This window comes from Thermobia domestica, chromosome 5, assembly GCF_964235325.1.
Source record: "Thermobia domestica chromosome 5, izTheDome1.hap1.1, whole genome shotgun sequence".
Classification (NCBI taxonomy): domain Eukaryota; kingdom Metazoa; phylum Arthropoda; class Insecta; order Zygentoma; family Lepismatidae; genus Thermobia; species Thermobia domestica.
Window position 1 is genome coordinate 269,578,715 of NC_137458.1, and position 72,089 is coordinate 269,650,803.

Sequence of the window (72,089 nt, forward strand, 5' to 3'; positions counted from 1 at the left end):
AGTACTTGATAATAATGGAAATATAGTGAGAAAGTTTAAATAAATATTAACAGTTGATTCATATCCGAATTTTGTTATTCGAGAATCAATTCCGAATTGTTCCTGATAAAACACATGTTCCCTCATACTACTCTGACCTGGATCCAGGTAACTACCCAGCTCAGATGATGAGAAGTAATAATTTAATCGTTTATCTGTTATTTCGGAGCATTAAACTTCTTTCATCTAGTATCTGATTTTCTATAGTGAAGATTAAACACACGTTTGAGTTAGCCAAGAAAAGAAAAAAAAATCAAATGATACACATATTTTCCACCAATCGGAGTCTCTAAAATTCTTGAAAAGACCGTCGTTATCCCAACTTATTCTGTTGTTTCGGCTTGCTTTTCAGAGTCGATTTAGATTACTTATCCTTCATGACGTCGGTCATGAACCAAATAAACACATGTTATAGTAATACATCTACATAAGAAATGTTATTATTTTAGGTCAAAATTAGAGATTACCTATTATTAGCTAAAATTAAAGCTAAAATTATCACTCATTCACACACACATAAGCACTGATACAGGTAAGTAGGTAATATTTGCTAGGAAGGAAACTATAATCTAGCTACAGTTTGGTAACATTTATTACAACTATTAAAGGCAAACACAAAGAAAATATTAATTACATGCCAATAAGTGTATATATAGTTATATCGTTAAATGTTAAAAAGAGATGAAAGAAAAAAATGTAAAATATAGATTAAACATTAGTCAAATCAAATTGTATCTCTTGAGTTTTTTTAAAAAAAAATGTCAAACAAGTCTTTTCTCGTCGTTTCAGTTAACATTTTGTTTTACGTGTCCATAATACACCCTTTTGGCGTCCATGCACGTAATTAGACTTTATTTGGGGTACACACATGAAATAATATCTATGCATTTGTAAATAACACATATTTAGTTTATAGAATTACTTATTTATGCATTTTCCCATTCATAAATTAAGAAAGCAAAATTTTCTGTCATTGACTTCAATGTAACTAAATCATTTATTTCATCACTTCGTTCGTTATTTAGTTAGTACCATATCTTTAAGTTATCGTCGTATTATATTAGATTTCACACACATTCGTAGTCATATTAGTATAATTTAAAGAAACTAAAATTTCATAAATTCGTAGAGTATTTTTCGTTACAACTATCGAAAGATAATCAGTAGGATATTATAGATACACCGTATTTCTAGTTACTCTCGCACCAAGACCATGATCACTAAGATGGAAACACTATTTCGGTTCAAAGCTTTGTATATGAGAAAGTAATGGAGATACAGCTATACGGGAAGATTTCAGGTTCATGGACTAAAGGATAAGCTTCATGGTAGCTTAGGGTTACAATAACCTGCCTTGTTTACATACAACATGCAATTAGTACGACAATATGAGATGTTAATATACACTTATACAAGTTAATCACATTACAAAGTTAAGGATGGTGTTGAAACATAGGGCGGTATACTCCAAATTTACGCTTTAACACTGTCGAATTTTATGATAGTATGGCAACCAACGCAACCATTTGATGTATGTAACAAGACCCTTTATTCACATTATCCAAGTATTTCAACATTATACGCTTTTTCTTCAATATCACATTTACATTCATTACACATTTATAATTCAACACATATATTTAATTATTTCCTTACAATTTGCAATTAATTACCTCACTCAATAAAATCCTTAGGCTGCAACACTTCATCATGTACAATATAATAAATGGTTATACGACGAACGAATGACCACGAAATATTGTAAACGCTTACATCTTTGATGATTTCGAAACTAATGAACATTCAAGATTTGAGGCACGTACGTAAACTGAACTACGATACAAAAAGATATTTGATAGTTTGCCATCCAGATGATAAAATTTAACATACACTAATGGCCCCAAACATCTACACGAAAATTCTTCTCTATGGCACTTTATAGAAACAAGAATGGTGACGATGAGTATTACAACGGTAAGCTTCGATCAGGAAATGGTGAAGGAAAACGGAAGCAAAGTTAGATTGTATCCTATGCGATCGATCACGACTACAGACGGTCAAATTGTAATGGAAACGGTCCCTTGATATCTGACGAGAGTAAATAACTCAACGAATTATATCTGACAATATCTCAATTGAATATTCAAGTTCAAATAAGTTATGTTAAATGGTTAAGAATTCTCAAGCTAAAAAGGGAGGGAGGTTGAAAAAATCTTAGAGAAGATGATAGAAAGATAGCTAGAGAAGAGAATAGAGGCGCTCCAAAGAAAATAAGATAGAACGCTAGATACTACAAAGATAAGTGGTCGAATTTAAACACACGACAATCGTCGACTTCAGAGCCAAATACGTATCTCAATATGCCAAAATAGGTGGCCAACTAAATGTGTAGTCAACTCGGCAAGCCTTGTTGCCAAGAAGAGAGAGAGTCTGTGCCTTGTAAATAAGAACTTCACAAGATATATCTTGTGAAATTTTTATTTAGTAACCGTCTCCGGCTCAAACCTACAAGGGAAAGGGGCGAGAGGCAAGGCGGCATTGCCCTAAATTTTGAAATTTTCTAGAATAAAAAATCCGACCTCCCAGAAAACTGAAAAGAGTTCAGATTGGAGTATGAAAAATAGCGTAGAAGTTGATGAAACAAAGAAAATCCTAACTTGCCAAAATAATAATAATAATAATAATAATAATAATAATAATAATAATAATAATAATAATAATAATAATAATAATAATAATAATAATAATAATAATAATAATTTTGTACTGGCAAATTAATATAAGCCTAATTTCGCCAGTTGTTCCCAGTCCGCAAGCTTGGCTACATCTTGAGGTACCGATTAATTTCGATTACTACATATACTAGTTTACAACTAAGGAAAATGAAGATATATGAGGGGGAAACATCGACACCCTAGTACGGAATGATGAGACTTTACTGTAATAAATCTACTATGCTATTTACTCTTACCCATCCCGTCACCTCTATGAACAGTTACGAACTCGGCTTAGTAAAGCGACGTTGGGAAAAAAAAACCTCAAAGTAACCAAGTACTAACGCGAATATAAGGCTGGACGAGTATACTCAAACTGCACCAATTGTAAAACAGCTATACAGTTCTGTAGTTACTTTTAAATTATACTAAACATTTACTATATAAATACCACTCACATAGTCAGCCCAGGTAGGTAGGTAGTACGCACGATCAAGGTTGATTATTAAGCTACAAGGTGAAAACATGGTAAGTCATTTCTACACAACATTCTCTCTCATACGAAATTTCGATGTAAACGTCACTGCTCGAATATTCATTATCGTATATAAACTATCACTACTTTAGCAAGTGGCAAAAGAATACACTGGGCTCATGTATATCAAGGTGTCCAATCCTTTAATTACACTCACTGTATTATTATTATTATTATTATTATTATTATTATTATTATTATTATTATTATTATTATTATTATTATTATTATTATTCACTTATATTTATTCACATTTCATATTATAGATTCATTTTTAGACACCCTATTCTCTAATTGCGCCCAAGACTGTTAAAACAGTCACATTCTATACTTTAAAAATCTATATGCCACTATAGAAATTATCGCGCACTGACCGATACATGGAAACTCGCATGAACCAAAACTCAACTCTTTCAATACAAGCCACATTATATTTACACTTCATAGCTTAAAAATCGTATATATGCAAGTAGAATTCAACATTACTTTCTGTACTCTTTGATAAATGTATTCATATTCTGACATCAACAATGGAATTAATTACGGAAGCAAAGGAAAGGAAAAGTTTAAAACTATGAGCTGCCGATGGGGAAAGCATTCTGTATACTGACTTGTATTTAACGATAAACGCGAAGTTGATTTTTTACTATTATTTAATTGCTAGACTACGCAACGTATCGTAATTTTCAGTATAGTTAATTAGTAATGTATTCTATTAATTTGCCTACTGCACGGACCGTAGCTTCCACAGATTTCTAAATAATCAGGGAAAAAAAAGGCGATTTTACGATTAACTATTTTCTTAACTCTCGGGGTAACAAAAGAATAACGACGGATAATTGTTTATATGACGTGAGGTGGCGCTATAGAGTAAAATAAACTTTGTACTGGACAACGTGTTTTGTACTCTATTAAAAGCCAACTACATGTTGTATACTATGAGATAACAGTACAGAATCACTATAGATTTGCATTACGGACAGATTTACTTATTAGGTTAGGCCATAAGAAATGAATAGTTACGAATCAACAAAACACTGTCCTTAAACAAGTTAATAACACTTTCCCGCACATCACTTCATACATGCTTCATTATGAACAAAATACAACTACACATGTAACACATATATTACTACAGGAATTCAAATTCTACGTATCTACTAAATTACTAAGAATCATCACATTTTTGATCGGCTCTGATGCTAAAAGAGGAAGGAAATGTTAGGGCCAGGTGGCCCTTGTTTCCAAACTAACCAATTTGTTTTCAGTTACATAACTATTGCTTATGATCCCGGAGGGACATATCAAAACTATTAAGAAAGACCCCTTTCCTGAGAGGAAAGGAACCTTCACGAAATTATTCAACCCATGATGTGTTGGAAGCTGTCAATTTAAGAGTAAATAGAAGTCCCTGCAGAAGTTTATTCTGATATATTGAAACTTAACTCAACTACTACAGAAACTACGTATACTGCCATGTTTTAAAAAATCACATATATTACACACATGTAAAATTACACCTGGACAGGTTACCGCAACCTAACTAAATTTTGAGGGTAAAGGAAGAATTTTAGATGAAAATACTAATTTCCAAACTTAGTTCGACGAGATCACAAGACCGGAAAATCTACACACTTCACTCAGATAAACCTGTCCACTACCACTTGTATCTGCCAACATGGCGTGTGATGTGGAATTTCAATATTTATTGTTACGTGTTGTATTTCCGGCCAAAATCCAATGGTTCGGGACAATCTTCCAACTTGTTTATATTACTATTTTATCTAAGATTACCTGCTTATTGTTGATTTATTCGGCAAAATATCCAAATTTTAACGGAGCAGGTATTCAGGCAGTCTGTCCAACGACGATTACAAAACAAAGCGTGCCAGAATACTAAGGTGGAATATAGTTCCCAATCACAACAAGGAAATTTTCGCGGCGGAAAATATAAAGCAAATAAAAAATTGTGTAAACCGGATCAAACCCGATTTTAGCAGAGTATGGGCATCTCAGCGGGAAGAAGGGGCTCTAAAATATTATACCAAATATTGAATTGGTGGACAAATTCAGAAAATTCTACCCAATTACTAATCTATAATTTGCATCGAAATAAAATGTATAATTTCCATAATTATCCAAGTGAAGTGCCCATATACAGAGATTTACGACAAAAAAAAAAAAAAAAAAAAAAAAAAAAGAAAAGAAAAAGAAAGAAAGAAAATCAAAATAATTTTCAAAAATATAACTTCTCCTGATTCTTCTAAAGGGTCTTGATTATTCTTTTATTTGGACGAGAAACAAACGGATTTAATACATAAACAGAAAATTATATCGTAAAATCTAATAATATACAGTACGATCAAAAAGTATTCGGACTGAAAAAATATACTGCATCAACTGTAACTGCATGTTACAATGGAAGTATGTATTTCTTATTTTAAATTAACAGTGGCTGTTTCACAATAATAATTTATGCGTAGACTTACAGTAAATGAAATTGCAAACTGAGGTATACCGGTACTCTATTCGATCTACACAATAATGATTTTCAACCTTGCGCATTGACAATTAAAAATAGTGTATAAATCTTGCATAACGGAAAAGTAGATAAAATACCGTAGGTAAAAGTAATTATTTGATCTTTTTCTTTCTGTTCTTAAGTTATTCTACAGTTAAGCGATACAGATCCTGCACTATTTCGCTTATAGACTATATAATCAACATTATATCTATCAAGTTTAAATATTATGGACATTTTACTAAACAATACTGAGCTCTGTAACGCAGTGGTCGTATGTTCACACCGGATGGCTATTAGCTAAAGTTGGTCACAAGACGAGATTGTTCATGTCTCGTCTCAATTCTCGTCTGAGTCGAGATAAATGCTTTTTCTAAGTCCGAGACGAGAAATTTTACGGGTTTGTTGGACATCACCCGTCGTTCACTTAAGTCTTAGATTCCAAACATTATTTTAGTATTACATAATTCATAGTAGAAAACTTTAAATTGATAAAGTATGAACATGAACACAGTTGCAAAATTAGTAAGTTTCTTATTCATTAAACTCATGTTATGATTAACGTAACATGTTTTCAGAGTGTGCAATCGGGATATTCTTCTAAAACGTTCCAATTGAACGATAGGAAGTTGAGAACACATTGGAATTATCCTGAGAATCGAGACAAGACAAGATTTACGACACATGAAAGCCTTATCCCACCAAAAACATAAATGTAAAAAAAAAAAAAAAAAAAAAAAAGCTTCAAGTTCTTGTACAATTATCACTCACGTTTGGCAAGAAAAAGGAGAGAGATCTGAAGCGATTCCAAGTTCTATTGGGAATCGAGATACGAAATTTACAACTTTACTGCTGAGAACAACTTGCAAGGCAAAAGTGTCTCCTTATATAACTTGTTTTCAGAACTAAATTTAAAAATTTAATTTTCTGATTTTCGAATTGCCATAGAAGTCGGCATCAATGTTTCTTAGTATGAGGGGGACATGTCCCCTCCAATCTTGGAACTGGGGGGGACTGTTCCCCCCAATAATCCTATTTGAAATTTGTTTTTGGTGAGAAATGTGATGATTTTTGTCCAGTTGCCACAAAGGAACGTGAGATGAAATTGGCCCCCCCACAATAAGCCTCGAATGCGCCCGCCTCCCAACGTTGAAGACAACTCTGCTCCCCTGATCCTTCAGAACATTGTTTTTCAACTTCATAAAGAAAAAGAAAGAAACGTTCTTACCCGTCCCACCAATGTTGAAGACAGATTTGCGCAACTGATAATAATAAATAGAAAAGTACTGTGTAAAAACAATAATGCTCCTCCCAATACTAGATGTGCCCTCCGGAATATGTTTTCTGAAAGAAACACTGGTTATCATAGTTTCAGAATACTTACACAGAAGCTTTCAATTTTCTTAATAGTAATATAGGGAAGACGCTTATCAAATATCTTACATCAAGCATCTTGGCCTAAAATCTTAACTATATATAAAACTATATGAGCTGACATAAATTATTGAGCACCTCCTGTAGGGCTATAATGATTACATTTGACATGATTGTTGCTTTCCGGAACTAACCTACAGGAAAAATGCCAAAAGTGAATATTTTTATTTTTTATGGGCTCTAAAGAGGGGATGAACAATTTCCTCGTGTTATTAAAATGGGCCTTTTTTCGAACCTATAATCTCAAGTTTAAGGTACTTAGAATTGGAATAAAAACTTGAAATTCGGAATGCTTGTACGTTTTTGTTAGCGTTACTTAAGTGAATCATCAAAAATAAAAATTTCCAACCATAGGGTGCTTTTATGGGAAACTGAAAAATTTTTCGCATGTTATTTATATGGAACGTCTTCTACACCCCAAAATGTTTAAGCACTTCCGGCACAATTAGAATGATGAAATTTGGCATAATTGTAGCCTTCCAGGGCTAACCGACAGGAAAATTAAAGAAAGTGAATATTTTTAATTTTTTAGGGGTCTAAAGGGGGATAAAGAAATTCCCATGCTATTTAAACGGGAGTTTTCTTGGGATACAAAATCTCATCTTTTAGATAGTTGAAATAGCAAAAGAAACGATAGAATTTTGGCTTCAACAGATGCGAGGCCGTAGGCCGAGCAAAGTCACTGTGGGGAAGCGAAGACCCCGGATGGGCAAATTCAGGAAATATGAAGAGCAAGTTCACGAAATTCATTGTTGATGCAAAGACCGAAAGGTAAGTTATGCGAGGCCGTAGGCCGATCAAATTTGCATGTCTGGGGGCGGAGCCCCCAGCTAGCCAAAAGCTAGTCCATATATAGAAATACTCAAACATAGACTAGTAATGAAAGAAAATATTCAGTTATGAAACATGAAAAATATGATTGTGTTACAATGATTTACGAATAAAACATTAATTTTGTTTACATAAAATCATTCGTTTAACTTTATTATTATTATTATTATTATTATTATTATTATTATTATTATTATTATTATTATTATTATTATTATTATTATTATTATTATTATTAACTCATTGAATCAAAATATTTGTTATAAAAATTTCACAACAGTAAAATATATACGAACTTGTAGTTCAAAATGAACAAACAAAAAAACTTAATTTTTCATTTTGACTTTTGCCTATAATATTAAAATTTATGTGTATGACGGTTACGACGGCAATAGTTTATGTGCACGGACCGATTACGAAAAGATGGTTGTAGCTGGAAATTGCATTAAATTGCTTTTTATTTATTTCATACTTAGCAGCCTAGATCTTATTATTTACGGTAGATTCTGTCCTCCAACAGCTAGAAAACACTTGTGTGAACCTGGCCCATCCCAATTAAGCACTTTTCTAAAAGTGATAAAAAAATGTGCTTCACAAAATACAAAATTTAAAAATATGCTCTTCAAATTAGCGAGATTAATTTGAACGGGGCTAGCCCCGACCACCTAACGGAGGACCACCGAACTAGTGCCAAATAATAGTGCTAAAAATGTGCTTAAAGAATATCATAAAAGAACAAAATATATGCTCAATTATTTACCCTAGAAACAGGATTGCAAGTTAGGGTGTCAACCAAAGGAAAACCGAACGAATACAAAAAAATTGTCCTAAAATGTCCTTCCAAATTACGTGTCAATTTTTCTATTAGAAGGAATTGAGAATTCATATGTTTATATAGGCTATTTTGAACACGTGCCTTTTTTATTGATAAATTGGTAAATTATGTTGATGCGAAATAGGTGTAGGTTGATATCTTTTCTTTCTATGGAATTATTTCCGAGAGACATACTGGTAGCGCACAGTTATCATTATTTGTAAGGTTTTTACAATATTATTTGAACATAATGCATACGTGCTACAGTGATAATGTGTTTTTAATAACTACAGTAGTTAATTTTGACATCTGTAAAACGTTAAGTTAGCCATCTTTGCGACTGCATGTACTACATAGTGTATGAAGAAATTCAATAAATGAATATTCCTTAAAATGTTATAAACAGTTATTTATTGCACTTGTTCAGTTTCATTGTTGAAAAAGAAAACGCTTTTCCGTTCAACAATGCCATCACAGCAGCTCACCCTCCCCTTATCTTTAGTGTTTGACTCGCCTGTGAGTTATTTTTTCTACTGTACTTACAATTCAGTTTATTGGAAGAAGAAGCTTGAACTTCACACGTACTTTGTGAGTGACTTGCAGGGGTTCTAGACGGTTTGCGTTGACTGCTCTGTAATAATTTATCGTAAATTGGCAGTAATGAAATTTATATTCTTTCCTGGAGAACTTACAATTTAATAAAATATGTTCTTGAGAAATTTTTCATTAAGATCAAAAAATACCGATATTACAATGTTGAGATGTTAGAAAAACAGGTTAACCGGTTTAGGTTCGTTTAAGGTTTAAATATAATCTGTCGGTTTATTTCAGAAATCAAACCTTATTTCGGTTTGGCTGAAAAACGGACACGCGATGGAAACTTTTGCAGGATATTCTTAAACCTTTAGAAAAGAAAAAGTTCTGAAAAAATGTAATGATTTCGTTCAGCTTCAGTAACTTTTTAATCTTTTTGTTTATTTCCCTGCGCCCCTGCTTTCTTTGTTTGCTGAACTGCTCCAAGCTAAGTCTAACCAAGAATTGAAATGAAAATTCTTGCATATTACACTAGCATAGCGTACAAGTTACGTATAACGATCCGATTCCGTTACAGTACAGCCTCAAGAGTCTTTTGCTTAGCTATTGTTCTCAGCACTAAAGCTGTAAATTTCACATTCCAATATCCAAATTTCAATAAACTTGGCATTGTTTTAGATCTCTATCCTCTTTCTGGCCCAACAAACTAATTGCAAGACAATTTGGCTTTTTTTTTTTTTTTTATCTATGCATTTTGTGTGGTAGCAGTACATTTTGAGAAGCATTTACAATGTTCACCAAGTATCTATAGCGACAGAGAGATTATTAGTTAGTGTAATAAAGTGATGAACATTTAATCCTTATTTTAAGGGGAACTTTTTTTTTTTTTTTCATTTATTTCTACTTCAAATCCCACACTTTGGCCAAATTTCTAATGTGTATGCTTACAGGAAGTATCTTATAGGTTTCGTTGTCGTAACTGACATAAGAATATGTAATTTTGCAATTTCTCCATAATTTTTATGGAGAGGGAATTTTCCACTTTTCTGATTCCCCTTCTTATTTATAAATGGAATGAAATGAAACCTTTGAGTTTTACGTCCAACGGTTACGCCGGCTAGGCTAAAGGAGACAGTGATGATGAAAAATGAATGAAATGGTGAAATGAAGTAAGTAGGAGGAAACGGGAGAACCCCGAGAAAACCAACGCACACCGTGTTTGTCCACCACAAATTTCACTTGGCAGGAGCCGGGATCGAACCCGGGTCCTCATGCACCAGAGATAACGCTCTATCACTGAGCCACCGCGGCCCTACCCTTCTTATTTGTGTCTTAAATCCCACATATGGGCAAATTTCAAGTTTTTTATGTATACAGATTCTTATGTCTTTAAATTTCTATTTCTACAGGTAGTTTTTAAACGTTGTCATAAATAACGTAATGATATTAGCTAATTTCATACATGCCCCGTTAGGGAGAGAGAGAGAGAAAACATTTTTGATTTCGAGTGTTTTAATTTCGTTGCACCAAAAATCCTACAACTGTGCTAAATTTCGAGTTTCAATGTCTACTGGAAGTATCTAAACAGTATTTGAATCAAGTGATATAACTATGCGTATTTTTCCCCTATTGTCAAATTTTTCTTCTGAGAGAGGAAAATTTTCAATTTTCGAATTTTCCGTCATTTCTATTACAAATCCTAAGTTTCTTCCAAATTCCAAAGTTTAAATATCTACAGGAAAAATTCTATAACATTTGATTCAAATCACGTTACCATATATGACTTGACCAGTGCCTGTTAATTTTCCTACTTCGACGGGGAAATTTTAAATTTTAGATTTTTACTCTTTATTTATATCACCAATCCTATGTTTGTTCCAAATTTCTTCCAGAAAATACCCTATAACTCTTGAATCAAGTAACATAATTGTGTGAATTTTGCAGTTGCCTCTTTCCCTAGTTCTTCCTCTTGCAAGGGGAATTTCTAGTTTTAAGTTTTCTTCTTTATTTGTATTATTGATTTAACATTTGTTGGAATTTCTGAAGTTTCCATATTTGTAGGAAATATTCTACAAGTTTTGAATCAATTGACGGCATCATAAGTAATTTGACCCTTGCACGCTAATTTTTTTTTTCCTTTGAGGGCAAAATTTTTAGTTTTAGATTTTTCCTTTATTTGTATTACCAATCCTACGTTTGTTCCAAATTTCAAAGCTTTCATGTCTACAGGAAATATCCTATAAGTTTAGAATCAAGTAACGTTTCCATGTGTAATTTTCCCCTTGCCTCCTAATTTCCCAAGTTTTGAAACTTTTCCCTCTATTTTTATTATATATAAATCCAACGTTCTCCCGAAATTTCAAGTTTCTACGCCTATTGAAAGTACGCTTTAGATCTGAGCACCTTACGTGCTCCCTCGGATTTTTTCTTTGCTGTGTCAACAATCTTAAGTTTGAGCCAAATTTCAAGTTTAGATATCCACAAAACGTAGAATATAGCTTTTCAATTAAGTGACGTACGAGATTTTTGCCATTGTTTCTCAATTATTCTTTTAGATTGAGAAAATTTCAGTGTTCGGATCTTTTCCTATATTTGAAACTCAAATCTTGCATTAGTGACAAAACTTCAAGTTACCATGTCTACAGGAAGTACCCTGTACGTTTTGAATCAAGTGACGTAACATTAAAAGATATGGAAATAATTCAAAAGAAGAAGAAAAGCTCTTGAAACTATTTAACTAAATATATATCACCTTAAGTAACTTCATGACAGATTCTTAAAATTACGGAGTAACGAGAATTTGAACATGGTAATGCGAAATATTCGTCAATATAGATTTTAGAGTACAAAAAGACTGGTATTCCCTTATATTGCAAAAACAAAAATTAAAAATGGACATAATATCTTGATAAACACGAAAACAGAAACTTCATAAAGATTACCATCAGCAAGAACATCATTGTTATTGAAGAAACACAACATTAGAACAGGTGTCTTTTAGGAAGATATGTTATCTGTTTCATCGATTGAAAGTATTATTTTAAAGGTGGTTGTTATACATTAGTTTTGAAACATATAAAAGAATATGATTTATTGAAATTACGTATACTTTGATTTCATTCATCTACCAGATACAACATTCATCATGAAGTCGGTAAGTGGTGTATATTTTAAAGTACCATTTATAATTCTAACATTTTTCTAATCTCTTGTTTGTCGAAACAATTTATATCTTCAAGTAGAAGTACAGAATATTGTTTAATGGTCACAATATTTCAATATGCGCAGACTTCTCCAGAAAAAAGAAGAAAACTGGCCAGAATTCTTTAAGAGATTATATTGTTTTGACCATACTCTGAAAATGTAAGTGTTTGGACAAGAGATTGCATCTAGTCAAAGAAAACTAAATACTCGTATGATTTACGGATAACAATTTCATGGTTTTCCAAAGGAAAGCGGAAGGCCAAACACACATATATCCAAACAAGTTTTGGATTTCTGCCTATATTTATTCCTATATCCACAGATTTGGAAAACAACGTTAAAATTTACGCTTTCAACTAATTTCCCAGACATCTCATGTTTTAGGTGACCTTGTTTCCTTAAATAAAATTCATAAGTGGTATTTCAGCGATAAAGCTCTCGCCGCGCGTAGTGTGAGCGGTCTTACATTCAATCGAAAGTTATGTGACCTTGTAGTAGTTAACATGGTTATCGCTGGTTTTCTCGAAATTTCCTCTTTTTACACCACTACAATATTAATACCAAATTAAATGTTATCCAATATTTCACCAAAGATTATATTTAGAAATAAATTTTACGTAGGCCCTGATGAAGGCTAAATTATAGCCTATATTTTTAGTTTCTACAACGATAATCTGGCATTTTATGAGGAAAATAGTAGTTAAATTAAGAGCTTTTCCCAGGTTCTCTCCAAACATTGGTATTATAACATGAGTTCTCTAAGAGTAAAAATTTACAAAAATAAATTTATCAAATTAACCTTAATAATAACTGTTGTAGTTTTATTTTTCTAATCATTAACAATCATTCACATTTACTTTCTCTACGTGTCCGTCTTCTTTATTTTTAGAATCAATAACTTGCGGACATAAAATTTACGATAACACTTTATTTCTTATAATAATATTATCTTTATGAATATAGGGTATAAAGTTGATTTTCTATGGTGGTTCTGAATGTTTGATTGCCTTCAATAGTATCATTAGGTTTCTTATGACATCAAATGTTTACAAAGAAGCAGTTGAAATTTTAACACAATATTTTAATTTTCAATTTTATCAATATTTGCTATTTGAAATATTATCGATATTAACTATTCAATGGGATATTTTCTAAAAGTTGTGTCTCTACCTCCTCTTTAAGGAACAAGAAACTAGTTTCTTGTTTATATAATATAAGACTATGGAGATAACTCAAAATGACAGATTCAAAACCGTAACTACCTATTTACATATGGATTTATCTTTATTTGGAGCTTAACGTCCCTTACAGCATCAATACTATATGAAACATGAAATTACAGTTCAATGTAAGATCCAAATCACATGAACATCCACTGGGAATCGAACTCCTGTCTTCTCCCCCCAAAACTAGTAGTCTAGCCATATAGCAACGAGGGAACTCTATTTACATATGTCTTCTCTAGTAATCCGTATCTACTTCACGCTTTGAGTTTAGAGTTACCGTATTATATCTCCTAAACCAGGCATATCAAACTCACAGCCCTTGAACAAATTTTCTGCCGCCCTAGGTTTATTCCGAGAAGATAATCTATTATATAATAAAATACTTTGTTTAAAAACAATAATAACCGACTTCAACAAAAGAGCTAAAAGGTAGATAATAATGGAAGCACTAAAAAGAAGAAAATAATAATAACAATAAGGAGCTTAAAAGCAGAAAATAATTCATTATAATTATCTATGAAAAAATGAAGTCTGTGCCAAGACAAACAAATGAATGTATAATCTGAAATTAATTTCGATAGTAATTTTATGAGAAATTAATTTGTTTGGTGTTGCACAGACTTCGGTTTTTTAAAATAGATGATAGCAATGAATCATTTTTTTACTTTTAAGCTTATTATTATTATTATTATTATTATTATTATTATTATTATTATTATTATTATTATTATTATTATCTACTTTTTTAGCTCTTTTGCTGGTCAGTTAATATTGTTGTTTTAATCTTTTCTGCTTTTTAGTGCGTTGCTCAAGTAGATTATATTTTCTTTGTTTTATTTAATATGTCCATTCTTTTGTTATCCCATAGTTTAGTTAGAAAGCTAAATCAAAGGTAGGTCAATAGCTTGATATAAATTGGTCGGTCTACAGAACGCATGTGACCAAATATATACCTACGTATATTTACACGTGATAGTAGTATGATATGAGGGACTTTCTGGTGGTAGAAACCGTCCCCAAAACACTTCAGAACTTTCTTTCAGAAATAATACAATTAATACAACAAATCATGTTATTTTTTTTTGGCATTATTGACAAATTATTTATTGACCATTATAATTACCAACAAAATATATTCCTTTACTCATGTACGCCTTTTTGTATTCAATTAAAAAATTGCAGATAAACTAGTATGGTATGTTTTCAAATTTATTAATTTATTAAAATTAGCCACTACCTATATGAAAGGACTCCCATATTTCTAGACTGGAAAACCGAGACACCCTCAGGGGCGAATCTAGAAGGTGAAATCTAGGGGACCAACCAGACCCTAAACTATGATAGTTATATCACGAGTTTACTATAAACTTCCAAAAATATATAAATAATATATCCTTTTATAAATATATAACTAATAAAAAATATATAAATAATATATGGGGGTAGGCCAGGCCTCCCGGCCCCAGACTAGATTCGCCACTAGACATCCTATGGAGAATTGGTATATATTTATATTTATGCATTTACTTCGTGCTGAAATCAGGATTAATTAAATAATAGGTCAATGCACAAAAATTATGACAGATTATATTACTCCTGTTAATTGAGTATCGATTACTAATAAAAGTGGGAGTTTTTTTTTTTTTTTTTTTTTTTTTTTTTTTTAATATCATGTGAATGATAGACCTATTAACTTTTGTTAACGACTGAAACTTCAGACACTTGGAGTCTCGAACAATTTCTTCGGGACATGTATCTAAATTAGGGGTTATCCTGGCTAAACCGAAACATCTGAGAGACGTATCTATGTACAATTTTTGATCTTCTATAGTTAGCTCAATATGAAAATGAGATGAAATAATTCAGTTTCACGACCAGCGATTATGCCCTTTAGGTTAAGGAAGACAAGTGAATGGAAGAATTGGTGGAACGAGAAAGTGGGAGAAAACGTGAGTATTATGAGAAAACCCACGGATACGATGTTGTCTACTAAAGACTTACTTGGCCGGGAATCGAATCAGGGACCTCTCGCACCCGAGCTAAGAACTCTATCACTGATAGTTAGCTCAATGTACTGAAATCATACCAACATTATGAATGAAACATGACGCGATTGAAATTAGAAAATATAATACAATTTTAGGTTCTACGAAGATCTTTCAACACATTTATGATACTTTAATGTTAATAAATTATTGATAATTCAAAGCAGACAGTGAATTTGAAGTTGTGTTTTGAAGAAGCCTTCTTCATTGGCGCTAGAATTGAATCATTGAGTCCAAAAACCAGTCATCTCCATTTCACAGACTACAAAAAAAAAAAAAAAAAAAAAAAAAAAAAAACTAAAGTTATCTTCAGAAGACTTCATATTTTCAAACTGAAGGGATGATTTCAATGCAAAACATTTTTTATAACTAGTGCAAGGAGATGATTTGTTTTCATCCTAAATGTGTGTCCACATGAGTTGAGCTGGAAAATGCCATAATCCCAATTTTGTCAAAATGTGGAGATGACTGGTTTTCGAACTCATGGATTCAATTGAAATCAATATTGAGAAAATAAGAATTTCTTCTCTTAGTGCTAGAAGTAAAATATTATTGTATATATATTCCATTAGAATACATATTATGGAAGATCAGTTTTCAATCCGCTTGTAAATTGTTATTTCGGAATTGAAAGTGAGGTTTGATAACAACAAACAAGTCCTTACAAATATTGAAACATTCATTTCGAGCTGCTTAGATAACGATATTTCTGCCACTGAAAATTAAGAAAATCTTTATGTTTAACGTCCCATGATTATGCCCTTTAGGCTAAAGGTGATTTGATGATTAACACGGTTTATCCCGGCGAAATTAAAATACCGCTAATTTTACAGTAATTTTGTGATATCGTCAAATACATAAAATATAATCGAAATGTGGAACAACAGAGTCCTAGACAATATTATTTTATATGAGATACCGTTATCACGACTCAATTATCTGCTTTCGATTTCGAGTCATTTTGATAATCGGCATTTATTTTCGCGTTTCTAAACGACTGAAAACGGAAAGCCACTAGGTGACTTGTGATAAAGGTACCTCACGCAAAATAATATTGTCTAGGGCGCTCTTGTTCCACATTTCAATTATCTTTTATCTATTTGAAGATATCACATAATTACTGTAAAATTTGGGGCATTTTAATTTCGCCGGGATGAGGCCTCTTAAGACAAATGAGTGATGATGAAAGAGTTCATGGAATGAGAATGTGGGACGAAACACGAGTGAGTGCCTCGAGAAAACCAACGGATACGACACTGTTCACCATAAACTTACTTCCGGGTCGGGGATCGAACCAGCGATCATACGCACCAAAGGTGGGCACTCCGCCACTGATCCAGGGTTTTCTCGGGATTCTGCCATTTCCCACAGTTTCATCATCTATCTCATAATCACCGACTCCCTAAGCCCTGGTGTATAATCGTGGGACGTTAAACTGACAAAAACTTAAAAAGCTTATGTAAGATTTTATGTATTAATTTACTTTTTAAATACATCATTAAATATGAAAATGGATTTTTTCCACTTGTGGCTCGCACTGTTGGGCACTGATAGGTGTTTTGCCCATTTGAGACACTGAAATTGACATACTTGGTCTAAACACCCATCCATTTACAACAGGACTAACATCATTAAAAACTGCAGCTTATGACTTACTTTTCAATTTATGAGTGTTCTAATACTTGATACTTAGTTTGAGTGTATTTAGAGTATGAGGTCCTGGGTTGGTTCCCGGTGGGTAGGCAAGCAACACAGTACAATGATTCAGATCCCATTTTTAAAATTTAGATCTTTTCCTATATAGTGTAGCTGTTGACAAATAACGTAAGCACAAACCACGAATATAGAGCAATATGTGTATTTGTGTATAGCTTAAGTTTATTCCTTACGAACAATAACATGAAATTGTTTCTAATATTTTTAGGAGAGACGGTATTTATAAAGTATATTAGCAATGAATTTTACAGAAAGATGAAATATGAATGTCCATTTTCTATAAGCAACTTACAATCTCAATATAGTTTATGCTAATTTTTTCTCATATGACCTCATTCATCATTATATTATTACAATCTCAATATACGTTTTATGATACCCTTCTCACATATAAGCTTCTTCGTGATTATAAGATTAGAACCTCAAAGAGCTGGGGTTCGGGTTCAACTTTGATTAGGAACTTATTTTCTTTCAATGTTACATTAAGCTATAGTCCTTGTCTCGTATAGACTCGGTGTTGGAAAAGAACATTAAACTCATGAACCAATCAAAATTTTCACCTCATTTCCTTTATGTACTTTTACATACTATTAAAACTTAAATTTATGTGTATTTTCTTCTAATATTTTCTGTACAATAAATTACAAACATTTTCAATTATCGCTCTAGAACACTTATCCCTTGAAAACGGAAATTGTACATCAATTACGGAATTTGTGTGTAATAATTAAGGAAATATTTTTGCTTAACACAATCTGTTATTGACAATCCAAACATCATAAAAAGATAACAACACGTCATCATTCACATGCTTTAACCATCGTCTCTCTTAGCCTAAAAGCATGATCGTCGGTCGTAAAGATTTTCTTTCAACAAGACCTTCAGTTGCAGTAACATATCACCCTCTAAACTAGAGGATTGTAGATTCACCACACTCAGAAAATATTACACCACAATTTCGGTATATTTCGGTACAAAATCTGTAAACCTTCCTGTCTAAATCCTGTCTAAATAACTTATTCCTGATAACCACACGTTTTGTAGGTTTGAACTTTCTGGAAATTATTGATTGAATTGTTAATAACACTTTGTATCAAATACAAAACGGCGATTAAGATAGAGAAATAGTGTATTATTGTAACAGTTATTCAAGTTGTTTTAACTGTCAATGGCATTTCTCTTACTCTTTTCAGGTGTTTCTGGTGATGTTATGTGTTGCAGCCACTTTGGGTGATTTTCGGGCACTTCGAAGGTTGCCAGCTAGAGTAGATCCGCCACTAACACCGGTTCGAGCTTATGTACCACCACCACCGGCACCAATTCCATTGTATGTTCCACCAGCACCAACTCCACTCTATATTCCACCATCTCCCGTGTATGCATCACCTCCAACAAGATATGGAGTTCCTTCTGAAGTCATTACCGAATTCATCTTGTAACTTGAACCACGGACCAACTCAATGGATCTCTTAAAAGGACAAAGAACTCTACTTCCCTGGACCATCTGAAGGATTTTCATATCAAATTGTTGTTATAAGGATTACAGTTTAATATATATTTACGAGAAGGCAGTTTTGTATATTGTTATTGTTCGTAGCCAATAAAGCAAACAAATACTAATCACATTCTAACTAAATGTTATTTATCAAAAATACTTTTCCATAAAATAATAATAAAAAAGACATTCGATCTCTAAGCAGAATTAATTAGAATTAATATCATTCTAGAGAGAGACAAAATATCGTGTCTTGAGGGCGCAAATGTCATATGTCCAATTTTTGTCAATATTGGCTTTGTCAACTATTTCGATAGCTTGATACCTACTATGTAGCTTGATATGCTAGCATGCTTCAAAAGGCCAATAATATATTTAACTTAATCCCCAATGTTCAACTATTTCAGTCACGATCCGGATTTTTGTCATTATTTTGAAACTTCGAAACAGTCTCCTGAAAAATTTAGAGAACTGGACCTATGACATTTGTGCTCTCAAGATTCGAAATGGCATTTCATATTTTAAACCATGCCTTGTAGTGAAATGGGAACAAGGATGTTAATATTTCGTGGTATGTTGAATCAAAATAGCATATTTTAAATTTTCATATTTCATAATATTTTGAGAAAATGTTCATATTTACTAAAAATCTTCGTATTTCTTCACATTCTTATGTATCATATGCCTAAAGTGATGTCTAAATTCATTGAACTCAGTGATCTGGGATTACTTTTGGAGGTAAGTACACTTTCTTCTCACATATACAATGGAATATTCCTTTATTACCATCTATCTAACGGTAAAGAAAACGTCCTTAGCGACTAAGGAATCTTTGAGCATTTCCATTGATAATGCCGTAGCATTTTAAGGAGAGCTTACATCCTCTTTTTGATGCCAGAGGTGTCCAGACATAGCCAGGTACCGAATTCAATGATATGACCACAATCGGGAAGAACCCTATCCGATTCCATCATGTGGGAACCCCGTGAAACCAGGTAGAGACTACAATCTCAACCCTATAGGCCTATGTCTCAGATCAGAGCTGAATTACACTATCGTAATCAATGACTTGTTCAATCCGGCCATTTGGAAATAGAATGAGCCTCTCCTCCGCAAGTAGGGTCACTTTACATTTAACACTCTTATTTTATAGAATCGGCAATGCCTTCGAAGAACTTACGTGTACCCATAATATATTTAACTTAATAAGTGTTCCAATGTATCCAGTAAGGAACGTAGCTGAATGCGGAAGCTGACACCGTACAAGTTGAATATTAGCAGGATTGTGTCCCTTTGTTTTATTCTTATTGTATGTTGCTGAAATGAAATTTCTAATCTTCGGTCACATTGAACATGCCCTGCAGGACAAGAAAAAAGTGATTGATGATAGTCAATACTTGTGAAATAATTTGTGGAATTAGAACGTTGGAGGAAAGGAAGAAATCGAGAAACCCTCGGACACGATGTTGTCCTCCACAAACTTGCATATCCTGAGGTCGAACGAGGAAATTCTCACACTTGAGTTGAAAGTTCCACCAGTAATCCATCGTGTCCCTTTTATGCTGCTGTATTCTTTAAGATATAGCACATACGCCAAGTAAACATTTATTATTGATGTTAGCACAATGTGCCTATTGTTCGTATGGGAAGAATACATTTAAAACCATAAATTTGTATATTGTAGAAATCCTCCCCCCCTCACCCCGACGTACTTCCTTTAGAATTATTGAAAACTTGAATTCGTATTTTGTTTATAATTCACAGTTTATATACTGAATTTCACACTTTTAATTTACCTGAATGTTCACAATGGTAATTTACTGAATAAGAGAAAGGGAAACTTCATATTTTATAGAAAATTCTCCATTTTTCCTTTAGAAAGATAATTTTCCTAAACGATAAAAAGCATGTACGAGGCCTGTAGAAAAAAATTCGATTTTCGTTGTCTTTGGGGAAACTACATTGCGTATGGAAAACTACATGGTATAGCATAGCTAAATTTTGGGTTATGGAATAGAATTCAAATGTGACTTTATTCTGCAGATGGTGTTAGTTTCATTTGCATCTTCTATTGTAGAGAAGTGGTGATGTTGGATGCTCTTCTGTAGTCTCGGCGAGGATGAAATGGTAAAGATAGGCTATGGGTGTACGGATAGGACGCGAGAACAAAGTCACAATCAACTCTGTGGATACATCCGACCTCGCCAAGGCCTGACCAAAGCACACGAAAACCCAAAGAAGATAGCCGGATGAGTAGCTTAATCACAACAATGTTGATTTGTTCTTCGATTGCAGAGGCAATGTGTAACATAAGTACATACGCGATAGATGTAGATACAGATACAAATGACTTCTCTTCCGACATTTCCCATTGTCTTCGTGACGATCTTTGTCAAAAACAACCAGATATGTGCACTTGAAAATCTCGAAGACTACACCAGGATAATGATTTCATTCATGTGGTTGTCTATTTCATTACGGCAAGATTTCGCTGGGCATAACCTCGTGAGGTTTTTACCTCTTCTTAAAAACCAAAAGATACCATGAAGACACTTGCTTTCGCACCCAAGAGGAGATTAGTGAAATACGACTACTTCTCTGGTAGTACTTCCGACGAGGGGTTCCAGATCTTTTCCCAGCAACAAAAATGCTACCAAACTCGATGCGTTTAAGCAGGAGGGAAATATCTGGTGTAGTAAAACGTAATCCATTATTTTGGCATGACATTGAAGGCTTGACTTACCATAGTTAGAATGATCCGATTTAGGTCACATATGCGCCGTTTTGTTCGATAACGTGTTGCCATTTGGAAGGTAATATCATGATGCCTCTCTAATATAAGCCCTTGTCCCTAGTGGCAAAAAATTGAGACAGTCGATTTTCACAAGCCTCTCTTGAAGTGACTCTTTCACCAGCAAACGTGTTCGCCATGGACAGGAACAGATGAAAATCACTCGGTGCCAGGTCCGGACTATAAGGTGGATGCATAAGAACCTCCCAACCAAGCTCCCGGAGCTTCTGGCGAGTCACTATCGATGTGTGTGGCCTGGCGTTGTCCTGGTGGAACACAATGACTCTCCTATTAGCCAAAGCTGGCCGCTTCTAGGCGATTGCTGCCTTCAGACGGTCCAATTGTTGACAGTACAGTTCCGAGTTAAGGGTTTGGCCGTAGGGGAGCAGCTCATAGTAGATAATTCCCTACCAATCCCACGAAACACACAGCAAAACCTTCCTAGCTTGGGCACCGTTTGCGCCGGCTCACCGCGCTTCGACCACGACCGTTTTCGCGTGACGTTGTCGTAAGTGATCCACTTTTCTTCGCCAGTCACCAACCGCTTCAGAAATGGGTCGATTTTGTCGCGGTTCAGCAGCGATTCGCAGATGGAAATTCGGTCCATGAGATTTTTTTTTGCGTTAACTCCTGTGGCACCCATACATCAAGCTTCTTTTTGTATCCAGCCTTATGCAAATGGTTCCACACGGTTTTTCGTGCAATGTTTAGCTCTTGGGCAATCGACACAGTGCTTACATGACGGTTGGACGCAACAATGTCCATGATTTTATCGACATTTTCGACACTTGACCTTCCAGCGCATGGTGCATCTTTGACGTCAAAATTACCGGAACGGAATCGACGAAACCAAAATTGCGCGTAATTGGCTGTTACAGTATCGGGACCATAAACACTTTATTCACATTTGCAGCCGCCTGACTTGCGTTTTCGCCTTTATCGAAGAAAAACTGTAAAATATAGCGTATTTTCTCTTTGCTAGTGTCCATTTTGACTCGCGCTCACACAACACTGAGTCAACTCATCACAACTATCCGAACAGTGTTTGTAGTACGCAATCTCATCGTTTGAATGCCATCTCGTCGAACCCGATCGGACTTATACAAAGCGAGATACAGATCACTGAAACCATCTATTGGCAAAATAATGGATTACCTTTTTAAGGGACTAAGACGAAAAAAAGTTAGGTGAGTGTATTGGTTTCCCAGGAGAACCGTCTGATATTTTTCTGACAGGTCTCATGTTGTATGAAGCAAGGATTGATATACCGAATTTCACGTCTCGAACCCAAGCGAATTTCCACACTGGACTCTTATTGAATAAATAGAGAGATATTTGAACATAATGGAAATTCACCTTATTTTCACATCAAATTTTTAAATTTGGCAATTTCTGAAATTAATGGGGGATGGTTCTTTGTACTTCTCTCAAAATTTATTAAGTAGGCCAAGGCACCTCATGCAAAATCAAGAGGGAATTGATCCACATGACGTCACATCAATTGGCCGAGTTCAGGCAAAATCGAGCCAAACGCTCCCAGTACTACTGGAAAGAGGCAGGCGCCACGGGTTGCCTGCACACCGTACACCAGTTGCCCCCATTGCCTACGTATTATAATGTAGGTCACGTAATATAAAATTCTTGTTTGATATACAATAATAATAATAATACAGTGAAACCTCTTTAAAGCGGACAGTCGTGGGGAGCCAAAAATTGTCCGCTATAGAGAGGTGTCCGCCTTCAAGAGGTTTCAGTATTTTGTTATGTAAATTAGTGAGCAAAATAATATACAATTAGAAAAAAAAATATTTTTGCATGAATCGCGTAGTTACGAATATTACATGCATTATCCCATGTCATCCAATACTCTATGTTCGGGGCACACATGGAAATAACATGTTATAGTTCTCTGCACTTTACACTTATCAGTACTTCCTTCGTTTTCAGTATGGCGCTATAATTTATGGGGTAATTGCAGTCCTGAAGTGTCGTTATTGAGACAATATATATACCTGAGGGCAAAAAATACTAAACTTGTCTTCTGGTTGGTTAGAGACTCCAACGGGACAGTAGCATAACGTGTCATCCCTAACGGCGGGCAACTGTCAATCACTTTTGTGTCTAAAACAGCTTGGGTGGGAGTTGGATGCAAGCAAAGTACATAAGAATATTGTTAAACAGAGACTCTTCATCTGGATTGCTGAGCAGACAGTTGAGGAGGCAAAATGTTGTCACAGTGCATCCTTGGTGACACATGTATGAATTACTAAAAATGTATTTTTACTACACTTTTCAACTTATTTCTAGAGAAAGTGTCCGTAATACGGAGGTAAATAATACTTGTAAAAGAGAGAAAAGACTGTCCGTGTCCGTACTAGAGAGTGTCTGCTTTAGAGAGGTTTGCCAATATGTTTTTTCCTATTACAGTGTTTGGGGATTACAAAATATGTCCGTTAAGGGAGGTGTCCGCTTTATAGAGGTGTCCGTTAGTAGAGGTTTCACTGTAATAATAATAATAATAATAATAATAATAATAATAATAATAATAATAATAATAATAATAATAATAATAATAATAATAATAATAATAATAAACAAAAAATAAAATCATAGCTGTCCTCCCAAAATTGTCATTACTCCTCCGTTTGCGCCTCCCTCAAGAAATTAAATCTGGCATCATCACTTAATAGAAACGTCTCCTTTCCTCTCTTAATAGCAAAATTTTGTGGTACCACAAAAACATGTGTTCCTTATTTTTAATTAAGACTGGTTACTCTATAATAATATTTTGTGCATGAGCTTAAATGAAATCGGAAACAGAGATAAACACTATTTCTTCTATACAATAGTGTTTTTCAATTTGGCAATCTCAAGGAAGTTTTGGATATTTTTTTATTCTGTGCTTAAGTTATTCTACATTGAAGCAATACAGATCCTGAACTATTTCGTTTATAGACTACATAATCGACATTCGTCTAGAAGCCAAACTGATTAACTCCATTTGTTGTTGTTGTTTAGTTTTACACATTTTTTATTTTTAAAAGATACTACATTCTTTTCAGAGGCAAAAATGGATTAACTTCATAGTGTAATAATTTGCCACTACAATGCGTAAACGTTCTAATCACTTTTATTTAAATACATTGTATCTAAGTTATTAAAATGTTCACTACTGAAAAATCTCGTTTGATAGAACTAATTGGTTTGGCATCTGAACGGCTTATCTAACAAGATTGATCGAACACTGAAAACAGTTTACGAAACGAAACAAAAGGCTCTGTAGCATAGTGGTCTCGTGTTCACATATATGTAGCCAAATTGATGGTTTTACCTTGCGCAATCAGGTATCGAGATTGAGCCACAGCAAAGGTTTACAGCACAACCCAAAACTTCGGGTCCCGGATCTAATTTCTGACATCGCCGCATTACTCAATAGACCTTTCCAATACCTCCGTGTACCAAAAACTCCTTGTTTAATAGGCGAATAGAATGGACCTGAGCACAAAATTTCGGGACCCTATTTCCTGGGCTTCGAGACCAGAGCCCGATTTCTGATACTACCACTGTACGCAAAGGACCCAGACCTTTCTAATGCCACCACCAGTGGCGTATTTACGATTTTGTTTCGGGAGGGGCTTTGCCTGAAAATGTGAAAATTCTGCAAGATATTTCATATACTTCACTATAGTAAGTAAAATTTCGGGGGGAGGCTTAAGCCCGGAAGCTCTCCCCCTAAATACGCCACTGGCCACCACCCTCGTACAAAATCTCCATATTTAATAGGCAAATAGAAGGGACCTCATTTGCACCTTACTTGCATTTGCAAAACTTCCGCACCTCATGTCTGGAACCTCGGGACCAGGACCCGATTTCTGACATCACTTCTGTGTTCAGAAGACACGGACATTTCCAAAGCCACCATCCACATCCATCAACTCCATGTTTAAAAGAGAAATAGAATGGATCCGAGCATAAAATTTCGAAAACCCCATTTCTGGGACTTCGAGACCAGGTCCCCTTTTCTGACATTACCGCTTTACTCAGACGACTTACAATTTCCAACGCCACCACCTTCGTACAACTCCGCTTTTAATAGGCGATTAGAAGAGATGAGGCCTCATGGCTGAAGCCCGATTTCTGACATTAGTACTGTGCTCAGGGAACCCAAATCTTTCCAACGCCACAACCCGCGTCCACCAACGTCATGTCTAATAGGGTTTCCTTATCGTAGGAGTATTTTAATGGAATGTTCTCCATGCTCTTTAGGAAATGAGGCAACCTTATTTTCTCATGTCGTCAGGACAGTTAAAAAAATTAATTAAATTCACACTAAATCTATTCAAGATAATATAATCTCCCATCACATTATTTCATACTGAGAATGAAAATGTTAGTTTCATTTTTAATATAAAACTTTACATTCCGTATAAGTAGCAAAATATTTAATATACTTCTATGTAGTTCTCTCTTTTTCTTCAGGAATTTATGATTTTAATTCTTCATGTAGTAAAAATTATAAAATTTGTTTGTATGCGACGAAACATCTATATTTAAGCTTCGTCTTTCTTAATTTCTGATGAAAACGGAATCAACGATTAATTTTTAACTTGACTTCTTAACCTTACTGCCATCTATGCTCAAGAAAAATGTAAAAATAATATTAAACAATTTGAAGACGTGATTTGAAGAAATGTCAGTAAGTTGGTTAGAAAATTTGTAAGTTTCTTCTTATTCAATTAACTTGGTTATGATTAAGGCTACACGTTTTAATCATTTGGCTGGCACAATTTTCTGGAAATGTGTACTCTCAGGTAGCAGACGTAGTAAGTATTACTTCGTATCTACGAGAACCGTAGAACTATGAAACAATGATGTATGTTTAACATAAACAACAATAGCACGCAACAATTAAAAAAAAGAAGTTACAAAGATGTCACAGCCGCATCAAGACATTTACTACTTGTTTGAAATTTACTACTTGTTAATTTCTGTTTCTTTTATTACAACAGCAGCCATGTTCTTCTTACAAACAACAATGTGCCATCTTTTATTCCAAAAGCCAATGTTGTTTGCGCATTATGGGCATTCAGAGTGATCTATTGATTTGTTTCCAATTTAAATGTAAGAAGAAAAGTTTTCAAAAGAGACCTTCGTCATTGCCACTGAACATTAGTGACTTCCTAGTCAAGACCTAGTACTACGTCGTAGCCGTTTCCATTGCACATATGCCATGACGTAAAATTACGTCATAACCAATTAAAGGGTTAAAGGCGTTAAATCGAGACATTTTTCTGAAACACTCCCATTGAATGATAGCACATTAGAATTACACTGGGTATCGAAACAAGAGAAAACTCAAAGTTCTAGTACATTTATCACTCACTTTGTTGGGCGAGACAAAGAGCAGAGTTCTGAACCGATTCCAAGTTCTATCAAAATACGGAAATCGGAATATGAAATTTATAACTAAAAGTACCGAAAATAACTTACGAGGCAGGAATCTCTATGTAGAACTTGCTTTCAGTGGTAAAGTTGCAAATTTAATTTTCTGACTTTCGGATGACCATAGAACTTGGAATAATTTATAATACTTGATTCAGTATATAAGCTTTCAATTCTGCCAACGATATTATAAGGAACAGTTTTAATTATGATTAACTTCAAATTTAATTTGTAATTATTACAGAAGTATCTGAAATGATGCCAAATTCATTGAAACTCGGAACATTAAATGTGCAACTTATGACGGTATCGGGATTCGAATCCAAGTTCCGATTGCGTGAAGAGTTCGTAACGTTTATGATTATCAACTGAACGTGATCAATGATTTATGGTTCGGAGAAAAAATCAAGTAGTTTCATAAATGCACCCAAAGCGGTTATTTTAGTTGCTTCCATAATAAATAAACATAAGTGCTTGAAGATCTGGATTCATTTCTTTAATTCTGTCCCCTTTAATTGAATTATAGAAAAAGTGGGTTTCGAAGTTTTGTTTCCAGAATTCGTGAGAGTACCAGAACAAATACAAAATCGATGATTAATTACGTCAATGCTCTAACCGAGCATCGAACCGAAGGACTATATAGTTCGAAGATAACCTGAAGATCTACACACACACACACACACACACACACACACACATATATATATATATATATATATATATATATATATATATATATATATATATATATTCATGAAAGAAAAGAAAATATTCACTTATGAAACATGATAAATACGATTGTGCTGTAGCGATTTACGAATAAAAGATTAATTTTGCTCACGTAAAATCTTTTCGTTTAACGGTTTTATTATTATTATTAGCTCACTGGATCAAAATTCTTATAAAAATCTACAACAGTGAAATAAAATATGAACTTGTATTTCAAAATGAACACAAAAAGCGTGATTTTTCATTTTAATCAAAAAATATTTTTAAAGCGTAATTGGTTGGATTTTGCCCAGTATATTAAAATTCACACATATCCCGGTTACGATGGTAATAGCTTATGATCACAAATTGATCGCGAAAAGATTATTCTTGCTGGAATCTGTATTAAATTCCTTTTCATTTATTGGGGGCCCCGGTGGCTCAGTGGTAGAGCGTTCACCTCTGGTGCTTGGGGTCCGGCTTCCAGCCCCCGCTAAGTGAACTTTACGGTGGACAAACACCGTGTGCGTGGGTTTTCTCGGGGTTCTCCCGTTTCCTCCTACTTTCTTCATTCCATCATTTTCATTCATTATTCATCATCACCGTCTCCTTTAGCCTAACCGGCATAACCGTGGGACGTAAAACTCAAAGATTTCATTTTCCTTTTTATTTATATGAGTCAGTCTGGATGCATTACTATTTAGGGGAGATTCTGTCCTCCATTAATCAGAAAATCTCAATTGATGAGAATTCACTTAATACATTATTACTACCTATATATTAGGTATATAGAGCATTTATTGGTGAAGTAGTTTCAACTTTCTGTCTGGCTCTGCTTCTTGGAGCAGTATCTTCACAGTTCGCAAGCATTCAAGAATCAGCTTGGATGCGTTTGTGTGAGTTGCTAAGTGTGGACAGCGAAGAGAGAAACTCTTTTAAAACACAAAATATGAAAATACTTCACTATATGTCACTTATTTAGAATAATATTAGCTACACTTCTTTTTATTTTAAGTAAAACATCTCTTTTGCATTAGAATTCCATAGTTATTTTTATTATTTTTTTTATTTTTGAGGGAAAAAGGAATAATCTGTCGGAAGAAACCCAATGCGTTTTTTTTTCTTTTCTCGCAACGAAGAGATGAGAAACATTGTTCCTTGGTGAAATGAAGTAAATTCTAAAAGTAGATTCGTAAAAATCACAGAAACTATCTATATACGCAACACTTTTGCACTTTTGTTGTTCTCTGAATTGTTCAAAGCTAAGTCTAAACCCAAGAATCGGAATGAAAATTCTTGCATGGGACACTAGCATAGCGTCGAAATTACTTATAACGAACTCACTCCGCTATAAACGTTAAGTATTGAAAACAAGTTCTATACAATATCATCTCGAGAGGCGTTTGCCTATCAAGCTGTTCTCAGCACTATAGTTGTAAATTTCACATTTCCCCAGAATTTCTCCCGATGGGAGCTCATGTTGTTGGGATCCCATCGTGGCATTGTTTCAGATCTATTCTTTTCGTGACCTAGCACAGTGATAATTGTATGGGAATTTGTTTTTTTTTTCTTCTTTCTTTTGCTTTTAGTAGGGAACCACTACTTTTTGAAAAATATCTACAATGATATATCAAGTATCTAAAGCGGCAGATAGACAATTAGTTAGTGTATTAAATAGTGATAGTGATGCACGTTTAATCTCTATTTTTCCTTGTCAAGTTCCAGATTTTCTTCTTTATTGGAAGTACCTTATAAATTTATATTGGTTTCCTGTTACAGCAAACTCAAATTACTCCAATATGTAATTTTAACGTACCTCCGTTCCTATTATTTTCCACGAATTGATAAAGTTGACATTTTTATAAATTTTATATTTACTTGTGTAGAATTTGAAATTCTTTGTTTAGAGAAAATATCCCACTGCATACATTTGAATTAGAATTTCTGAGTGTCTCAGATATAAAAGTTTTCATGTTTACAGAAAGAATGCTTGACGTTTATAATCGTCTTTGAAGTTAAATTTAATATGTGATTTTGCCCTTGCTCCTTAAACACCTCCCCCCTTGGAGAGGAAAATTCGGAGTTTTTTTTTTTTTTCATATGCAGCTTATGTCTTTTATTTGAGCTAAATTTCAAGTCCGCGTGTTTGCAAGGAGTACCTTATAGGCTATGAATCGTTTTTAGGAGTAACGTAGTAATATTTAATTTTTCACTTTTGACCCCAAATTTCCTTCACGAAGGGGAAATTTTCATGTTTTCGGATGTTCTTCTCTATTTGCACCACAAAACCTACTTTTGTGTCAAATTTAAAGTTTAAACATATCTTTAGAAAGCATTATATATTCATTCGTTTTCTTAAGTCATGTAACAGTATATAGGCTTGCCTTTCCCCTCTAAGTTTTCTTCATGGAAAGGAACATTTCTAGTTAACAGACTTTTCTCCCATCTATTTTTACTATAAATCCTACACTTGTACCAAATTTCAAAAGTCCGTATGTACAGGAAGTATCCAGTATGTTTTGAATAGTTGTCACAAGCAACGTTACGATATGTAATTTTGCCTTTTCCCCATTTTTCCTCCTTAGGAAGAGAAATTATCCAGTTTTCTGATTTTCCCTTTATTTGTGTCTCAAATTCTAAATATGTTCAAATTTCAAGTTTCTATGCCAACAGGAAATACCTTATAAGTTTAAAAACATTGTCATAAGTGACGTAACGATAGGTAGTTAATTTTGAATAAGCCTCCTAATTTTCCTTCTTGAAGAGGGAAATTTTTAATTTTCGGATGTTTCCCTTTCCTTGTCCCACAAATTCTACAGTTGTGCTAAATTTTAAGTTTCCATATCTACTGGAAGTACCCAAACAGATTTCGAATAAAGTGATGTAACTTACGTATTTTCACCCCTATTATCTACTTTTTCTTCTTAGAAAGGGAAATTTCCAATTATTCGGATTTTCCTTTATTTTTTATCACAAATCCAGCACTTTTGCCAAATTTCTAATTTACATGTCTTCAGGAAGTTCCCTAAAGATTATAAATCATTTCCGCTAATTTTCTTCCTTGATGGGATTTTTTTCAGTTTTAAGATACTTTTCTTTATTTGTATCACCAATCCAACATTTGTTTCAAATTCCAAACTTTCCATGTCTACAGTAAATATCCTATAGGTCTTGAATCAAATAACGTATCAATATGTAATTTTTCCTCTACCTCCTAATTTTCCAAATTTTTGGATTCTCTCCTTTGTATTATAATAAATCCTTCATTCTCCCCCAAATTTCAAGTTTTTGTGCCTACTGGAAGTATCCTTCTGGTCTGAGCGTTTCCGGTGCTCCCTAATTTTCTCCCTTAAATGGGAAAATTTCCATTTTTCTGAATTGTTTGCTTTATTGTGTCAACAACCCTACGTTTGTGCCAAATCTCAAGTACATATACAGAAACTACTCTATAGTCTTCAATTTAGTGACATAATTTTGAAATTGTTTCTGAAATTTTGTTTCAGAAATCAAATTTTTGAAATTTCCCCTTTAGATTGAGAAGACTCCAGTGTTTGGATTTTTTCCTATATTTGTAACTCAAATTCTACATTAGTGACAAAATTTCAAGTTAGCATGTCTACAGGAAGTTACCCTGTAGGTTTAGAATCAAGTGACATGATATTGAAAAATCTGGAAACAATTGAGGATCGTTTTTTTTTAAAAAAAATCGATAGAGCAAATTTTTTTTAAAAAAACGAAGGTATGCCTTCTTCTTTTATGCTTTTTATGCTACCAATCGAGCTGTGAAATCAGAATTAACATATATCGAAATGTGCCATGTGTATAAAATACTAAATTATGAACGTTTTGTCAGAACTCGATAGAGGCTACATACAATAAGAACAAAATTGCAATTGTTGTAAAAAAAAAAAAAAAAAAGATGTTTTGTGCTCTATCGAGTTTTGAAAAAACGCTCCTCAATTTAAAAAGAAAATGAAAAGATCTGGAAATAATTTAACTGAATATGTATCACCTTAAATTATTTCGTTCATAACATATTCTTAAAATTACTGAATAACAAGAAGATTGAACAGGATAATGCAAAATATTCATCAAAATAGATTTTGCAGTACAAAAAGACCGGTATTCCCACGTACTGCAAAAACAAGAATTAAAAATGGACATAATATCTTGATCAACACGAAAACAGAAACTTGATAAAGATTATGATCAGAAAGAAGGTCAGCGTTGTTGAAGAAACACATTAGAACAGGTGTCTTTTAGGAAGATATGTTATCTGTTTCATCGATTGAAAGTATTATTTTAAAGATGGCTGTTATACATTAGTTTCGAAACATATAAAAGAATATGATTTGTTGAAATTATGTATACTTTGATTTCATTCACCTACCAGGTACAACATTCATCATGAAGTCGGTAAGTGGTGTATATTTTAAAGTACGATTTCTAATTCTAACATTTTTCTAATATCTTCTTTGTCCAAATAATTTACATATTCAAGTAGAAGTAAAGAATGTAAGAATATTTCAATATGCACAATCTTGTTCAGAAACAAAAATAACTGGCCATAATTATTTAAAAGAAAATGAAATCTTTGAGTTTTACGTCCCACGATTATGCCGGTTAGGCTAAAGGAGACGGTGATGATGAGTAATGAATGAAATGGTGGAATGAAGAAAGTGGGAGGAAACGAGAGAACCCCGAGAAAACCCATGCACACGGTGTTTGTCCACCACAAAGTTCACTTGGCGGGGGCTGGGATCGAACTCGGGACCCCAAGCACCAGAGGTGAACGCTCTACCACTGAGCAACCGCGACCCCTTATTTAAAAGATTATGTTGTCATAACCATACTTTGAAAAATTAGATGTAGACAAAAGATTACATTGGCTCAAAGACGGCTAAATATAATTCACGGACAAAAGCTTCAGGGTTTTCCAGAGACAAACGGATTGCCAATATAGATCGAAACAAGTTTTGGATTTCTGTGTATATTTGTCCGTACCGGTATATCGACAGAATTGGAAAACAACGTTAAAAATAAAATTTACCCTTATCGGCTGATCTCCTAGACTTTTTTTTATTTTGTTTTAAGTGACCTTACTTCCTCAAATAAGATTTAAACTTTGTAATTTAGTGATAAAGCACTCGCGTCTTCTCTGAGCGATCTCATACTCGCTTGAAAGTTATGTGAACTTTCAGTAGTTAATATCGCCCTATTGCTGTATTTTTCGGAAATTTCTCTTTTCCCACAGTTACAATCAATCTCCAATTAAATACCGTAATCCAATATTTCGACGAAGGTGATTTTTAGAAATAGCTTTTTAAGTAGACCCTAATGAATACCACAACGATATATCTGTAGTTTCTACAACAATAATCTAACATACTGTGAGGAATGTATGAACTAAACAAAGAGTTGAGTTCTCTGACACAAATTACAAAAGTAAATAAAATCAAATTAGCCTTAAGAATGGATATTTTAGTTTAATTTTTCTAATTACCTGCGCATCGGTCTTCTATACTTAAAAATAAATATCTTGCGGACACGGAATTTACGAGAACACTTTATTTATTTATTTATTTTTTTATAAGAATAATATCCTAGTAGGTACAAGGTGGAAAGTTGAGTTCCAATGATGTTTCCCTCAATGGTGTCTGATTGCCCTAAATATTATCATTAGTTTGTGTATGACAGCAAGTGTTCACAATGAGGCACTTAAACATTTAACTCAATATTTTTATTTTCAATTTTATCAAAATTTGCTATTTGGGATATTATCGATTTTAACTATTCAATGGGATACTTTCTCAAATCTGTGTCCCTACCTCCTTTTTGAACAATAAGAAAATAGTGTTTGTTTATAGAAATCATAAGACTATTGGAATAGCTCAAAGTCACAGATTCAAAATGGCATCTACCTATTTACATTTGGATTTTATTTTATTTGGAGCTTAACGTCGCTTTCAGCACAAAAGCTATATGAGACATGGACTTACAGCTTGGTGTAAGATCTTAATCACTTGAGCTCCCATTGGGAATCAACTCTTGCCTCCCGTCGCAAAGACTAAGACTCTATCCATATAGCAAAGAGGGAGCTCTATTTACAGTAAATTGTAATTTTTTGTATATGTCATTTGTTATAATTCATGTCTCCTTCACCTTTTGAGTTTTGAGTAACCATACAGTATGTCCTAAACTAGACACTTCAAACTCACTGCCCTTGAATACATCTTCTGCTACCGTAGGTTTATTCTGAGAAGATAATTTATTATCTAATAAAATCTTTGCTAACGGATTTCAACTAAAAGGAGATAATAATAGAAGCCCTACAAAGCAAATAATAATAATAATAATAATAATAATAATAATAATAATAATAATAATAATAATAATAATAATAATAATAATAATAATAATAATAAGCTTAAAAGCAGAAAATAATTCATTATAATTATCTTTAAAAAATGGAGTCTGTACCAAGTGAAATAAATTAATATCTAATATAAAATTAGTTTGGATGGTACTATTATGAGTAATTAATTTATTTGGCTTGGGACAAATTTCATTTTTTTTTAAATAGATGACAGCAATGAAATGATTTTCTGCTTGTATGTTCTTTATTATTAATTTTTATTTTCTGCTTTTTAGAGCTTTTATTATTTTCTACTCTTTAAGTGATATCATTAAAGTCTGTTAGTATTGATTTTTTACTTTTTTACTTTTCAGTGCGTTTTTGAATTAAGTTGTTTTTCTTTTAAATTAATTAATTTTTTAATCATTATTTCGTTTTCCCATAGTTTAGTTAAATACTAAAACAAAGATAGGTCACTAACTTCCTATAAATTTGTCGGCCTACAGAACACGCATGAACAAATGTATACTCAGGCATATTTAAACATGGGTGTACTGTATGGGAGGCTTTCTGAAGGTAGAAACCCTCCTCGAAACGTTTTAGAACTTTCTTTTAAAAAAGAATTATTATTTTAGTACAAATCGTGTTATTTACTTCTTTTTGGTGTTATTTATTGACCATTACAATTTCCAATAAAATATAGGGCCTACTTATTGTGCTCATGTATGCGTCTCTGTATTAAATTCAAAAATCACAGGTAGCTTAGTATCGCATATGTTCAAATTTATTTATTTATTTATTTATTGGAATTAGAAATTACCCATGTAGGAGAACTCCCATGTTCCTAAACTGAAAAACCGAAACACTCTATGGAGATTTCGAGTACGTTTATATTTATGTATTTGCTGAAATCATAATTAATTAAAAAATAGATCAACACACAAAAAAATAAGTGACAGAGTGAGAAAATAGATTATTCCTATTAATTGAGTGTGGATTACTAATAAAGGTGGGGTCTTTTCTACATAGCAATTGTTGTATACTAAGGGGGTATGCTAGGGTTGGAGAGATGTTAACGGTTTATTCGCTAAAGTTAACGTTCGTTTGGAAGTAAAACTGAGGTACTTGGAGTCTCGAACAATTCCTTCGGGACACATTATGTACTAAATTCGGGATTATCGTAGCTAAACCTAGAGTCTGAGACCCGTACTTATATTCAATATTACTGTACGTAGATACTGAAGTTATAATGTACTGAAGTCCTAACAACAGGTCTTACGGAGATCTATCTATATATAGGTTACTTTTATTAAACAGGTAACTGCATCATGTTACTTTTAGTAAAATTCACATCCTAATAGTTATAATTTATGCGCAAAATTGAATATCTCACGAAGCTCTCAAGATAGGAACATGAAACTTTGTATATAAATTCATTATTTAAAATAAATTATACATATACCCCAGCGATATTGAAATTTTTTCTTTTAAACGAGTGGGACATTTAGTATCTTCATTAAAAATGTACGTATGTATTTATGTTTCAGCATAATTCAGGAAGAAGTGGAGCAATTTCCCAAACTTGAACACATATAACTTACAATCTGGAAACAAATACTCTGAGGGTAAGACACAGAGGGGTGCGAAAGTGATGACATGTAAAATATATATATATATATATATATATATATATATATATATATATAAAAGACTGATACTGGTGTAAGTCCATAGTTTTCTGGGTGGCTGAGATGAAAGGTGACACACTCTTGATACAATTTAAGTCCAAATTCATTTCCCATCACCATGGAGGTGAAAGGTAGGGATAGGATATGGCTGACGTGTGAAAATAATTGGAAACCAATATTATAGTCCAATCCATAACTTTCGGGGTTGTTGAGACGAATGGTGACACTCTCGATGTCGTTTATGTCTAAGTTGTGCTCTATTCAAACTTAGAGTGAGAAGGGCGAGAAATAGAGATTGGAAGAGGTGACATTATGGATTTGTATCATTATACGTTATTGAAATGTATATTGTATGGGAGAAGAAGATTCAAATGTTTTCCTAAAACCTATTCTTTTATTGTAAAGAACGAACATTTTTAACTATCAAAAGATATAAAATTTAACTCACAAGACCTAATAACTTAAACTAGTGACATTTTTTTGCATTCTTGGAAGATTTAGAAAACATATTTTCTGGGTGTCTTTATTACAAGAAGTGCGCTGGTTATCCTACTCCATATTTCTTGAAAGGTTGGAACTTGAGACATGAAATTTGCTACATTTTGGAACTCAAAGAACAAGAGGCCAGCTCACTGGCTGATCCTTTGTGAACACAGAAACCTTCATTACGAATTATCAGATTTTGAATTTGAAACTGCAAGGAAAGGATATAACTCTCTAACATGAAGGATCAGGTAAAAGCAGTCGAATGAAAGTTACAATTACTGCTTTGAGAGAAATAGATAAGAAAAGGACAACTTGACACACATCCCAACTTGTGGTAGGTACAAAACAAGTTCATGGGTATTTGTTTCGTACTAAGGGGTTACCGAGAAGCTTCCACGTTTGAAGATAGAATTCAGTTAAAAAAAATAGTTCCGCGTTTTCAGATCTATTGAAGATAGGCTTCTGTTGTTTACTACCAATTTTCAATCGGTGTTTAGAAAGTGTAGGCTCATTTACAGATGAAATAAACAAAAGTTAAGTGCGACTCAACTTTAAAGCAAAAATTCACTGAAATGAGTATCCACGAATTTTACAAATATTTGTCTGTGTGGTTCTCAGAAATGCGCAAATTTTGCATCACATTTGATTTCTAGTTCGACAGTACATTTCAGAGTAAACAACTTTTCTTATTTCTGTAAACTAACAAGTCTTCACTAGTGCGACTATCATATCTCCAGACATCTGAAATATGAATGCAGGGAAAAGATTCCAGCCAACGAGAAAGAAATAATAGTTATCCATCTACTGCTCGAATTTCCTTATACTTCTTCTTCTTTAGAAAGAACTACAACAGGAGTCATTGTGACTGGTGTATGGGGTTCCTGGTTCGATCCAGCCAAATGGACTTTGTTATGCACTGGTGTACTGGTTAGTTCGAGTGTATTTGGAGTGTGGGATCCAGGGTTGTTTTCTGATGGGTGGACATGGAACACAGTACCTTGGTATATATATCCCATGTTTAAACTGTAGATTTCTTCCTAGATACCCTGGCTGTTGACAAAGGTCATAAACGCAAATGGCCCAATATATGCATGAATGTATATTTTAACAAAAGAGACACTGAACAAGCTTAAAACCCACTTTATTTTAAATTATAATTTGCAACTGTTTCGGATATCTAGCTTATCCTTCTTCAGACATTATCGAAAATCTCTGATATCGAAAATATCGATAGTGTATGAAGAAGGATATGCTAGATATCCGAAACAGTTACAAATTATAATTTAAAATAAAGTGGGTTTTAAGCTTTGGTAAGTGTCTCTTTTGTTAAAATAATCAATCCAAAGCCATGAATAGTCTTACTATGAATGTATAGCTCAAGTCTATTCTCTCTAAGCAATAACATGAAATGGTTTCTATAAATAACATTTCCTGGGTAGGTGGCATTTATAAAGCATTGTAGAGATAAATTTTACAGAAAGCACGAAAGTTGAATGTACATTTTCTACAGGTAAATTACAATCTTAAGATGATTTGTGCTACTTTTCTCACATATGAGCATCTTCATGATTATATGATTAGCGCACACTCCTGTGGAGCTGGGATTCGGGTTCAACTTTCAGCGGGAATCTATTTTCTCCCGGATCCTACAGTAAGCTATAGGTCCATATCTCATACGGACTCAGCATTGAAAAGGAACATTAAACTAGAGTCAACCAACCAAATCATCCCCCATGTCAGTTATGTATCTTTGTATACTTTGTATTAAAACTTAGATCTATGTATATTTTTCTTTTAATATTTTCTGTACAATAAATTACAAATATTTAGAATTATTACTCTAGAAAACTCATTTCTTCAAAACACAACATGTATATCAATAATGAGACTTTTGTGTAATAAGGAAATACTTTTGTTTGACACAATCTGTTGTTGACAGTTGAAACATAACAAAAAGGTTACAACAACAAGACGTTCATGGGGTCACAATGGATCAGCGGTAGAGCGTTTACCTCTGGTGCATGGGGAACCTGGTTCGATCCCCGACCAAGTAAGTTTGTGATGGACAACATCGTGTTTGTGGGTTTTCTCGGAGTACTTTAGTTTCCTTCTCCTTTCTCATTCTACCAAATCTTCCATCAATTTTCACTTGCCTTAATCGTCATCTCCCTTAGGCTGAAGACCATAACGTGGGACGTTAAACAAAGATTTTCTTTCAACAAGACGATGAGCTGCAGTAACATTCCACACTAAAACGAGAAGATTTTAGATTTGTCACTCTCGATGAAATATTACACCAGAATTTGGATATATTTTACAAAATTCTAGAGGGAAAATAGCTTATTCCTGACAACCACATGTTTTGTAGGTTTGACCTTTCTAGAAATGATTAAATTCTTAATAACAGTTTGTATCAAATATAAAACGGCGAATAAGATAGAGAAAAAGCAGTGTTAAAATGAAAATGAAATGAAATCTTTGAGTTTTACGTCCCATGGTTATGCTGATGAGGCTAAAGGAGACAGTGATGATGATTAATGAATGAAATGGTGGAATGAAGAAAGTGGGAGGAAACGGGAGAACCCCGAGGAAACCCACGCACACGGTGTTTGTCCACCACAAAGTTCACATGGCAGGGGCTGGGATCGAACCCGGGACCCCAAGCACCAGAGGTGAACGCTCTACCACTGAGCCACCGTGGCCCCAAGCAGTGTTAAAAGTTTATTATTGTAACCGTTATTCAAGTTCTTGCAACTGCCAATGGCATTTCTTTTACTCTTTTCAGGTGTTTCTGTTGATGTTATGTGTTGCAGCCACTTTGGGAGATTTTCGTGCGATTCGAAGGTTACCAACTAGAGTGGATCCGCCATCACTACCAATTCGAGCTTATGTACCACCACCGGCACCAATTCCATTGTATGTTCCACCAGCACCAACTCCACTCTATATTCCACCATCCCCCGTGTATGCACCACCTCCAACAACATATGGAGTTCCTTCTGAAGTCATTACCGAATTCATCTTGTAACTTGAACCATGGACCATCTCAATGGATTTTTTAAAAGGACACTGAAGTCTACTTCCCTAGACCATCTCAGGGATTTTCATATCAAATTGTTGCTTAAGGATTACGGTTGAATGCTTTTGTTATGAGAAGACAAATCTGTATATTATTATTGTTCTTTGTAGCTAATAAACTAAACGAGAACATTAATTACATTCTAATAAAATGTTATTTATAAAAAAAATACTTTCCTCATAAAATGAAAAAACAAAAAAAACACGTCCTCTAAGAAGAATCAATTGGCAATAATATTATGCCAGAGAGAGATAAAATACGGCATTTCATATCTTAAACCATGATTCGTAGCGCAATAGGAAGAAGGATTTTAATATTTCATTGTGTGTTGAATGGAAACAGGATGTTTTAAATTTTAATATTTCATAATATTTTGCGAAAATGTTCATATTTAGTAAAAAGCTTCATATTTCTTCATGTTCTGCATATGTCATATGGCTAAACTGATGTCTAAATTCGTCGAATTCAGTCTTCTTGCATCACCTTCGACGTTAAACGTACTTGCCTCACATATACAATGGAATATTCCTTTCTAATCATCTATCTAATGGTGGAGGAAACTTCTCTAGCGACTGGAAGTTTATCAGCATATACAGTACTAATGCTCTAGCATTTCAAGGCGAGTTGACATCTCCTTTTTGGTGCCAGAGTCATCCCGACGTTGGAAGGTACAGTCCGCAGCCAAAAACCTGCAACATGAGCATGTAAATTATGTAATACTACGCCTAACAGGACAGGGAATCAACATAACTTTTAAGTGCCACGAATCACTCCAGGAGAAACGTTGGCGTACTTCCCTGCACACTTATTTTGGAGCAAAAGAGTTCGTCGTTTCACAATAAACTTAAATGCTCATATTGCAGGTTTTTTTGCTGCGGACTATACCAAATCCAATGGTATGATCTGACTACAATCGAACAGAACCGCTTAAAACCACGGAGAGCTAAAATCCCAACCCTATCCATCTCAGATTAGAGCAGAATATACACTATGGTAATCAACGACTCGTTTAATCTGTTCATTTGTGAATGGAATGAGCCCCTAATCTGGTGGTACGATCTTTTCACATTGTGCTCCCTTATTTTCTTAAAAACGGCAAAGCCACCTTAGAATTTATTTGTACCCGAAATATATTTAACTTCATAAGTACTCCTTTGTATCCACTGAGGAACGGAGCTATTCGGAAACGGAGATGGTGATAGTTGAATATTACCAGGATTGTAACCATCTGCTTTATTCTTATTATATGTTGTTGAAATGTTTGTAGTCTTCGGTCAAATAAATATGCCCTGTAGGACAAAAGAAACGGTAATTGATTATATTCAACAATTAAAAAATAATTGGCGGAATGTCAATGTGGGGGGAAGTGAATGGACGTGATATTTTCCACAACAAACTTACATAGACTCAGGTCGAAGCAGGACCTCCTCCCACCGGAGTTGAGAGCTCTACCACTCAATTGTGTTCCTTTATACTGCTTATATTCCTTACGATAGAGCACATACAAAGTACTAATGATGTCAATGCTAATACTAAGCTTTTATTGCTGAAATTAGCATAAATGTGCCTATTGTTCCTACAAGAAGAATAAGGTGTAATACATATAAAATCATTAATTTGCATATTCAAGAAATTGACCCCCATGCACCTCATTCAGAAGCAATTTTCGAAAACACTGAAACACAATATGTTAAGAAACTTTTAATGAAGAGATTGTGTACAAAATTTCACACCTTCTGCATAAGCAAGATTCTACATTTGAATAAATAAAGGGAACTTAAAAGAATTATATAACACACAGAAACATGTATTCTCTTATTTTAATCAACCCTAGACTACTAAGCCTCTTCAGAACCACGTAGATACTAAGCATTCGTAATTTTTACGACTGTCGTTTTTCCTTTTTTCTTTTTTTTTAGCCATATGTATTTGATATAATTGTTTAGAAGTATTATTGTTTATGACTATATACATTATTACGTGAAATAATGTTTCTTTTTCTTTTCTTTTCTTTTCTTTTTTTGGAAATCTTTCTATTTTTCTACCGTGGCGGTCATTTTTCACACGTATTCTAAAACTGCAAAGGATAAAAAAAATCTTCAAAAAACATTTTAAGAAAATATTTTGAGAAATTAATTACTTTATATTATACAGAAAGGATTGAAAAACATCGTGTTGTATGATATAAGGCAAAGTTTTATGTTTTTCTATTTTAGATGTAAACTATGTTCAAAATGAAAAATGACATATATAAATGTTTCTGTAAAAGATACTTAACCGTCAGACATACTGTATTAATTCTTCCGTAACAAGGGAAAATTGATTTAGTTTATGTTGTTGACGGTTTAATACACTACGCCAAAGTTTTAGGTTGTTACTTTTCCTTATTACATTGGACAACATGTTACTTTATACCACGTACAAATAGGCAGACGGTAGTGGTTGCAATAAGTGGTTAACATCCTCCTTTTAGATGTAGGGCAGTAAAAGCATGTTTTCATGGCTCTAAGTTGCTGTCGTCCTTGAGGGATGATTCAGGACAGTATCCAGGAGAGTCTAGGGGGTCCGGCTCCACAAAAAATTTCACGATAGGTTTCCAAATGAACAATAATATTGTGATGAACTATAATATGGATGGATCGGACCCCCTTAACTTCTACCGCCCCCGCCCCTACATTTTTTGGGCTGGCTACTGGCCTGGGTTGATAGAAACTTTCAGGAAATCTGATATTAACACCCGAAGATTCCGTTGCAAATGTGCTTACTCATTTGACAATGCACGTCAGGAGAAACCAGCTGGTCGGAAAGCTCGACATTAAATTTTCTCCTATTCTTCTTCACTCTCGTCTTCAAGCAACAACTTCCTGATAGCATCCGGGTCTAGTAGTCTATTATTTGCCATTTTTGAGAAAATGACACAGTAAAGTCATGGAAATCTGATAAAATACTGTGCCGAATGTAGTTTGAAAAATGTACGATACATTAGAAAAATACAAACGTTAGTACTAAGAATTCGTATTTTTTACGACTAAGAATTTACTATGAGTAATAAGCTTTCGTAAAAATTACGAAATGTCATCCACTACACCCAGAACGAAATGAATTACAGGACTGCTCGCCAGCGATTGGCTTACTGGTGCTGGTGCGGCGAGAGAACCTGTCATGGGAGGGGAAGGGGTATGGGGTAGGGTTTTCTTTCTATGCCAGTTTTGCCAACTCCATTCGTAAAAATTACGAAGCCTTAGTATTGCAGGGTATTTCGCACTTTTAACTTATATGAATCCTAACAATGGCAATTTGCTGAATAAGAAAAAGGTAACTTCAATATTATAGCAGATTCCCCATTTTCCCCTTTAGAAACACAATATTTGAAGTAAGGATACATATAGCGAATTTTACATCTCGAATACAAGTGAATTTCCACACCTGGCGCTTATTGAATAAGGAAAAGAAATATGCAACTTAAGCAATATTCACATTTGTTGTTTACTAAATTTTATATATATATATATATATATATATATATATATATATATATATATATATATATATATATATATATAAAGAAACACGGATATTATAAAACTTTCCCCACATCATCTTTAAAACAGATTTTCTTTAAAACTAAAAAACACACATTCCCTTTCTTTAAGTAAGATAAAACTGGAGAGGGAAAGAAAGAAAAAAAGAAGAAAAAAATCCTAAGCTCGCTCTTTAACAAATGAGATGCATGGGATAAGTCGTGAGTGGGAACCCTTCACCCCTGGTGGGGGAATATTCATGAAGCTATCAGCTTATGTCTAATTATATATATATATTTCATTTCTTAATTTCGAACATACTAGGTTCGATCGAAATGAGAAAACTTCTTTTCGGACTTCTGAAGAAAATAAAATAAAATAAATACATACATGACCGTGTTTATTATATATGGAACTCCCAGTCATGACCCCTTTTCAGTTTTATTCACAATAAGAGAAGAAGAAGATGAAGAAAGGAAAAGGAAGATATGATAGAAGAGAAAAGAGGGAAAGTAAGAAGGTGAGAAAGAGGGAAACTGTTACTGGATATTTTTGAGAAATATGGTAAAGGAAAGTGAACAATTATCGAATTGGGATCATTTCCAATAACTATTGGGTGAATATTTGGTATTAACGTGATCAAAGGTAGACACATGTCAAACCATACTTCCCAGACCTAGATCCATGTAACCCCAACTACCGAATTATCCCAATCTAGATCTGAGATGGATGAGAAAGTTTGATAGTAGTATTCATAAAACCAGTCTGGGGCCACTTCCTCAAACCAGGCTTTTTTATATTGAAATCCTCCAGCATAGAATCTAATTATACACATCGATAATTACATCTTCCCCACATTGACCCCATACAGGATACATCTTCAATCTACTTTAATGATATATAACCATAAAAGAAATTTATACTAAACTTACATCTAAAAAACTTATATCTAAAACTTATAACTGATAGCGCTGTCTTTGATTGAAAAAATAGTTTTTGTTTGATCGAAATCGGTTTATTAATAGCTGAGTAATACGAACTTAAAGTTTAGTATGTCGCATATGGTTGTTACATGTATATACACTTTCACCACACACATATACATATATTCAGTTGAAGAGAGCATGAGCATATATGTACATGAGATTTATAGTCTCTCTCTTTCCTTCTCGTCACGCCAACGCAACTTCTAGCTAGCAGTCGCGGGATGGGAGCTGTATACCGATGACGTTGTATAATAGCTGTTAGACTACGTCATACATACATATTCAAGCACTCTTTTCCACTTCGGCAGGTGGCGTTGTACCGATGACGTTGTACAATAGCTGGGAGACTACGTCACTGAATCCACAAAAAAAATCTCTCGAGTCTCTTTTTCCCTTTCCTTTCCATGAGCACTCAGTGATAAACTAAATGATATGCAACACCATCTATTGAGTAAGTGAGTAACTGCTTGAATATGGTCACCTAGCTAGCAAATATAGCTAAACTATCAATGCTCAAAAAGAAAAAAAATCAGTGTCTCCAACTCAATATATTTTTTCGGAACGTTCCAGGATTTTAATTTTTCAAGATATCGCTTTAAAACATATAGGGTTGAATTCACCCCATTACTAATAAATATGATAATTGTTAAAAATGAGTTGGCAACACTGGGAGTCCCACCCCCAAATAACGTTAATATTTAATACATCGGCCCCTAATTAACCGATTTCAAAAATTCAAACGGTAAATGAATAGTAATAACATATCCAATTTTATAAAATGCATAAATGGTTGCATAACGATCAGGATATGTTTCCCTTTTTCAATATCTCTACTAATTTTCATCAAATCGAAAAATAAAAAATACTGCCATAATCACAATAAAATTATAAGTCTTTTTTAAATAATAACATTTTCCCGAAAACTCAAAAAAAACCCGTAAAAAATTCCCGAAATTTTGAATTGGCTATAACATCGTCAAATATTAACCGATTTTCAAAATTCAAACGTCAATCAATAGAGAAATAAATTTAAATTTTCTTGAATGTATTGTAGGTTGTATAACTTTAAGGATATTATTTAAAAACTAAAAAAAATCTCTTATTTATGTATGGATATTTAAAATTCGAATGACATTCAAAAGTACTGCTTCTCCTTATGCATTGTGTATGTTTAAAGATCTCAGTTTTATGGCTTATAACCATAAAACACTTAGAACATACTTAAAATTACAAATTCGGATACTGATAATGGAACCTTCTGCTAACATCGTTCTCAATAGGAAACAATGACTTCTTAAACTCTGTCCACTGATCGTAATTCAAGCTGAATAGACAACCGTTAATATCAAAAACTACTTGAACTTCGGTTTGCACATTTTTCACAATTACATTGAAATTGTTAGTAAGTATAAACTTCTTTTGGGGATCCATTTCTAACCACTCCATTTCTTACTTCTAACGGCATATTTTTGTTCATTTTTGTTCATTTTTTTGGATTTACATACAGAACTCAACAGTTGGATAGTTACCTTTTAGACCAGTGTATTTGATTTTTATTCCATCTTTAACGATCTCATCAATCATTTTATCTGTTAAGTGTTTTGTAAATCTAGGTGGAAGAAAAACCTTGAACTTCTCACACTCGACCAAAATGCTCTTTCCAAACTTAGTTTTAATCTTTTCCATTTTTACAATTTTATATTCCGTATTTAATTCTAATTCTCTTAATCCAATAACGTGTTTCTGTTCAAGAATTCCAAGCTTGTTTAAAAAATCAACGTGTTTTGCCATCGTATTTATTATATAGAAAATCAATGAACACTTTTCAATTTTTATTTTCACCAAAAAACATTTAATCATTTTTATCAATTTCGTTTTATGGAAAAACTTCCATAAAACAATCGTTAATGAAAACAGTTTGAGGATGTAAGGGTATCCTTTCGATACCCTTTAAAGTCGCCTATGGCTAACTGATAAAGGGCTAGCGCTGGTGGTCCTTAGATTCTTGAACCGAAAGGTGAGCAAAACGCTCACCTTTAAAATCTCTATATGTCCGTTGATATTTTGTTAACTATCTAAAACTCTTCTACTACTTTCTCATTCTTAGGATCATATGTAAAGTTCTTTGTCCAATTAAAATCGCATAACATATAGTATTGGCAGCCACAGCTTCTGCAAAGTCTACCACAATCTTTATGTTTGTCTTCTCATTTACCGATACATTCTTCCTCTTACTACAATTAATCACATACATTGGTCTGTTATCTATAAACTCTTTAGGGTCATAGTACATTACAGTGTTGCCACATGTTATTCTCTTAAATGCAGTATAGTCTTCGTACATCTTAAAATAATCCTTGTTAGCGATATCTAAGTTTCTTGATTCTTTTGGAAATACCTCATTCCTCCCATTCTTAAGATAGATATTCTTTACCTTACAATGATCAAACTTACTTGCATCTGCTGTTTGTTTACCACTTCTATCAGTTTGGAACATTACAACTACGAAATCAGGCATATCAAATTGTCTAGAATTAAATTGAGTAGTAACATCAAATTCCAAGAAAGAACCTGCAACAGTCTTCTGAACACATTGATAAGTATGGAATGAAAACATGGTTTTAGGTTCTTTAAGAATATTCAACTTTAACTTGTTTTCATAATTAGATTCGTATTCAACAATAGGCATTCTTATCTCCATACTTTTTATTGTTATTTTTCCGTCATGAGGAGCTGCTGCACCTGCTCCTGATCCAGTCCATTTGTACAAGACATCGTTATTGTTGTTAGCTTTTGTAAATGTTATTCTCAATCCACCTTTCCACATAACCTCTTTATAATCACTTAAAAAGCCTGGAATTAATCTTAATGGGTACAAAACACTAAAGTCCTTTCTCAGACCAAGTTTATCATCTGTTTCAAATCCTGCTTGTTTTAAATATTCAACTTCTGGTTTGGAAATCCTTAATGTTCCGACAGCTGTTTATTTTATTCCTGGTAGTTCAATCTTATCTATAACAACACCATGCATTCTAACCTCAATTTGAGAAAAGAAGAATGGGAAGAAGTTATCTACAAGTTTTATAGTATCATTTGCACCAAATGTTCCTCCAACTGATGCACCAATAACTTCAAAAGTCATATGACAATCCGCTTTGTGTGGATGTATGAAGCCATCGCCCACATTGAAATCGAACTCAATATCTTTGTTAGCTTCATTCAAATTATTAAATGTTCTTGTGTTAGCTTTAAAATTCTGTAACTCGTAACTCTCAACACTATCCATTTATTATAAAGAAAATCTTGAAACAACGCTTTGATGGGATATACCCATAAAATAATCATAATAGCGAGAAAATACTTGACATTTTGGACCTCCGAATACAGAGGGGCTAAAAATTTTGTGAAATTTAGTAACAATTAAAAACTTATAATCCCCATCCCAACTTAACCTTAGCATTCATAGCAGTACCAACCCCAAAAGCAGCTAATCGTTCACCAATTGGCGCATCACTACTAAATGCTCTTTTCCATGCTTTAGTTTCTAGTTCCTTATCTGCAATATGTCTTGACTCTGTATCTTTATTGTCTCTGTAGTATATATGCCGTGTTCTTTACAAGCCTCATCTAATGGGTTAATACCTTCATCACCTCTTTCTAACCTTTCTTGAAGCTTCGTAAAAGGCCCGCAAAATCTGAAGCCTGGTATATGTAACTCTGGTATCCCTTTCATGTTTAAAATCTTATTCATTAGTCCTTTCCCAAGCTTCTCATCATTCCAGAATCGTGGTGGTAATGTATTTAAGATCTTAATCAAATAACCTATACCTTTTGGATCATTAGGAATAAATTGTGAAAGCTTATTATTAATCATACTCACTATACCTACTTTCTCATTATAAAACTTATCATTTCCAGCCTTTTCTTCTCCATCTATAACTATTAACCTATCTATAAGCTTTCTCACATCATCCATCCATACATATTCTTTAGGCATCTCGGTATATTGTTTAATTCCTTCCCCAGACTTTTGTGTTTTCTTTCTTGGTGGTGTTGGAGGTAAAGATGGTTTAATATAATTATCCCAAATAGGCTTGATACTACTAGATGCTACTTTTTTTTATCTCGATTATATTTTTGGAAGGCAGCATCTGATTCTATTATTATTTCCTTGTACTGTTCAAAATCGTCATCGTCATAATCTTCAATGGTTTTATTAGTATTCATCGTTAACGATTCCCATAGACCTTCTGTTCCTTTATAAGTTTTACCACTAATTATCAAATCATCACCACTCACTTTAACTTCAGAGTTTCCTATCTTATTTATTATTTTTCCATCTTCTTCTACAGTTCTTATTCCAAACACAGTATCATTTCTTTTACTATAATATTTCGTTGCAATCTTACCAAATGATTGTGCTGTTGTTAAAGGCTCTACTCCTTCCACTTTGTCTTTAATCTGTTTTCTCATTTGTTTTATTTCTCCCGTTATAGGCGTATCGCTACTACTTGGAGAACTATCATAAGTTATCTTTTTACGTGTTTCTAGTAGACTAGGATCAATTGAAGCCGACTTATGTGCAACTGGAACAAGTTCAGTTATTAGATTTTTATTTTGTTCTGCTACTTCTTTGATCTCACTTCCCAAGTTTTGAATAGCATCAATTACAGGTTGCTCTTGTGTTTTAAATTTATCGTATATACCTGCTCTTTCTTTCTTCCAAAATTTGAAGCCCTTTATCAAGAACTCCTTCAACTTAATATTCTTATCAATTTCTTTCTCATCCATTTATTGTATAGAAAACGAACAAACGTCAATAAACGTCAAAGAAGGTCAATAAACGTGAAAAACGTCAAACGTTAAAACGTAAAACGTGAAAAAACATCAAACGTTTAAGAAGTGTTTTATCTTGTTCCTATACTTACCATTGTTTACCTTCCTTGTCATATCAATTACTATAAAACCATAATCTTCTTGCCAACATTTTGAACACATCTCTTTAAATTTATCATAAGACATATCTCCTCCAACAAACTCATTACACACATGTTTAAGATTAGTGTCATCTTGTCTGAATATGCATAGGAAGTTAACGTTATCTCTTATAAGCTGTTTAGGTACTTTCGAATATGTTTGTGCAAGATAGAAACAATCTAAATGTCTATGCCTACCTCTTGTAAAGTAATTTCTAACAGTATCTTGATTCTCTAAAATGTAATCATCAAACACAACGACAGAGTATTTTTCACATTCATCAATAGGTACAATAGAATCATTACCGCTTAAGAACGTTGCTATATGCTTATTGAACTTTAGTTCTGCCTTTCAAATCGATCTTTTAACTGCTCATACTTTGGTTGATTCATGCTTTTAGAATATATGTAGAAGTAATTATTGTTTAACCAACCTGGTTGTAATAAGAAGTTAAATAACAAAAAGGTTTTACCACACGCCGACGGACCCACGATAAGACAACGAACATCATCAGGTATAAGTTCTCCATTTCTTTTCTTAGCTGTTGTTTCTTTTATCATCTCTTTTACATCCCAATTAATAGTTTTCTTACTCATTTATTATAGAGAAAATCAGGGGGCCACCAGCACTGGCCCCCTTTCAAACAGTTTGAGGACAAACTGTAAGGTGAGCGTTTTGCTCACCTTTAATTCCGATGATTAATTTTCTGCTCATAGTACTAGTACAGACCCGGTTCGTTGATGAAAGTTGTGTGAGGTTGTTCATTTGGAAGGGTGTCCGTAATGCGGACGCCCTTTGTAGTCTCCAGGTTTTCAAATCTACTCTTCATGATCTTATATCTTTAAGTTGTTCTCTGATCTCAAGCAACGTATCTTTTATATATTCGTTGTCCATTTCACCATTTAGTGTTATTATCATCTCTAACTGTTCTTTAAATGAGTTAATACACGTGACAATGGCTTTATATTCATCCTTTCTTTTGCTTATGTTTAACTTAGAAGACAAACCTGTTATTATAGCACTTCCAGTTGCAAGAGACGTTGTTAATATCGAGTAAATTGTTACAGGTATAAAAATATTAATAAACCCAGTTGTTGCAGAAAGTATAACTGATAACGTGATCAAAGTGTAGTATGCATATTTAACAATTCGTAGTTTTCTCTTTTTCTTCTTTAAGCTGAATTCTAACTTTTGAATGACATCTTCTATTAACTTGATTACTTTCTCTCTTGGAATATCTCTAGGTAAATCAAACTCATTCATTTATTATATAATAAATGACTAAGGTATTTAAGCTAACGAGCGATACTTCTGTTTTAAAGAAGAAACTCCATTACGAATTAGACAACAGGAGCAACTATTTAAGTATAGGACTAGTTGGGTTTTACAGTACATATCTAACCCCAAACATAACAACAGAAAAAAACAGTTTCTCATATGGTGATAGACAAGTTTTTATACCAGAAGGGCAATACAGCTTAAACAGTCTTAATGAATATTTAAAATCTCAATCCATCAACATAACATTATCAGAAGATCATTTAAGAAATAGAGTTAAAATTGAAACTGATAGTAATGATGTTACAATTGGGAGTATAGGCACTGTCCTCGGGTTTAATGTTTTTGAAGTTTTAGAAAAGAACAAAACACATATTGGAAGTACGTTGCCAGCGTTTCATCCGTTTGATACTATAAATGTTCACTGTAATATAGCAGATGGTATGTTTGTTAAAGATACAGAATACACACATAGAGAAACAGGAATTATAGCATCATTCAAAACAGATGCTGAGTTCAAACATAGTATTATTTACGATCCTACTTATCCATTATTTTTCCCTATATCCAAAGACAAGGTTGACAATTTTGAGATAAGGATAACAGATGAGAATGATTCCTTAATCGATTTTGGTGGAGCTACAACAACGATACTTTTACAAACTAAGATTTTCTCTTAAATAAATAGGAAGATGTGTTCTATTAAAGGTTGTATGTTTAGTTTTCCTTATAACGAACTAAAGGATCTAAATATTGATCATGTATTAACAAAGAAACAACTTAGTGATAAATCTAAGAAAATTAAAGAAGGTAAAGGAATGAATTTAACTTTAACTACTGCACAAATGAAAAAGATTAAGAAAGAGCATATGGGCGGTTTTATTTTTACAATCCCAGCCATTTTGGCAGCTTTAGGAGCAGTTGGCTCATTAGCAGGTGGTGCAGCAGCGATTACTAAAACTGTACTGGATGCTAAGAAGAATAAACAAGAACTTGAAGAACAAAAAAGACACAATATGGCTATGGAAGAAAAGCAGGGAGCAGGTAAACCAAAGAAGTCAAAAAACTAAAACCATTGACCAACTTCGATATAGAGAGGTTGGCTAAAGAATTAAAGATAAAACGATTTAGAGGTGTATTTATGAGTGATGAACTTCCACAAAAACCCTATGTAAATGAGTGTGGTGTAGTTAACCTCGATAAATCAGAAAACATTGGTACTCATTGGATATGCTATTGGAAAGATAACAACATAAAGTACGTGTTCGATTCTTATGGTGGTGTTCCTCCTAAGCAGCTAGTACAATATCTTGGTACCGAAAACTTCTTTTACAATGACGAACGAATACAAGACTTTAATTCAGTTATATGTGGTCATCTTTGTGTTAAGGTTTTAAATCTTCTAAATCAAGGGTATTGTTTTAGTGATGTTATGTATATGATTAAAAATGATTAAGTGCTTTTATGGTTTGTATCCATAAAAGTTTTGTTTAAGATAAATATGGAAGCTATAAACAATAGATTTTTAGATTATTTTGAGAAGCATGAGGATGAACTAGATCCACTAGTTAGTTATAATTTTTTTCAGTATTTTGAACAAGTTAGTGAGATAGACTTAAAAGATAAAAACAACGTATATAATGGTATTGATTTATGGAAAATGCTAATACCAAAATTTTTGTACACGGAAGAAGAGTTGGAAAAGTTACGTCCAATAATTACCTTAAAGGACTTTCTGTCAAATTATAGCACCGCACCATTACAATGCAGTTATTGTGGTAGTAAGTCATTAACAAAAGGTATGAGTAGATACATTTGTGACGATTGTTCTGTAGAGAGTGGTTGGGTTTATAGTACTTGTGAAGAAGTGAAAGCTGCTTGCGTAAGAAAACCATGGTATGATACTATAAAAAGGTTTAAGTTACAGTTATCTCGTTTGCAAGCTTTACAGGATAGAATTATTCCCGAAGAGGTGTTCAAGGTGTTAAATGATGAATTTGGAGATATGCCAAGAGATTTAATATCAACAAAAGATGTTCTAGAAGTACTAAAGAAAAACAAATACACAAAATATTATGATGATGTCTATTTAATACACTATAACCTAACCGATCAAAAACCATTAAAATTACAGCATATGGAGGAAACACTTATAAATGAGTTCGAAAACTTACACGAGGTCTTTAGGGAGCTGTATCCGGAAAGAGCATTGTTTATTAACTTGAAATGTGTATTGTACCATCTGTTGAAAAAGCATGATGTTCATGTTGATATTGATTTTAAACACTCGCCTAGACAAATAGAGATGTTAAAGAAATGTTTTGAAAAATTAGGATGGTCATTTTCTGTATAATAAATGAGTATGGATATATTTGGTAATGTTAAAGATAGAAAAGGTGATGTTGATATTAGTGAAGAAAAATTAAAATTGTTGGAGAATTTAAATGATGTTGTTAGCGTAAGTCAACTTAGGTCAATAGAAGCTCAATTAGAGAACGATAGAAAACGATTTGAAGATGCATTAGAAACGTTACAAGACACATACATAAAGAAAGAAGATTTTCAAAAGATTAGGATGGATACTACTAAATTGGTTATGCAGAAAGAAACCATGCCTCTAGTATATCGATTAAGAGCTAAAAACGTTAAGGAGCCAATCTTTAGGATATTTAATCTTTCTAATGGTTACAAATTTCTCTATAATGGGAAAATAATGCACATGGACTTAAGTTTGGATAAATACTTTCTAGATATATATTTGGGTGATACTTTGATTAAAGAGATACCTTTTGACTTTAAGAAGAACGATATAATTACGATTAAACCAAATAAAAATTCTGCTATGGAAGAAGGACAATTATTGTTTGTTGTAATGTACATAGAAAGAGAGCTTTCCTAAAGACGTTTGCTATATAATAAATATGGATATCTTTGGTAATGTTAAAATGACATCAGAGTTAGATAATACAGTTGTGAGAAAAGATATTACTATGTTGAAAGAAGAACTTAACTTCATCAAACGGAGTTATGTTATAGAGCTTCATAGTCGATTGATATCAGAAAATGTTGAAACTCCGTTCTTTTTAATACATAATCTATCTACCTCATACAAATTTCTTTATAAAGGAAGGATAATGCATATAGAATCATCTTACAATATGTATTACATAGATATATATTTAAATGATTCTCTAGTTGAAACTTTTCCATTGCACTTTAATACAAATGATAAATTAACAGTTAGACCATCTAAAGATTCTGATCTGAAACATGGCAAATTATTATTGCTTAATATGCATGTAGAAAGAGAAGACGAAGATAGTGATGATGATGGTGAGAATGTTGATAGCATAATATTAAACAGCGATAGTTATTGATTTTCTATATAATAAACAGAATGTATTGTGTTAAGTGTAAGAAATTGACAGATACGAAGAAAGATACTATTAGAATTGAACAAACAAAGAATGGAAGATATCTAAAGAAAGGTATTTGTTCTGTATGTGGTGTTACTAAAACTCAATTCGTTAAAAAGCCTGATTGACTAGAAGAAGGTAAAGGTGTTAGAGAAGACATTATAGAAGAAATTCACAAACCATCTAGAAAAAACTTTGACAGATTAAGAGTAGTTATAAAAGGTATCGATGATCTTTGGCAAGCTGATCTTGTAGAAATGGATAGTGGTGTGTTAAAAGGCGTTTCCAAATTAAATAAAGGTTATAAGTATCTGCTAACGATTATAGATGTGTTCTCGTAATATGCGTTTGCTGTTCCTGTTAAAGATAAGAGTGGGAAGAATGTTACAGAAGCATTCGAATCCATATTAAGAACGAGAAAACCTAGTAACTTACAAACTGATCAAGGTAAAGAGTTTTACAATAAAGAGTTTAAGAAGTTGATGGATGAAAATAAAATTAATCACTACTCAACCTATAGTGGTAAGAAAGCTTCTGTTGTTGAGAGATTTAATCGAACACTTAAGCAGAACATGTGGAAGAGGTTCACAACACAAGGAAAATACAAATGGATAGAGATATTATCAACACTAGTGAAAGAGTATAATCATCAAATTCATAGAACAATTGGTTTAAAGCCTATAGAAGTTAATAAGAAGAATGAGCGATCAATATTGGAGAAAGTGTATCAAAAAGAATATAAGCGTGTTAAGCCCAAATACAAGTTAGGTGATCATGTTCGTATAAGTAAATCGAAAGGGTTATTTGAGAAAGGATATACACCTAATTGGTCAACAGAAGTATTTGTTATTAGCGAAGTTATTCCATCTAATCCGCCTACATATAGAATTAAAGATTTAGAGGAAGAGGATGTGCAAGGTAGATTTTACGAACCAGAACTATTAAAGACGAAACACAAAGATGAATACTTGGTGGAAAAGGTGTTGAGAAAGAAAGGTGACAAAGTATACGTTAAATGGCTAGGGTTTGATGATTCGCATAATAGTTGGATAGATAAGAGTAATGTTGTAGTGTAAATATAAATGTTTGTCTTTTATGGTTATTATTCCATAAAAGCTAGTTTGAATGAGATAGGGGTAACGAAACGATACCCCCCATAGCATATATTTCCAGCGCTCGTATACCAGCTGTGGAAATTATCAAAAAAATAAGCGACTCCTCATATACGAGGGGTCGCTCCAAGACAAAGTTAGATACAAACAAATACGAGTCCTCGAAACGGGGACCCGCGTTAATCCACAACAACATACAATCTTCATTAACGAGATAAGCGGTCTAGATATAGACCACTTCAAAGAAGCGACGTATGCATGTTTGAAAGGGGTCCAGTGCTGGTGGACCCCACGAAAATGAAGTTAAAAATAAAGATTTTCTATATAATAAATATGGGTACTATGGATAGTTCTCTTAGTTTAAACGATATTTGCTACGAACAGATCAAGGACAACTATTGGTATGGGATTTTTGGTGATTTCAAGTTGATTATAGATAAGAATACAGGATATTTCAATGCTACTAAGTTGTGTGCTATGGGTGGTAGAAGATTTAAAAAATGGTTGGAAAATAAAGAATCACAGGAAATATTAGAATACTACAATAACAAACTAAGTGGACCGATTTCGGGCCACTTTGAAAACTCATCTTACACAGTAAAACTAGCCGGTAACGAAATAAAGAATCTAATATCAGGAACATATATGTATAAAAAGATATTTCTCGCTATTGCTTTATGGATATCACAAGACTTCTACGACAAGTGCTATGATATCATCGAGGACTATTTCGTTTCTAGTTTTGAACAGATTCGAGAAGATCGTGAAGAACTGCAATCGAGAGTAGAAGAAATAGAAAAAGTAATGGAAAGATTGAAAATATGCAACGAACAACAAGCAAAGGAAATAACAAAGCTCAAGACCATAGCAGTTGAACATACAGAACATCCAGGGAAAGTACACAAGTTAATCATCGTTAAAAAGAACCTCACGGCTGGTCAGCTTCAAGACATAGTAGACAAGTACGACACAGACAAACATGATCAGGTTCGGCGTTACGAATCATACAAATATTGCGTTGGAAGGGTTCAGCAGCGAAACATCAAAGCAAGACTTCAATGTCTCAAAGAAAAGTACCCAAGAATGTCAGTGTTATCAGAAACCAAAGATCCAAACTCCGTCAACCTCCTAAACAAAGTCAAAGAAAAATACAGCTGTATTGTTTCGTATGGTTGTCATGTGGATATTGAAGAAGAAGACGACGAGTTTGTTGTTGATTTGTTTTTTAGTATAAGAGATTCGTAAAGGTAAGGGGAATGAGTTTTGGACACCCCCTATCAGAAGAAGACTTGATTAAAGAAATTGATTGTTAGAGGCATTGAATCAATGCCCCGCGTTAATCCGCAACCACAATTTTTAAAATTTATATCATTTTTGTTGATTTACTATATAACAAATATGGAAGCACATTTTGATTTATTACATGATAGACTTAAACTAATTCACCATGATCTTAAACTCTTAGCAGCACTACTAGAGAAGCAAATACTGTTAAAGGAGAAAGAATTATTAATAGCACAACAAAAAACATCTGATTTGAGTAGTGATGATGAATATAAATATGGCAGTGATGATTATGATGATGATGATGAGTAAGTTTACAATAATGATTTAATTTTAAATGTGTATATGTGACTTTGATGGGTTAATCCCATAAAAGTCGTGTTCTAATACAACGCGTAATATGTAGACAATGGCAGGGGTGTACAATGTTAAGCGTTGTACTAGGACAATGAAAATGAACTGAAATAACCCGGTGAAGATAAAAATTGAAGGTTTTCTATATAATAAATAAGATGAGTAATTATAGTAAATTTACTGTAGTAGAGTTAAGACGCCAATGTAAAGAGAGGGGAATCAGAAGATATTCCCGATTAAGAAAAGCAGAACTGATAGACCTTCTTAAACAACATGACGATGAACAAAGCAGAAGGCAGATTAGAAATATATTCCCATTTAAAGAAGAAGTATTTGAAAGACCAAAACCGAAAAGACCTAAGCTAAAAGTTGAATTGAAAGGAATATCATTGAAATATAGATTACAGACATTTAGAATAGAAAACATTGATGGATATAAAGATCCTTTGAAATTCTTAAATGCCAGTAGTAGGATTGTTAAAAATAAAATCAAGGACAGTTTTAAACTTTTCAATGCGCTTAAAGTTAATATGTCATTTATTTGTAAATTTAAAAAAGAAAATACGATACAAGAACATAATTTTAAAACTTCAAATGAAATAATACTCGAATTTACAGATTTAGATGACTTTTGTAAAAAAGCTTCATACAAACTCATAAGAGAAATGGAAGAGTTTCAAAGTAAAGGATCTGGATGGATGTTACATTCTATAGACTTTTTAGAATTAAGAATTAATAAGTATGTATGAATGAGAGGTTCCTCTTACATAGAACTTCCATACATGATTAAGAAGAGAAGAGCATGTGTTAATATAAAGAATAATGATCAAAAGTGTTTCCTATACTCAGTCATATCTGCATTATATCCAGTTAAACATGGGCAGCATGGGGACAGGGTCTCTACATATAAAAAACATGAAGATAAGTTTAAAGATGTTTTTAAAGATATCCCATATCCTGTACAAATTACTGATATAGCCAAGTTTGAAAAGAGAACTGATATTTCCATTAGTGTATTTAGTTTTGATCATAACTATTCAATTTTTCCACTTCGAATCGCACAAGAAAAGAAAGAAAAACATATTCATCTGTTATATCTTAAAAGTGAAAAGAAAACTCATTTTTGTTGGATTAAAGACTTGTGGAAGCTTGTAGGCAGTCAAATAACTAAAGATGGTCATAAAAGATTCCTATGTGAAAGATGTTTAGCTAAGCATTTTAAATCAGAAGAGTTATTAAAAGAGCATGAAAAATACTGTGGATTATATTCAGCTGCAAAAATCGTTTTACCAAAAGAATGGAGTAAGGTACTTGAATTTATTAATCATAAACGATCTTTGAGAATTCCATTTACAATTATTGCTGACTTTGAATCACTATTAAAGGAAATTATTACATGCCAGCCTGATCCAGAAAGATCTTATTCAAACGCATATCAAGAACATAAACCAAATAGTTTTACATACTATGTCAAAAGCACTTTAGATTCTTATAAAAGCAAACCAGTAGAATATATAGGAGATAATGTATCAGATGTATTTGTAGAAAAATTAAAAGAAGAAGCTATTAAAATTGCAAAGATTTATGATACTTATAAACCTATGAATCGCCTTACAGAAGAAGAAAGAAATATATTTGAATCATCTGAAAAATGCCACATTTCTGAAAGAACTTTTGAAAAACTTCCACGCTTATTAGAAAAGAAAATAGAGAGGTTAAATATTTTAACTAGTTATTTAAAAAAGAAAATCAAAGAAGGTTATAAACATCTAGAAGAGGAATTGTATGTGAAAAAAGATGATGATGATATTGATGATATAGATGACATGTTAATGGATATAAAAGAGCAAAAGGAGGATATAGAAGTTATACTTGATGAATGTACTAAAGAATTGAAAAAGACTATAAACAATATAAAATCATGTATAACCAAAGTTGCTGATTATGATCATTTAACTGGAAAATTTAGAGGAGCTGCTCATTCTTATTGTAACATAAAATATACAAACCCAAGATTTATTCCTGTGTTCATTCATAACTTATCTGGATACGATACTCATCTATTTATAAAAAGTTTAGGAGGCGGAGAATTAGAAGAAAAGATAACTATAATACCTAACACAGAAGAAAAGTATATTACATTCTCAAAAACGATAAGATACAAGAATAAAGAAAATCAAGAACGATCAATCCAGTTAAGATTTGTAGATTCGTTTAGATTTTTATCAAGAAGTCTAGCTGAATTAGCAAAAAATTTAAAACCAAAACAATTTAGAGAAACATTAAAATTCTTTCCTAAAAATGTAATTGATTTAGTAAAAAGAAAAGGTATCTATCCATATGATTATGCTGATTCACCTGAAAAACTAGACGAACCTGTTCCACTATCTAGAGATAAGTTTAAGAATAGATTAACAGGAGAAGATATAAGTGACGAGGATTATAACCATCATCTATTAATCTGTAAGATATTCAATTTAAAAACCTTAAGAGAATATACTCAATTCTACAACAAAACAGATGTACTTCAATTAACAGACATTATTGAAAACTTCAGAGATACAGCTCTTAATACATATAAATTAGATCCTGCATGGTATTTCACAAGTCCAGGCTTCTTCTGGGATGCAATGTTAAAGATGACACAACAAAGATTAGAATTGTTAACTGATTATGATAAACTGCTCTTTATAGAAAAAGGTATAAGAGGTGGAATTTCCCAATGTTCAAATAGATATGCAGTAGCTAATAATAAGTATCTAGAAAATTATAATCCTAAAGAGAAAAGTTCTTACATAATGTACATGGATGCAAATAACGAATATGGATGGGCTATGAATCATCATATGCCTTATGGAGAATTCGAATGGAAAAAGGTTATTAATGGTGTAAATGATAAATACTGGATAAATAAAATATTAGAGACAGACGATGAGTCTAATACTGGATATATACTAGAAGTCGATTTAGAGTATCCAAAAGAACTTCATAATAAACATTCAGATTTGCCATTAGCTCCTGAAAATGATATAAACAACAAGAAACTTCCAAAATTATTAACAACACTTTACGATAAAGAAAACTATATATTGCATTATCAAAATTTAAAATTCTATGTGTCACAAGGTCTCAAAATTAAAAAGATACATAAAATATTAGAATTTAAACAATCAGGCTGGTTAAAGAAATATACAGAATTAAATACAGAACTTAGAACGCATGCAAGGAATGATTTTGAAAAAGACTTCTATAAACTAGCGAATAATGCAGTATTTGGAAAGACTATGGAAAACATAAGAAAGAGAGTAGATATAAGACTAGCAAATAATGTAAAATTAGCAGAGAAACTAATAGCTAAACCTACTTTTAAAGATAGAACTATATTTTCCGAAGATCTAGCTGCTATTCATATGTATAAGACAAAAATTAATTTTAACAAGCCTATCTATGTTGGGATGTCTGTTCTGGATATATCTAAAATTTGTCTATATGATTTCTATTACAATGTGTTGAAGAATAAATATGGAGATAAAGTCAAACTATTAATGAGTGACACAGACTCGGTTATAGCACATATAGAAGCAGAAGATGTATATGAGGATATGAAAGCTATGTATGAGCATCTAGATACATCTGATTACAAAGATAATAACAAATATGGGATAAAACAAGTTAACAAGAAAGTATTAGGAAAATTCAAAGATGAACTGAAAGGTGAAATCATAGGAAAAGTCGTAGGTCTCAAATCAAAGATGTATTCAATACAAGCACCTCAAATAGACCTCGAAGATAAAGACTTTAAAAGTAAATTTGATAAAGACAAATGTTGTAAAAAGGCAAAAGGAATAAAATCGAATATTGTTAAATCAGAAATAACTTTCAAAGATTACGAAGATTGTGTCTTAAAAGATTATGAATTATATAAAATGCAAAATACTATTAGGAGTAAAAGACATAATGTATATTCAGTAGAAGAAAACAAGCTAGCATTAAGCTCTTACGATGATAAAAGATACATATTAGAAGATGGGATACATACTCTAGCTTGGGGCCATTATTCGATAGATTTAAGGAAAGAGTATTTACTAACAAAGCTAAAAGAACTAATAGATAGCTATATCAAAGGGAGACAAGAAAAAGAAAAGCGAAGAATAGAAAGTTTAAGAAATGTTTAGATATAAGTTTTAGATGTAAGTTTAGGTGTAAAATTCTTTTATGGTTATATATCATAAAAGTAGATTGAAGATGTATCCTGTATGGGGTCAATGTGGGGAAGATGTAATTTTCGATGTGTATAATTAGATTCTATGCTGGAGGATTTCAATATAAAAAAGCCTGGTTTGAGGAAGTGGCCCCAGACTGGTTTTATGAATACTACTTTTGATTTAACAGTTTATTCAATATTCCCGAAAGTTCTCGACTAGTATCCAACATTTGAACGATAAATGACGAAGTTGATGGCATGTTAGAATCGACCACAGAAGAAAAAAAAATCAGAGTAACACATCTATTTGTCGAAAAATTTTGACTTTCGAAGTTCTCCTATGATGATCATTCGTTCAGGTTACTTCGGTCCTTTTCGCTTCCTTCATAGAGCCAACTTAAATTAAGTTAGTATTGACATTCAAAGACTTTAATTGCCAACTACCATTAATTGTAGTAAGTTACACATATATGTCAAAATAATTGGTGCGCTTAATACTACTAAACCTACATTCCACTCACACTCACATTCATACAGGACAATGTATACTTCAGGTTGTATTTAGTTGAATTAAACTAACCTAACTACATTTCTATAGACATTTATTACATTTCAAGAAAAAAAACTTAGTTTGACATAACGGAAAAAGTTTGATACATGAATAAAAAAATATATTAATAACAATATATAGGCATGCACAGAAATATATTACTTTCAACAATATCAAATAACACATTTCTCTTGTAGAGATATTAAAAAATTGGATTACATTTTAAAAAAATCGACAAAACGAAAGACAGAGAGAGAAGGAAAAAAATCAAAGTTAAACATTAAACATATTTCAGATTCAGTACAATGAATACATATCATGGTGAAAAAGAAAGAAAAAAATATAATTGGTTAATTAATCTTAAAAAAAACACTTTGGTAGCATTTTATTGAGTCTCTGTCCCAAGAGGAAAAATTAGGACAATTTTATGGGTCTTTGTTCTCACGTCGATAGTAACTCCTTTTTCAACTCTCTTTACGCACTGTGATTGGTGTCCATGAGAGTATTTAATCGTTTGTCTTAACGACAGACAAAAAATTTAGTTTCTTCATATTATATATAAAATTTTCATTTCGTCACTTGACGCACTTGGTATAAAATTTCAAAGTTAATTCAGATTAAAGAAAAATTATCGAATCCAGTCACAGACATTGGGAACATATTTCCATAATACTATATGATATTTCCATGGAATTAGGTCTTTGGACCTATCTAGGTCCCGTATTCACATTACTAAATTATTAACCAAAATCAGTTCAAATTAAGATCACTGAATTTCTATTTGTAGTATAGATCGTAGGGTCAAGAGATGTTAGTCACGAAACTGACGAACGACAAAGAGTTAGGTTTCCAATCGTAGAGGAAGGATTTGTTTAATAGTTTACTAATAGAAGGATTTGTTGGCGGAGCGCACTGTTTCGTAGTTTACTGATTTCACTATGATTTCGCAAAATAAATTTGGATAAGGATTAGGGTTGTTTTCTTACGACCTGCTACTTGTTCCATTTACATGCAACATTTGACATAGTATTAAAAATTTGAATAGTTACAAACATTACTAACAAAACAGTAAGGTGTCATTTACTACGAGTTACGCGGTAATACTTTACATCACAAATAATTGGTCAAGGTCGGGTGTCAAAAAATCTGTGGCAACCTAAAACAACCAGGGTAAATACCGAGCCCTTTACATACATACTCGCATATATATATATATATATATATATATATATATATATATATATATATATATATATATATATATATATTCATGTTACTCAATATAATAAATTTCATTTTAATATCCATCTTAGTATTTCGTCGACATTTAAATTCTACATAACCTTTGTTATATTCAATAAGTATTCACACTTTCTTGGCTCAAAATAAACAAAAACCCTGACTAACAAAATTCTTTTTTTTTTCATAAGGTTGCAACATTGAACTTTATATGTAAACCCGATAATCAATAATAATTCTCAATTTACTAAAATCCGCGTATAAAGAAATAGTTGGGGTTATTTAATAAGTTGACATAAGAGGTGGAAATACAACAAATAGAGCAGGCACGTAACTTTTCAAACTAAGTACATATATATATATATATATATATATATATATATATATATATATATATATATATAGATGTACAGAGAAAGAAAAAAATCAAGGTTATTCGAAACTAATGGGCCCAAACGACTAATACATACACCATATAACCAATCAATAGAAAGAAAACCAGAAATCAGTAGTCAATGGATATAATTTGTACGATCGATGAACAAGTAAGTTTCTGGGAATCTGAAATCATAGTGTACCTTCTCGTCAGTTTCTCCCGTGGTGGATTGAGTATCGTGTAAATGGTCCTGAGTTGTGCTGAAATACCTCCACGAATTGTATTCCTCGATGTCTCAGTTAGTACATACGATCAAAATAATTGATATGAACATTGTATGTTGTCATGAGTTTCAGGACCGGCGGGGGGAAGATTGGAAAAATAAAAAAACTTTAGAGAAGGAATAGAAGAAGGATGGGTAAAAAGAGAGGAGACAGAACACTACAACTACGAAAGATAAATGGTCGAATTTATGTATATAACAACTCACAGCAAAAAAGTTCACATATGCCGAAAGAGGGTGGTTTACTTAAATACGTAAACTCAAAAGTTATCTCCAAAAACACAACTAGTCTGTGCCCGCAAGGGAATTTTCAGAAAGACGAAAGCTTTAAGGAAATTCCCCTCCTCGCTGTATCCGGTTGAGTCCTTGGAAACCCTGGCCATGCCGGAAGGTTAGAGAAGGCGCTAATTTAGAACTTCAAAAAAGAAAAAAAAAATCATCCGACCTCTTAGAAACTAAGAGAATCCAGAATAGTAATGAAACTAGAGTAAAATAATAGCGAAGATATCCCTAATTAGTGATTTGCCCAAAAATAAATAAATAAATAAATAAATAAAATAAACTGAATTTTGTATCGGTGATTTCAGTGACCAAACATCACCGATGGCTACCCTGCGCAGACATGCCAAAGTCTGAGACGTCGTTAATTTCCATCATCTAATTAAACTAAGAAAAGAAACGAAAATACTTAAGATGACTAAGGGTCGACGTCCGGGTACGCGATGGACATAAATATTAATTTAGGAGCGGTTGATTTAACCAGATAGTCCGATCTAAGTTGCTATATGAACACTGAGTAATAAATAAGGTAAGCGACGAAAAAAAATCTCGGAAAGTCAATGAATGTTAAAGGTAGGAATGACCAAACCTGTACTTTTCGTTGATCACTGGATATAGCAGTTATTTTTCTTAATTATCATTTCTGTCGACTTTTAAAAGTAATTCCCACATGATGCTACCCTATCTGTTGAAAGGCTTAAGATCCGGGGCTGTTGATATGAGGTCCTTAAATACGAAGTAACACACAATTCCCAACTACACTTCACTATCCAAATAGCAAACTCGGTTGGATGAATGTACTGGTGTAGAAGTCAAAACGCGAGAGATTTTTAGTAAACATATTCATATTCTCACTATATAATATACACTAGGCCTATCCATTTAAATATAGGTGTCATAACATCTCGTTCATTTCACATTATAATCGTATTATTATTATATCATTACATTTAATTATTATTTACTCATTTCCACACGAAGTAATATTTTACAGACACCCTATTTCATACATTTTACACGCAGGCCATACACATATTTATATTACGCACTAATAAATATATAATTATCACAATCTGTCGTGCTTAAACTACTATACGAGAACATTCATCGAACCACGGACTCTTTGTTTCAAAGCGCCCAAATTATATTTACTTCGCAGTTAAAACAAATCATACGTGTATTCACTGAAAGTTTAGTTGTCAACGATGATTTTACTTCTGATTTGCTGATAAAACTAAAGCAACAATGGAATTTTTCTACAGCCACGGGAAAAGAGAATTTAATACTACATTTTGAAACAAACAGTAACAGCATATGGGCTTTACTTCTATTAAGAAAATGGGCATTCTTGATTTCAGTGGATATTTCGATTGCTACTTGACCTAGCAAGCTGTAATTTTCAGAACTACGAGATCTTATGATATTTCATCAAAACGTACACTCATTTGAACCGAAAATCATGTCCACGGGAAGTAATTTAGAAATAAGAGGCCAAAATCAAACAATCTAGGTCACTAACTTGGGCGATGACGTAATGTCAACAAACAATTGATTAGGGAAAACGGACGCGATGGCGCTGTAGTGGAGACATAATTTACCGTGTACTGAAATATATACTTGTACTTATTAATCAGAAATCTAATATTTACTCTCGTTTAGTGTGCTTTGAGTTAGACAAATGGTATTAAACTAACGCATGTGAACTACATTGTCCTAACAGTAGAAATCACGCACTCACACAGAACTACTAACTACACACACCACTATTAATACTACACATAAACACTACTAACTAAACAAGCACCAATTAATTACATGCATATTGAAGAAAAGTACTCCCTTGTTTGTATATAGAGTTGGCTCTATTAAACTTTATGGGGGCAAAATGAGAAGAGTTAACCCTAGGTCCAATTGACCTGACCAATTGTTTACAAAATGATTACTAAAGATTGATGCCCTGGGGGCACCTTAACGAGGTTTATTGAGGGACCCTTCCCCTGAAAGGGGAAAGGCCCGAAAACAAACAATAACTAACCCATCCCCCGCTAGAACTGGTTCAATTTGGGAAGAAAAATAGGATCCCTTTTAGTTAACTTAAGCTGTCATTTTGATGGTTAGTATTACAAAACCTACTACGTACAGGCACTTACTAAAAAAAATCACATTTACCAAATACACGAAAAATATGCAGAAAATAGGTCATATTTCCCTAATCCCTAACTGAATTTGAAAGAAAAAGTAAGTAAAATCACTATTTCACTCTGTCTATTTTAGCTTGATTGGATGACGAGCAATATGTAGTCTGATGAACTGGTTCCTATTTCCCCTTGGTTTTACTGAATTATTAACTGTCCTTTAAAAAAAACAGATTCTTGAGCTCCTAAATAATCATACGGCGTTTATTATATGATTAGATTAACTTTTACCTTGCTTCTCCTCGAATTTCCACCATAAAAATGGTAATCAATTTTTGCAGGTCGTACACACACATCGTCCTAGTTCAGAATGATAATATTGCGCCGAAAACGACAGGGGTTGGAGAATTCCTCTAATCAGGGCGAAACCTTTAGCCGCGGAAATTACAAAACAAATAGAAATTAGTCAAATCCAGATATAACCGGATCTGAAAGTGACTATGGACTAGTGAGAGGGGGTGAGGGAAAGTTTAGGTACCTGGCCAAAATCTACATTGGTCTGAAATTAAGAAAATTTACATTCAATGGCAGAACTATATTTCGGTATGACGTCAGAATGGTAAACCTTGTAACTATTCAACTTGTATATGCGAAAATGGGATTTACAATTAATCAAAATATAAATAAATATATTATTCAGTTAAAATATGATTACTAATGAGACCTTTCGATTCATTACATTTAATTTGAAGTAAAGAGAATAAATAAATTGTGTAATTAAACCGAAATTGATTTTTTTAAAAAATCACTAGGTACAGGGTGAGTAAAAAAATTGCCATTACTCTCAACTGTAATGGTACATTACAAAGACTACATACAGATACTGATCACTACCTGGTAGAGAGGGATAGAATAAAGAATAAAGAATAACAATTTAACAACTGAAAACGGAGACATTTAATTTAAAGAAATTTGTGCAGAACCAGGCGAGAGGGGAATACCAGATTAAAGTGTCGAATAAATTCTCAGTTAGAAGGTTCTGAATGCAATAATGCTGAGAATACTTGGGTTGAAATTAGGGATTGCATTACGATTTCAACAAAAGAAAACTTGACACACGTGGAAATACACAGGAACAAACCAGGGATAGACCAGGAATATACTAAACTAGCAAATAAGAGAAAACAGGCAAAACTGCATTGGCTATAAGATTTGAAGGATATAACTACAAAATATTGAGATGATTTTAGGCGAGAAACTTCCAAATCGTTTAGAATAAAGAAACACAACTTTTCGAAAGCTAAAATTGATGAACTTGAAGATAATAGTAAACTCAAAAACACTCGGAACATGTATGCAAGGGATTGACTTAAATCATCCAAATTTACAAAAGTATATACCTAAGATCTAGAGAACAAATACCAATTTTTATTTTATGACAATTCCTAAATTTTAGGATGGGCCAAATGTATCACTCCCGAAATTTGAAAAGAGTGTCTTAAGGTGTTCATTTCCTCTTCAAGAGAAGAAATTAATTTATTCAATCATATAATCATATCTTGCAATATAACCTCATCTTAATGGACTTTGTTGCACAATATTCAGAATCAATCCTCATGCTCATTTAAATTTTCCGTTCTAAATTCAAATCTTTCTCCAAAATATAATGTGTTATGTATAGCACTGAAGTTTTTTTTCTAATCATAGAAAATACAACATAAATTAACTAAATTTACAGAGTTATGCACTCGAATCCTACAGAATATTTATCATATTTTTAGCAATTTCCAAAGGTGAGGGGAGGTCCTATATATCTTTACCAAAGTTTAAAAAGGGAACATGAATGTACCAACGTCATATGAAAGAAAATAAACCCCTGTATTCAACCATATATCCATATGTTATGAAGAGTCATGAAAGAAAATAACTTTAATGAGTAACCGACCACGTGTTGAACACAAGGTGGTTTCAATAATAATTCTTGCATTTTTTACTGACACAAGAGGATAAAGAGGGCCATACAAATTTATATATTTCAACGTTTGCCAAATTCTATTTTCTGACAATTTCTAACTTGACGGGTGGGTCAACACATCCTCCCAAATATTGAGAAGGTAGCATGTTCCCATCATATCAACTAGAATTAAACCCCTATACTTATAAGCAAGTAACATGAGAAAACTTAACCAAAAGAGATACATTTGGTCAATAACCTATCGTGTAATAATCACAGGGTACCACCAATATTTGGTATTTTTTACCCATATGAAAGGAAAAGTAGGGCCACTCAAATTTACAGAAATATTTCAATAGCTCCGCCGAACAACGTTGCAAGCGTCAATTTGTGTCACATTGAGATTTTAACAGAACAACGGTACTATAATAGAACTTCCAATTCTATTTAACATCATTTGATATAAAACCACAGTTTGAAACTGAAAAAGAAAATTTAAAGCCTATACATATTTTTTTCGATTTCTGTACACTTTGATTATTGTCACTTGCAACGTTGTGCGGCGGAGTCATTCATTTATTTCAGTTCTAGACAATTTTTACCAAAGTTTGTTGTTTAACAATTATCAAATTTATAGGATGGTCCTATACACCCGTCCAAGAATTTAAGATGGGCACGTAATAAAACCTCATAAAAGAGGATAAATTACATTGTATGTATGACGCAATGCTTACTTATTTGTTGTATTTTTTACTCCGAGAAGGGGTAAGCAAGACCAACTAAATCTACAAAAATATACACTGTACTTTGTATATTTCGATCCTAGAAAAGATTTAACAAATTTGGCTTTGATAATTTCCAAATGTAAGGGGTGATCCTATGTAGAGTGGGGTGGGGGGACTCTGAACGGCGGGCGACTCTGAACATATTAACGTTTGTCATTTGTTTCCAAAAACCGCCACCTTGAGTTTGGTAGAAAGTGGTGGAATTGGAAGACGTTTGTGTGCTGAGCTAAATATTCGTGCGACGTGAGGAACTCACGTTTGTTTTGGAGACGAAAGCGAAAGAGACAAACACAAATGTAAGGATCAAGTAATAAAATAGCCATACTGTAGTTTGAGACCTTGTGTATGTAGTGTGTAATTTCTATGAGAGACAGCAAAGAACCACGTTGTTGATGCATGGAAATTTGGCGGGCATATAGTCATGCCTGACTACTACATGCTGACTTTTGCTGCCATGTGTGAAAAATTACGAACACTTAACCGACAACCTTCGTTGTGGGGCTACTCTGAACAGATTTGATGGGGTACCACTGAACACATCTTTGTATTGCTGTTATGATGTTTTTACTGTACAATTTGTTTACAATGCCTTATCAGGGTTTCATGTTTTATTACAGCTGCACAGAAACTACAAGAGAGTAAAGAATAACACAAAATACGAGGGCTATCCAGAAAGTAGATTACGTTTTGGAATAAAAAATCAACAAAGTATAGGAAACAAATTTTATTATATACAGATGAAAGCCACACACAAATACTACTTTTCGACATAGTCACCATTCAAATTAAGGCATTTATCGTAGCGATGTACGAGCTTGGAAATTCCTTTGTCGAAAAATTCGGCCGCCTGCGACTTCAACCACTTCGTTACCTCTTCTTGCAGCTGTTCGTCGTCATCAAAACGCTGCATAGCCAGCCACTTCTTCATTGCTGGGAATAGGTGGAAGTCGCTCGGTGCCAGGTCGGGACTGTACGGCGGATGAGGAAACAACTCCCACTGAAAAGATTCAAGAACTTCACGCGTGACATTTGCCGTGTGGGGCCGGGCGTTGTCGTGAATCAACAAGATCTTAGAGCTCAACATTCCTCTGCGCTTGTTTTGAATTGCTCTTCTGAGGTTTTGCAGAGTTTGGCAATACCTTTGAGCGTTTATTGTAGTGCCTCTTTCCAGGAAGTCCACCAAAATCACACCTTTTCTGTCCCAAAAAACAGTCGCCATCATCTTCCTTGCCGACATTGTTTGCATGCATTTCTTGGGTTTTGGGGGAGAACCTGTGTGCCCCCACTGCATTGATTGCAATTTCGTTTCACAGTTCACGTGTTTCACCCATGTTTCGTCACCAGCAGTGGCGTATTTACGATTTTCTTTCGGGGGGGGCTTTGCTAACTTTCGGGGAGGGCTTTGCCTGAAAATGTGAAAATTCTGCAAGATATTTCATATACTTTACTATAGTGAGCAAGATTTCGGGGGGGGCTTAAGCCCGGAAGCCCCCCCCCTAAATACGCCACTGGTCACCAGTAACGATGCGATCGAGTAAAGAGTCACCATCCTTATTGTAGGCGTCCAAAAAGTGCAACGCTGCAGCCATTCGCTGATTTTTGTGGTCCTCTGTCAAGATTTTTGGAATCCATCTTGCACAAAACTTGTGGTAACCAAGCTTTTCGCTGATGATTTCGTGCAACAAACTTCGCGAAATTTGTGGAAAACTCAAAGAAAGTTCCGTTATTGTGAACTTTCGATTTTCACGGACTTTAACATCGACTTTTTCGACAAGTTCGGCAGTCACTTTGCTGGGTCTCCCACTTCGATCTTCGTCGTGAACATTGGTTCGGCCATTTTTAAATCTTATGACCCACTGTCGCACTCCACCTTCAGTGATAATGTTGTCCCCATACACTTCACACAGCTGCCGATAGATTTCTATCGGTTTACAGTTTTTTGCTGTCAGAAACCTTATTACTGCACGCACCTCGCAGCTCGCGGGATTTTCAATTAACGCAGACATTTCAAACCGTCACAGTATCTTAACGGAGCACAGCACGAACCTCTCACTAGCACGGCTAGATGCCGACTGAGCTGCGCAACGCTCTGACCCCAAGATGGCCGCGCTAGCCCCGCCCCTAGCGGACACAGACGAAAACGTAATCTACTTTCTGGATAGCCCTCGTACGAACGATGGAATGTGCAAACAATGGCGCAAGCCTTCAAGGAAATTAAAAACAAAACTGTCCCTCTGCCAGGCTGCAGAGAAATACGAGATACCCAAGGGCACGTTACACTTGCGGTTAAAATCTGTCAGTAGGAGGACACAAGGAGGTCAGCCCGTGTTTGGGAAAGAAAAGGAAGACGAAATGGCAAACTTGTTGCTCAAAGTGGCACGGAAAGCTTTCCCTATAATACCGCAAAATGTAAGAAAAGCCACATTTGACTACGCTGAAAAGAAAGCACTATTATTGTTGTGAACCCTGAACCAACTATCTCTTACAAGAGCAAAACTTTTCAACAAGGAAGTTGTCAGAATATTTTGATCTCCTGCATGAAACCGTAGAAGGCACTGGCTTCATCAACTCTCCAGAACACATCTACAACGTGGAAGAGACTGACCTTTCTTTCAACAATAAACCAAAGCGTGTTGTGGCAGACAAAGGTTGTTCAAATGCAGTGTTCGTGACATGCGTCGAGAAAGGAGAAAATGTTTCGTTAATTACGTGATGTAATGCTGCAAGCGCTTTCATTTCTCTGTCCTGAGTTATCTGCAATTTGGTAACTGGATCCAATGTTCAAGATGCAGACGTTGGTACCGCATAGTCTGTGTGAGCACTGGTGACAATGTACTTTTTATCTGTGGACGATGCGGAAGCAGTGCGTGAGCACATGTCAGCATTGCTTAGTTCTACGGGGTCTACGTTCCCCAAGGAGTTTTAATACACAGTAAATATATTATTGATTTTGTTTTGACTTTAGCAAATCTCTTCCTTTGTTCTTATTGGACAGATCATAGATGCAGATTATTCTTCCCTAAAATATAGTATACGTTTACTATTTCTGCATATTTTTAGTGCTTTTTTTAATGTTCAGTGTTACCCCTCCCTTGTTCAGTTTCACCTCTCGATCGTGGGTGACTGAGCAGAACACATGTGTTCATTTCCACGCACGTAGCTTCCATTCTATACCAGATATCGCGCAGTGCTTGCACCGAGTGTTGAACAACATATTGGGGTTTCGATTCCATGTAAAGTTTCTTCCATTTGTTGCGAACCGTTTGCTTATAAGGTAAATTACCATGAAATTGTTCAGTGTCCCCCCCCCACTATACTCCTCCCAAATTTTGTGAAGGGAACATGAGTGGCCCCATGTCCTACGTAAGGAAATGAACCCTTATACTCAATCATATAACCATATAAGAAAAAAATCTTATGAAAGAGGATACATTTGGTCAGAAATCTAAAAGTTTTGAATTTTTGGCAAATTTTTATACCTGTAAAAAGGAACAAGATAGACCACTGAAATTTATAGTGCATTATATATATATATATATATATATATATATATATATATAGATAGATAGATAGATAGATAGATAGATAGATAGATAGATATAGGTCCTGGAGAATATTGACCAATTTTTTTGACAGTTTCTAAATTTAAAAGAGGTTCGATATATCTCTTCCAAATTTTGAAAGGGGGGTATCAATGTA

At 33.5% G+C, this 72,089-nt stretch overlaps 1 long non-coding RNA gene across 4 annotated transcripts; it reads left to right on the forward strand.

Annotated features, from left to right (window-relative positions):
• Nucleotides 1–12,427: 12,427 nt before the first annotated feature.
• On the forward strand, nt 12,428–39,792 carry LOC145686607 (uncharacterized). 4 transcript variants are annotated; one of them, XR_014131629.1, is made up of 3 exons: nt 32,308–32,465; nt 35,952–36,029; nt 39,364–39,792. It is a non-coding gene; the product is annotated as an uncharacterized LOC145686607 (long non-coding RNA). The 4 variants fall into 4 exon arrangements; XR_014131626.1 differs by lacking the exons at nt 32,308–32,465; nt 35,952–36,029; nt 39,364–39,792 and adding exons at nt 12,428–12,576; nt 18,807–19,238; XR_014131628.1 differs by lacking the exons at nt 32,308–32,465; nt 35,952–36,029 and adding an exon at nt 12,553–12,576.
• The last annotated feature ends 32,297 nt before the right edge of the window (nt 39,793–72,089 follow it).